The following is a 72,089-nucleotide window of genomic DNA, read 5'->3' as shown; positions in this document are numbered from 1 at the left end:
AGTGTATGATACTGCTTTTTATTTCCGCTTGCCCTGAAGCAAAGAAAAATCATTTTGTGAATCTGGCAGAAGAAGCGGTTCTGAGAGAAAACCTCTGGCCATCCTTGAGACAACTGTACATGCTTCACAGGTTCTGGATTCCCTTCTCCGGCATTAATTACATTTGCCTCGTCAACGGGTTTATATATGAGAAGGTGTTTAACACAGACAGCTGTGAGAGAGCGACTCAACAGCACCTCTGAAAAAGGGGGTTCTGATGATGATCCTATATTTCAGGCATATATGGTTGTCTCAGGGTGATTCACCAGGGATTTATAAATGTGTTGAGAATACATTAAATAAAACTTAAAAAAAACAGTGTTTTCGTTTGATGTAAAACAGCTTTGCTTTTTTTTTTTTGCTATGTGCACAGATATACGATTCCATCATTTGCCTTCTTACCAGGAATCTGACTCTGAAGTCCCTTGGAAATTTGAGGAATCAACACGTGAGGTCAATTAACCTTCATTGTGAGTCACTCCGAATGAGTAAGAGAGGCATCTTCCTGAAAAGTGAAAGTGTTAATATGCAGCTATGTCCTGTCTGGTAGATTGTTTAGCTGAGCTTCAAAGCAGCAGGGAGCCAAAATAATGAAATAAAGCTGTGGAAAAAAAGCAGCTCACGGGGGCAACAGAGAGCGAAGCATCCCAGATCATTATCTCACTTCTTTTGAAAGATTTCAGGGATGATGTTGGTTGATTTAAGATCAGAACAAAAAGTCAGTTGGTTGTTTTCAATTAGTGGGTTTGAAAAAAGGGAGATTCTCCAGTCCAGGTGTGGGCAAATCACCTGTCCTTCGCTTTCTGCTTGCAGACCAGTGGGGGTTTGAGCTGGATTCACATCCTGGCCATCCATTCATTGCAGCTCTCCTCAGAGTGTCCCACAGCTTCCCTCATCATCGCCTGTAATGGAGGCATGCAAGAGGGGAGACACTCTGGGAGACACTGGCTGGCTGACAGAGCAAGAGGAAGAGAAGATGAGGAGGGAGGGGGCAGACAGATGTTTGAATCTCAGCCCCGGGGCTGATGAGATTAATCCATCCTCCAAGGCACAGACAGAAACAGAGAGCGAGATAGAGAGATGGAAGCCTTGACTGCTAGTTGGCTCTTTCCTCTCTGCATCTCAGACATTCTGATGCTCCTTTTTTCCATTTTGTATTTTGCCAATGTTAACAGCAAACCTATGATAGATCTGTTAGAAATGTGAGAAAAGAGACTCAATCTGTTGCAGGTGAAATAACATGTTCACATCTGTCCTTGACCACACAATTATAATGTTTGTGCAGTTACAATGAGGAGATGTTTATTACCTCTGTCAAGGAGGTTGTGTTTTCATCTGTATTTGTTTGTTTGATTGATTGTTGGCAGGATTACACAAAAAACTGCTGGACGGATTACCATGAAACTTGGCATTTTCACTTTCTTTCACAATGCTAGGTCGGGTGTTCAGCAATTTGATGCAGACCTATGTAAATAAGGGGACTGTTTGGCAGAGGTGGAGGTTGAGACTCTCTAAGTCCCCCTCTCGTTTTCTAATAAGACATTGCAATAATCAAACCTTGAACATTTTGGTTTCCTCCAAGGAATTGAAGATAAATAGTTTCAAGATTTCCTATTCTGTGACTCTCGATACTAGGGAGTTCTTTCATGGGCCCATGAGATCTGTCGTGCTTCATTTTTTAACAAAGTCAGATTTTATGAATCAAAGATCAAACTGACGGCACCAAAGTGGAACTGGAAAAATCCTTCCTGCAGGATTTTTCTCTCTCAAAAAAACTGGGCTTACTTCACAGAACTTTGTGGCATCAAAAGGATTCAAAGAGATGAAAATGACGGCCAATAAAATCTATTGGAATACAATATACACTGTATTGCATTCCAATAAGATTAACTGACCGAGAGATTATCAGACAAGTCCCACCACAACACAAACTTTATGTCTGTCAGAACCTCCATGATGTATGGAAGCAGCTTTATTCTTTTCAGCTGACGTCAGTGTGAAGTCTGTCCATATACTTTAATGATCTGATCATCTGGCCCAGTGCGGCTGCTGTTGTAGGCGGACTGGAATGCAGCCATTTGACTGAGTGTAAAATATTCATGAACTATCAATGGTAGCCCATCTGACTGTCTGGGGAACAGCTGCTGGGTCTCTGTGCCTCTAGAGGTGCAGCATCTGTCCATTTGAGGGAAGTGAATATATGTTTGTGTGAGTGCATGCTCGGGTTTATGTGTGTGTTTCTCTGTGTCTCAGTCTCCTTGTGTGTGTGTGTGTGTCCATGTCTCAGGGGGACCAGACATCAGGAGAAACAACTGTGTATTTAACTTGCTTTACTCCAGATGGCTGAGGATCATTTTAGAAACGATCAAAAAAGTGAGCCTCAGTTTTATCGGGATCTGTGCTTGTCAATCAAAAATCAGTCAGTCACACAATCACACAGGGAGAGTGGCTCTGCTGCAGTTGGTGCTATAGGTGTATGTGTGTGTGTGTGTGTGTGTGAGATGTGTTAAAGAGAATGTGTCTTTTGTATATCTGAAGTCTCTGCTATTCTATATGTATCTGTTTGTGTTCATCTCAGCATCAGTACATCACAGCTCAGCAGTGCATATATGTGTGTGTGTGTGGGCTGTTCACACCCGTGCGTGTGAAGCTCACAGAGAGCTGTGCAGCTTTGGCTGTGGCTGTTTGATGGACATCTGGAAGCTAAATTGGTTAATGGCGCCTCCAAGCCAACAGCCAGCCGGCCGTCCCCTTGCTGGGCTGAGAGTGTGTGTGTCTGTGTGCGCGTGCATGAGTGTGTGTGGGGCGGGGAGGGGGGTTTACATCTGGCCAGCCATCCTGCCACAGACAAACACCCTGTATTTTTGTATTATCTTTAGAGTATACTCCAAACAAAATCAGATTGTTGTGTTCACACAGCCAAATGTGCTGCGTTTGAAACTGTAAAAAAAAGGCTCCAGTTTGGCTCCGAGGACAAACACCACAAGGCACTATGGCAAACAGCTGAGTTAGACTAGTATTAATGAAGCTTCAAATTAAATTGTACCACCTCTCGTTTTGAGCAACTTTACCTAATGTTTATTTTCATGGTGGCTCACAAACCCTTATCAGTCTAATAGCACGATGTCATTTATCTTATCAGTTTGCATATGAACAAATAACAGAGAGAAACAAGAGTATCAATAAGTGAATCTCTGTGGCTGTTCTGAGCTAAACACTACATCAGCCTGCTGATATGCTCACAATGACATAATCATCACATTAGCATGTATGTTTACATGTTCACCGTCTTCTTTTAGCATGTTAGCAGCTAACTTGTAGTAATTGGCACTAAATACAAAGTCAACGTAATTACAATTCATCCCAATGGAAACATGAATGGCTAAACAAAATTCTATGGGAATGATGTTAAGACAAAGATGGAGAAACTGGGGAATACAAACAAAATAAAGACGAATAAAATGGTAAACAAGCTGCTACAGTGTAAAGTGCTTTTCTAGTTCTAATGAAACGCAAACTGCTTTACACTAACATGTCACATTCACCCACACTCTGCCACACATTCACTCTTCTATACATCGCTTCTCTAACCCACATAAATTCACACACTGAAGGCGCATGCATCAAGGATAATTTTGGATTTCGGATTTTTCCCTAATAGGACGAGTGGACTTGAGGTACCAGGGATCCCACCACGAACACCTGATTGGTGGACGGCCCGTTATACCTCCTGATGCACAGCCATGATGATCATGATCATGATGATCATGATCATATAAATATACATAAACAAAAGACTTGAGGAGGATAAAGCCACTTGGAATGTAATAACCAAATACTCCATCAGGAGCCCTCTGTTGTCCTCATGAACGACCTGCGACAGTGGAGCAGAAACGAAAACCAGATGGAGGCTGCAGCAGCTCGAGAGCGGAGCCAGTCCGGAAAGACACGAGGAGGGCGAGGCCAAGAGAAAACAAAATGTGTAACAGATGCTGAAGCGATACTGTGAGGTAAACTAGAAAGTAGCAGCAATGGGGTGAAAGGTGCTTATGGTTTATTAACGTAATTTTATCCTGGAGTGTGTCGTGTCGGCTTGTTGTGAAACAATCGTGATGTTACCAGGTTTTAATCACTGTGAAGAGTGTCCCGGGGGTTTTATGGTGTTTCACCTCTGCATGGGTAATGTAAACATTTCACAGTAAACACAAACATCTGAGGAAAATTACATAACCGCTCTTTAGGTATCTGAGTGGCACAAAAGGAGACATGGCAACCGGTGTAACAAGACCAGCGGCGCTTTGTGAAGATGAGGAGTTCCTCGATGTAAATGAAGACGAGCTGTTGTTGTTTCGTGACAAGCTCATCACCGTGTCCACGGTCAAGCTAGTTATCAAAATTAATTACTTTTTGAAATAGTTTATGTCCTGATAGAAAACATGACCAAAAATCCTCCAAAAGCCAGTTATGGAAATGTTCAAATGTTCAGTCCGTGCCCTTTTCACCTCCTCCGAAATTTATTTTGATTCCTTCCAATTATGGGATCCATTTTCAATTTAAAACGTTCTCTAATTCTAATTCCAATTCTGCAAAGACCACATTCTGCCCCTCCCCTCTTTTCAAATTACAGCCACTGCATCTATTCACGTGAAGCGGGCACCCTGCGGAGCGGCGTCAAGGCTTCGCTTCCCCGAGCTGCCATTTTTTGGTGTCAATCAGATAATGATGGTGTTTACAAACCGCAACGTAGTTTGTCACTGTTGTGAAATTGAAAGCTTCAGAATGGCAATTCATACCCTGCATGATCGCTGCACAAAGGCTACTACATGCACACTATTTATAAACACAGATATTGTGAATACAGGATTATCTTCTCTGTGTGAATTGATAATAGGATTAAACATCTGTCTGTGTGTATGGGTACTTGGATGCATAAAAGTATCTACCTACCAGTTCCACCAATGTCTGTGTGTTTGTAAATGAAACGCATATCTCACAAACCAGTCATCTTGTCGGCTTCACACTGGTCAAGTAGTTCCACAACATTACCACAGGCCGAGCTAACAGCCCTTTTCAAACAGGCAGGCTTACAACTGGGACATCACCACTTTGAATAAAGGGGCCTTTATTCACCTGAGCACCTTTCCTCCAAAATGTGAGTTTACGGCCCTGGTCAGGTTACTAGATCTACATGAATACAAGAATACAGCGAGAGAAAAAAGAGTTTCGAACACTGACATGGACCGAGCTTTAAATAAATACAGCCGAGGCAGCTGGGAGCAGCTGAGTCCAGCCCGGGAGAACAAGAACAGCGGTTTGATCTCCTCAAATCTTCATTGTAAGATCTCAGATATCAAGCAGAAGTGAAAAGCATGACTGTAGTCTCTGCTCTGTTCTGTCTGCCTGTCTCTCTCTCCCTTCAGTCCAGATGTCAGAGGAGCTAGCCAACAGCTGCGGCAGGAAATGAGCCCCCAGGCAGTGAAAAGGCTAACACACACACACACACACACACACACACACACAAAGATGAGCTCAGAAGAAAGCAAGTGGATAATGAAAAACTGTGCAGATGCAAAAAGTTTCCTCCGGCTTGAGACCATAAGACTCTTGTGTGTGTTTGTTTGTCCCATGTTTGTGTGAATGTACATATAAATATAAACATAACATACCCATACTGTTCAGTATGATTTTGCATGTAATAGTATTCATGTGTCTTTTTTTCCTCTGGATTCATCAGTCTTGTTTTAAGTGTGTGTTTGTGTGTGTGTGTGTACGGGCGATGGCGTGCCAGCCTGCCTGCCACAGCACCAGCCCCCGAGCCAGCGGGAACATTTGCCTTGTGGCTCCAATTCCCAGGAATGCCTAACCTGCGCCAGCTGTTGAGAACATGTTACCTGTGCCAACAATGCGCCTTCTCTGCCCACCACATCAGCCACCGCTCTGTCTCCATCTGGGTGTGAGATTGAATTTGTGTGTGTGTGTGTGTGTGTGTGTGTGTATTTGTTTGTCTGCAGCTTAATGTAGCCGCCTCTTCCCACATCTGTATTTGTGCTCACATCTGTGTGCATGATTGCACAGCCTCTCTTGTGTGTAGTGTGCATGGTGCCAGTGTGTATATGAATGTATGGATGTTCTTAACGTTGTGTGCCCTGTGTGTGTGTGTGTGTGTGTGTATGTGCATGTCTTTGTGTGTGTGCCAGCTCTGGTGCGTATGTGTGTCTCCATCTGTGTGTGCTGGGCCTCCCATTCCTGCATCTGGAGCAGCATTGAAGAGGCTTTCCAACAAGGCCAATGGCAGCCAGCCTGCCAAACAGCCCAGATGTTAGTTCTGTAAGCCTCAGGCTAAATGGAGGGAGCCACACTCACGTTTTTTGGGAATAGTAAATTACTACCATTTTTTTTTTTAAAGCAGAGGTGAGAGAATAAAAGAGGAGTGAGAGAAAGAGAGAGGTCTGGTGACAGATGAGAGATAGTGATGACATGATTTGACTGTTTCTCTTCATAGAGCTCACAGAGGAATCATAACAACTGTAACACATCTGACTAAATGCCACTTTAATGAATTACTGTAAGTTTCAAGCCTCTGCATTTCAATTTGTAATCTGCACAGACTCAAACTGAATTCTGTGTCTCTTTGGAAGGTGAAAATGAAACCAAAACATAAATCTATAATTCAGGTTCATTTTAATCTAGGTTTTCTTAGATGTAGACATCATTACCTCCACCAAGGTCATGTTTTCGTCCCTGTCCGTTTGTTGGTTTGTTGATTTGATTATAAGCAAGATTATGTCATTGATTACTGAATGCCATTGTAGTGTCTATTGGCTTTAAGGAAACGTATTCACCAAGGTAACTGATAAACTCTTGCACTAATATCACTGAGAAGAAGTCAGACTGAACAAGTATCACAATCCTTTTTACCTGCACCAAGGAGGTCATGATGTCAACCTGTCCGTTTGTTTGTGAGCTGGTTTGTAAACAAGATTAAACAAAAACAACTGAACACACTGTATATTCAATTTTGGTGCCGATTTTGGTGCGGCTTTTTTCAACATTGACACGATTTTACCAGGGAATAGTTAATGGTTATTGATGAAAAAATAATCAGAGGGGACTGTTAATTGGGCCTTGGCGGAGGTGTGTGCTCTAATGAGTACCATTCTAGTTTGCCAAACCTGACCTAACAGTAAAGTCCTGGTTTAACCAAAGGAAGGAGATGTTCAACAGTAAAATGTGCTGTGGAGGTGATGATTGGTTTAGTGATAATTCTCTTTGGGTTGGTCACTACAAGCAAATTCAATGTAAGGATATCGCTAATGCAGCTGTAACGTTAAACCCTTTTAAATAAACAGATACACATAATTATATTATCCACAAACAGCAGTGAGATTAGTGTACAGGAAGCTCATGTGTGCAGCATCACAACACAACATTATGTTGACTTATGATTCGATTACTTCGAGGTCACCCTCTGCTCTGGTCATGAGCTTTAAAGCCAAAAAACAACTGGCAGCCAATCTCCCTGCAAAATATGATTTTGGTAAACAGGAGAGCCGTTTAGTAAAAACACAACATGTGCATTCACCATCAAACAGTCGGACACAATTAGCTTGATCATCTGGACGAGTGTGGCCGTGATGTTAGGGCAGATTTGGCTTTGTGTGTGTGTGTGTGTGTGTGTGTGTGTGTACTGTAGGAACCACAGAGGTGGCATCTGCCATGGCGCTTTAGCTCAGTTTGTGAGATCCATGTGCGCGGACTTCCACAGGGCTTAGAGAGCATCCACTCCCCCCCATATGGTGATCTGTCACTGGGACGACACAGGGCAGGCCTCCCCTGTGTGGGACCTCCAGCCAGCCATCAGACGGGCTGAGTAAACAACAACTGGACATGGGGTGACGATGTTGTATTTGTTAGGGGGGGGGGGGGGTTTGGGGGGGGGGGGGAGGATATAATCGCCTAAACCTGTGATGAAAGACCACAGATGACATCAGGGCAATCCATTTCTCATGTGAATTACCTCGGTCATATGTCAGTATTTATGCCAAACTCTTTTTATCTTTCTAAAAAACATCTTTGTCAACAGACGCTGTCAAAACAGAGATGATTTCTAAATAATTTCACAAGGTATTATGACTCATAGGCATCAGATGATAGCGGTATATGACTGAGCTCGATTAGAATGTCTTTATCACAACACTGATATAAGGTATATGAGGTCTTTTACTTTTGAATTTAAACACCTGCCTGAGAAATAGCGTTAACTTCCTCACTTTAGTCTGCGATGACAACTTTATATCAAACACAGCGCACGACACGCTCAGGAAATGCAAATTGCTGAGAGAAAACATGACACCTTCTCCCAGACTTCTCCCGTGACAGATATCTTCCTCACATCTGTTTCTCTCTTCCTGCACACAGATGTTACACAGCAATTTGTTCTGAGGAGGAAAAGACGATCCCTCCTGTGCCTCCCCAAGGTGCGAGTAGCCTGGGGAAAATCACATTTACACATAAAGTGTTAATGTGTCTCTGAGCCTGTGTGTTTGTGTGTGTGTGTGTGTGTGTGTGTGTGTGTGTGTGTGTGTGTGTGTGTGTGTAGACAAAAGGGAGACAAAGAGAAAAAGAAACGAGTCATACAAAGGAAGTAGGGGAGGCGCAGACCAGAAATAGGAAGCGGCAGGACGAGACACTTGGGGCCCTCAGGGGCCATTGCAAGTGGGTGAATGTGTTTGTGTGTATTGGGGTGGGGGGTGTGTGTGTGTGTGTGGGGGGGGGGTTGTAACTCTATCCTCTGGCTGTACTCAAACTGTGTGTGTTTTGATGTTGATCTTATCCAGTTGTTGGAAAGCCAAACACAGCCTGTGCACCCAGATGTTGACAGATGTGCTGTGTACAATCTGCGTAACTTCCTCTAAAACACACACACACACACACGCAGACACACACACACACACTAGTAACACATGTCCTCCATCTACCCTCTCTAGGGACAATCTTTCTGATATTCAACAAATTCCACAATATTTCCTGAAACCAACACTGTGGTGAGCTGCTGAGCTCTCGAGGGACTGATATCCATGTTCCAGATGTTTTATAGATAACTATAACACACACACAGATATCCAGGTGTGTAAAGTTCACATGCTGCAGTCTCACAGAAAGATGGGAGACAGAGAGAAAGACAAACAGCTGGAGCCCTCTGTAGAATTGTAACTGATGCAGCTCTCCCTAGTGGCCTGGAGTCGTTTCTGCAGCTGTGCAGATGCAGGTGGGTGCAGGAGACTGGTTGTGATGGTTTGGAGTGGTGGGACGTTTAGGTTTCATCTGTCATGATGTTTGAGCTTTTGTTTTTAATTAAATCCCATCCTGTCTTGTCCCATCTCATCGCCTCCAGCCCTGTCCTGTTCTTATCTATCTTATTCTATCATATCCTGTCCTATCCTTTCCGGCCCTGTCATCTTATTCTGGTCCATCCCAACATTACAGTCCTGAACAGTCTCTCTTACCCTATCCTATCCAATTCTGTCCTATACCACTCTATTTGTCCTTTTTTATCCCTTCCTAACCCGCCAATCATATATCAATCATATCCTATCAGATTCTTGCCGATCACAGCCTTTCCTCTCCTTTCCCATTTTCATCCTGACCTTTCCCAACATGTCCTGTCTCATCTTTCCTATCCACTAACCCTGTCACATCATTACATTACATTACATTACATTACATTTCATTTAGCTGACGCTTTTATCCAAAGCGACTTACAATAAGTGCATTCAAACCCGAGGGTACATACCAAGGACGACAAGAATCAAGAAAATACAATTTCTTCAAATAAAGCAAAACTACCAAGTGCTATAAGTAAGTGCCATTTAAGTGCTACTAACGTGTTAGTTTCAAAAAGTTGTTAGTTTTTTTTTTTTTTTTTTTTATTCAAGGTAAAGTCGGAAGAGGTATGTTTTTAGTTTTCGGCGGAAGATGTGTAGACTTTCTGATGTCCGGGTGTCAATGGGGAGCTCATTCCACCATTTAGGAGCCAGGTCCAATAGTAGACCAATACTCAACCATAATACATCTAATGTAGTGGACAACTGCTTCTCTGTTCCCATTTCAGCACAAAGGTGATTACATGCTTTCAAACACAATGCAAAGAACTGAGGGAGTGACCATAATACTTTAAATTACATTCAAACTGTAAATGCATTTTCTTTAATTAATAAATACCTTATTAGTACAAGCCGATATACAGTAGTTCAGAAATTACAGCTCCTGCAAACCTGATTTCAACTTACAACAATAAAACGTTAAATATTCAAAATATGAGCCTGTGTTTTGACCAGATTATATTTACGTGGTTTATTTATATTATTCATTTATATGGTCTGGCTAAACAAGAAAACAACCACATAACTATCATCTTATTTTGAATTCATGAGTACACAGATAGAATAATAATGGGGCCAATGGCTGTCAGCAAGTTGACGTAAATGGAATATAATAATCTTTGCAGAACTAAACACATCTCATGTTGTATATGCAGCTTTGCAGCACATCTTCTCCTTATTACATTGACAAGTACACGTGTTCAACAATATGTCAAGGTCGCACAGTGGCAGCGTCCTCTGGAACAAAAACAGTTGAAAGTTCTCCCTCTCTCTCTGTTGCATCTTCCCACTGCTTCACTGACTCAACCACTGAGCAGAATCTGCACTGATGGCACCCAGTGGAACTTCAGCATGCAGCTGGAAGAGCAGCATGGGTGTGTGTGTGTGTGAGACAGAGAATTCACATGCGTGTTCATGTCACACAGTCCGGACATGTTTGTGTCACTGAAGGCAGGATGGAGGTTCTGGCTGCTCCCACGGCCTCACGCAGGTAACATCTGTCCACAAACACTAGGTCCCACAAACCTGATACTCACTCACAACACTTCCGATAGCTGACAGTGACAACACAGGATAATACCACACAACATTAGGAAGTGGACAAAACATCTCAACCTAATCCTCTCAGTTTCCTATATTGGTCCTGTAAACAAACTTAACCCCACCCTGAAATCTGCAGCCTCACAGACACAGCCGAGGGCTTGTGACGTTAGGATGCGTCAGAACAAAAAGAGGCAGTAGATTAAGAGCCTTTGCTTTGTGGCTCATCCCTCTCTTTATCACCATGGAGAAAATTGACTCCTACATTACTGCTGCTAAGCAGCGGTCAATCACATAATTGCTTTTACCCTCTGTTGTAAATAATCCTGCTGTCATAGATATTAGAATTACAACTTCCCAGTATAGACACTGCACTCAAACATCCTCTCTGGCCGTCATCACAAGTGTGAGCTTTTAGAAAATAATTAGATATACCCGATTCCAAGGTGAGAAGTTAACCAAAAATGAACATGTACTCAGAATTCTGCAGTCATTAAAAAAAGCCCTATTTGCATTTACCACCTGGTATCTCTGAATGCATTTTCTTTATGTATCAGAGTCTGGAGCAATTAAATGCAGTGAAATGATAAGATGAAAGTGATAAGGCAACGACACTATGTGAACTGAAACATAATTCAGTAACAGCAGAGGTTCATAAAAATAAATGTGTGTTTTTGTGTGTGTGTGTGTGTGTGTGTGTGTGTGTGTGTGTGTGTGTGTATGTGTGTGTGTGTGTGTGTGTGTGTTATGGAGGATTAGGGGGACAGGGTGTTTTTTGGGGCAGTGCAACCTGTCTGCACGTGAGCAGAAGGTGTCCACATACACGCAGGTGCACACACGCTGCATATGTGAATACGTGGACATATGCACAGATACGAGCACATAAACAGGCTAGCAGGCAAACACATGTACGTACATATGCACAGAAAAACACCCACAAAAACACAAACATAAAGGCTAAAAACAAATGGCATCAAGGTCTAACTTAAATAAATACTAACCTTATTTTTTCATTAGCGCACCGTCTACGTAAGATGAACACACTCAACTTGCTGAAGTGTGCAGATATATTTTTAAACCAAGCCTTCATCATCACATACTGGGAACGGACCAAAATTACATCCTAATTAAATTATAATAGCCCTACATCAACGGTATATTCCAATCTCTATACATCAACCTGGATTCTGAAGCAACGTAAAAATAGTTTAGAAGCTGGAAGTTTCATATATATATTTTTTTTTTATCTGGTCATCTGGTACTCCACAGCACACATTTCACACCTGAGTGCAAAATAGGTGACCCAGAACAGAACAGAGCAGTGTAGAGCCATGCTGGACCATACTGGCTCCCAAGCTGTCCTGCTGCACAGCACACCTTCAGCACTGTGGCTGCAGCTGCTCTGTCCCGTCTCGTGTGTGCATTCGCGTATGTGCGTCTGCTCTTGTGTGTACGTTTCCCCCTGCACAGGATCTGTTGACCGCAGCTGTCCCTACCTCTATGCGGGTCTCCGGGGTGAGGCTGACCTCTCTCTCCTGAAGCCACTTCAAAGCGACCTGGGATGGGCTGGAGGGGTACGGGGTGTCGGGCTGGCCAGCACGGCTGCTGCTTCCCTGGGCTTTGGGAGCTGGGGAGCTGGGGCTGGAGTTAAGGTTAGCAGGGATGGATGGGGAGCACGGAGAGGTGGAGCAGGGTTGGGTGTGTTTGCAGGAGGTGAACAGAGACCCAAACATGGATGGGATGGGAGGTGGGGGATAGGGGGTATGTGTGTGGCAGGAGGGCAGAGACAGGAGGTATGGGAATGGGGGTAGGGATGTTGCAGTAAAAAGCTGGAAGAGTGTGTGTTTGTTGTGTATGTGTGTGTCGTTTTCAACCTTAACAGACCTTCTGTGCCCTGGTGTCACTTTGGAGTGTCAGGTGTGTGTGTGTGTCTGTGTGTGTGTTTGTGTAGTGCATCATCTCACCCACAGGGAGTCAGGGGTCCAGCTTGGTGAGAACTGATGGCCCCATCGGCCCAGGGGCCACTGTTGCATGGGGTCCCCAAAGGAAAAGACAGGCCACCCAGACCTAAATAAAGGGAAGGACAGAAAACTGTGACTTGAGCACCTGACAAATGTTTGGAATCTGGTTTAACAGCCCTGAAAAAACGAAATCTGAGGTTTATAATATAAGTGTTTTTGGCAAATAAATGATAATCTCTGATAATAAAGTCTGTCAGTTGGTCCTCCACTTTGGTGATGACCTAAAAATATCAACTGTAACATTCAAGCTCCATCGTGATATTCACATGTGTTCTTGAGAGACAACAACTATAAGAGATTGAAAAAGCCACACACATTTAAGACTTCTTCACGGTAACATTTTAATAAAACCACTGTTAGCAAGCCGATAAAGCTACAGTACCATTACTATGTAGAGGGCCTTCAGATAATGTGCGTTGTGATTGGGTGCTATACAAATAGAAGTGCCCTCAACATGTTGAACTAACAATGAACATTTTACCAGCAAAACATCAGAACAAGCATTTACCTCCAAACAGCACTCTGCATTTGCCTCCTCTTGTCCAGGTTTATTAAGTCTGAATACACAAACTACAATAAAACTGTTCCGACCTTGTCTAGGAAAATGTTGTGTCATGAAACTGCTGCAGCTTTTTTTTTATTTTTAGGTTGATTGTTTACAGGCATCTCCATTTTATCCAATTGTGCTTTGATTCAAAGGTCATTCAAATCATTTTACTGTGAACTTTATGATAGGATGATGTGTTTTTGTGAAAATGCAGGACCAACATGTGAGGAACTGACTTTAAGTTGTGTGTGTCTGTGTGTGTGTGTGTGTGTGTGTGTGTGTGTGTGTGTGTGTGTACACGTGTATGTCAGAGGGACACGTCTGGCCACAGCAATGGCGACAGAAGGTCTCCCCTGCGATGCCTTTTTCTTTTCAAGCTGTCCCTTTACCCCCACCTCCACTGCCTCCTCTGCATGCACTCGCACACACGCACACAAACACACACACACACACAAACACACACACACACGCAAAAACACACCCCTAGCCTGGCTGCTGGTTTCTGCTCACACTCCCCTGTGCACGCAGGGCTGAGCAAAAGGCCAGCTGATGGTAATGTGTGTATGTGTTAAGAGAGGCCAGAACAGTACACACATATATCATATGTCACACTAGGTCCACCTGTGTCTGCAGCCATGGCCCCATACCTATACCCTCTGCCACTGCTGCCCAGCTCCACATGCCACCTGGGGAGGCAGAGATGAGGGAGGATGACCTTGTTGATTCTATTAATTGACATCACTGTTCCATTGTCAAACATATAAAAGATTATGATAATTATCAGACAGAATTTTAACAGGTGGGAAAGAGGGGAGAATGTTAGCTGGGATGTTAGAAGAGGAGGATGCACAGGACAATGTCCTCTGTGTCACCACCACCCGGAACATTACAACCCTACGAGCGCAGTTGACCCTTTGAACAACCTGCACAGAAAATTCAAAAAATGCATTGTATCAACAATTCCGAGCCGTAAACTTCCACAGAACAATTTGTTTACACTATCGGCTGCAGAGCGGAGATTTCAGTCATGTGCTGTGCAGCTGTCTGATCCTTCCGGCTGCAAACAGCACTGAAGATGAGACAATGTGCTCGTGTGAAGAGGTGCACTGAGGACAGCTGACCTCACTGACTCACTGCTGCTCAGAAACCACAATGTCTCTGTCAAAAATAAAAGTTTTGTGCATCATAAACATATCAATGAATCTCTGTGGCTCATCTTTATGATACATAAAGCTTATCATGAACCCACCTCATCTTCTTCAACACAAGTCGGAATCTGCTCCTTCAGGCATTGGGCATGAAATGTAAACAAGAGAAATTGGACATGTTTGCTAAGCCGAACCGGCTGATGCCTGACAACCTACAACACAAAGTCATTAAGCAGAGCAACAATAAGCTCGCAGCAACACAAAGTACATCCAGGACTTGGTTCTGCAGAAGATTGACTGACTAAAACCCAAAGAACCTGGGGCCAAGTTTCCCCTCTGACATCAGATGCCTTCATGTAATTAGTTGTAGACCCGCTCGTAATACAAGTGTTTTTAGTGTGTGAGGGACTTTCAACTGCACTTAAACTGTTGAAAACTCTCTCTGGCATTTTCCATGTTTTATATTCCCTGGGAAATTAGTTAAATGTAAAAAGAAAAGCCCTATTTTGCAATGTTAAAGAAAATGATACAACATTTTCTGGGTGTCCTAATTGGACATGGCAGAGGTAACAACACCAAAGAGAACAAAATGGCTAAAGATGCAAAACGAGTTAAGATGCACAATGAGCACAAGGAAACACAAAATGTGTACAAAGAATCACAAACATGAACAAACAGACCCTAACCCTACCCCAGGATTACAGCAAATTGACTAACTAAGTAACTAACCATCTAACTAACTATCTAACTAACAAACTAACTAACTAACCATCTATCTAACTATCAAATTAATTAACTAACTAACTAACTAACTAACCAACCATCTAACTTTCTAACCAACTAACTAACTACCTAACTAACCATCTAACTATCTATCTAACTAACTAACTAACCATCTATCTAACTAACTAACTAACTAACTAACTAACTAACTAACCAACCATCTAACTTTCTAACCAACTAACTAACTACCTAACTAACCATCTAACTATCTATCTAACTAACTAACTAACCATCTATCTAACTATCAAACTAACTAACTAACTAACCAACCATCTAACTATCTAACCAACTAACTAACTACCTAACTAACCATCTAACTATCTAACTAACTAACTAACCAATTAACTAATTAACTAACCATCTATCTAACTATCAGACTAACTAACTATCTAATTGACTAAGTAAGTAAGTAACTAACTAATTAACTACCTACCTAACTAACCATATAACTAACTCACCAACTAACTAACTCCTGAGTGGGCCCTGCTGTTTGTGTGACGCTGGAGGACACATCAGGCTCCATGACGAACTGGCCGAGGACACCGTCTCCATCACGTCTCCTCCTCGTGAGAGAACTTCAGGCCTGTTCCCGTCCGCCTCTCGAACACCTGACTCTCGCGAGAGCTGCTGTATTTATCCGGCACCGACTCACGGGATGTGGGAGATGAAGTGGAGGAGAACCAGAGGCGGAGCGGACATCTTCACAACCCGAGGACCGGGGGACGGGGCGAGACGGTAGGACCCGCGTGTGTGTGTGTGTGGGTGGGTGGGTGTGTGTGTTTTTGTGTGAGAGCGTGTTGGTGCATGTGTGCGCGCGCGCCTCCAGAAAAAGGGGGGTTGCCGTTCCACCGGGTGACGTCACGAGCTCTCCTGAAAGTCAAAACAACCGTTCGGCCGCCGGTGACGTTTTCCCTCCGCGGAAATATTCCCCCCCTTCTTGAACCTTTCGCGATTCAAACGACTATTTCCGGTCCGGTCCTTTAAACCTGGCTCGCCTCGGCTCGGCTCGGCTCGGGAGTCCAGCACACATAGCTTTACGTGACGGCCGGTGAGGAGGAGCAGGTGCACGGGGATAGACCGCAGCACCTGCCGCTACAGGTAACTCCGTCAGCTCGCTGCTGCCCCGCGGGGGACCGTAAACATGGCAGACTGCTCCACACACTGGTTCTGATGCTGGGATGTGAAGAGAGATCACCTGAGGAGGAGGCTCAGGGTGAAATCAGGCTTCATGTCGTCCAGTCTTTGATTCTTCTGGTTGTTTAACGTCCTGACTTTCATGCAACAGGCTCCTGGTAGAGACTGTGCAGTGTAACTAAGTACATGTACTCAAGTAGATACTACACTTTAATACTTTCTAATTCAGTAGTTTCCTTTCGTGCTACTCTGTATTTGTCTTCAATTTCATTTTTCTCCACTTCATTTATCTGACAGCCTCTATACAATAAAATATGTACATTCATCAGATTTCCTGATGGCATGAGTAAATTAATAATCTTTAAAGTAGTTATTAAGGCTCCAGCTTCTCAAATCAAATAAGATTTGCTGCTTTTTCCTTAAATTGTTTTTATAATAATAATAACCTTATTTGTGTAGCACCTTCCATAAAAGAAATGCAGCTCAAAGTACGTTACATACAATATAGGTAAACAATACCAACATATTACAATGTAATTCACAAGAGAGAACATATTTAAAGTAACATAAGAACATGTTTAAATGACATTTAAAAGAAAAGGATATAAAAAAGAGTGAAAAATAATATTTAAAACGAAAAATGCCTAAAAATAGAAAAGAAAGAAATTGATAAAAGTTAATTAATTATAAGTTATTAAAGAAAACAGTCGTCAGACCTACTTGTCAAATATTGTTGATTACAACCTTACAGATGAAGGTTTCCAAACTACAATTACACAACAAAGTTCATCCATGAGAACAAGCTACAGGATGGAGGGTTGAGGTACAAAGATCCTTGACCATGAACTTCAGTGGTGCAAATTTGTAATTTAAGTTAATATTAATTAATATCGTGTCTTTTATGATAATGATGATGCGAAGGATGGGAATCATGTTTTGACGCTGCAGCTGAACCAGTGTCAGTCCTTACTCCTAAGTATTGAAAAGCATCAAATACTTAAATGTTTGGTCAGTTTCTTAATAACACAACTGCAATTTACTGGATTTTTTATAATCAAACTAATGAAAAAGTTCGCACCAGCATCTTGAAAATTAATCTTCAAAATCAATGGGAATTACAATGTAGGTTTTCACCTTGTAAGCTGTCCTCATGTTAAGGTCACATAAACATAACATAACATAGGATAACATTGAATTTAGTTGAATCCATTGACTCCTTGGATCCTATTGCCTCAAATACCTGATCGCACTAATTTCACATACCAGTATAACAAATGTTGCCTGGCAAGTTCTTCCCCTGAATTGGTTGGGTTTTCATGGCACTGCCCTCTCCTGCCCCCGGCTTGCCCTGTCCTTCACTCCACTGCCCTGCCATGCTCTATCCTGCCCTGTCTTGCCCTATCCTGCCCTGTCTTGCCCTATCCTGCCCTATCCTGCCCTGTCCTATCCTGCCCTATCCTGCCCAATCCTGCCCTATCCTGCCCTGTCCTGCCCCGGCTTGCCCTGTCCTTCCTCCACTGCCATGCCATGCCATGCCCTATCCTGCCCAATCCTGCCCTGTCCTGCCCTGCCATGCCCTGTCCTGCCCTGTCCTTTCCAATCCGGCCCAATCCTGCCCTGTCCTGCCCTATCCATCCCTCTGACTCCCTGTCCTGACTCCAGACCTGTTCTGCGCTCTTCTGACCTGTTCTGCACTAAGTGTGATCAGGGCCTTGCTCGACCTGATTAAGGTTAAAGCTAACTGAAGCGTCATTGAATTACACGGCAGTGTGGGAGCTTAATCCAGAATTGCAAAGTGCCTATAAAAGGATTCAATACCCTTGAATGTAATTACTGGGGCTGGGCATCATTTGAATTTGATTTGAGCCGAGTTCTCTTTATCGGTACAAAAAACAGCACTTTTGACCTAATACCTTAGAGTCTACGAATACTAATATTCTAGATTCTACAGCACATTCCTGAAGAAACTTGATTAAAGTGTAATAACTGTTGAAAGCATGACATCAATCAAAGGAAGTGAAGGAATATTCAATATTATGAGTCGGATCAGACATTTGATGGCAGCTTTAGATGATTGGTTGGTACCAATTGATAATGTCGTTAAAAATGCTCTAAACCTGTCTGTTTGAAATGGGCTGTTTTAAAACCAAGCAGCTTAAAAAATGACCAACAGTAATTTAGCCACAGTAAGTAAAGGCTGGTAGCTGGACTCAGTCCCCGGAACCCTGAAGCTACACCACTGCTGTTTAAGTTTAGTGAAGCTCGCTCTGTTTTCCTAATGTTACTTTTTACTAACGTAGATGAGTCCCAGTTGCAGCTGGTTATTCAAAGTTTATTTATATTGAACATATCGCGTGTCCAAATTGCCCCAAATTCGACACTGCACTCCTTCGGGCCCTTACCAATGCACAACGCAATTGTGAAGCTGATAAGATGAACGGTTCTCAAGAAACACATTTCAGACAGTCAGAGATTTTTTTTTAAATACTCGTAAAGAGCGCAGCATACATTTTTTCGTTCTCTTGATTTCTTAGTGAGATTAACCGTCTAGTTAGCACTTAATAAAAGAAGCAATCATCACTTTTTTTTATTAATGACCCAAAGAACTAGTGGACAAATGACTTGCTTGATTGCACAGCATCCCAAGGAACTGTCGGTTAAAAAATACCCTAGTACTAAAATGGTTGCCATCTTTATTTCAACAAAAATATATATTTATGTCTGTACTAAAACCTTTGGCTAAGCTCATGAAAGGGACAGAAATTTGAAAAGATAAAGGTAGCGTAAAAGTGAAAGACACCGTGGCATCCCTTGAGAGCAGGAACGTGGATGTGTTGTAACTTATTTGGTCACAACTCTGCTGCTTCAACACCAAGCGTCTACCAGGGTGTGTGTCTGCATGTAAAATGTATCTGCAAGTCTGTTTCAGTCTTCGTCATGACGCTGCAGTCCCCCCGACACAGTGCAGACACTAGCTGATCTGAATACTGATTTTCGGCTTGATGGCTTCGCCTGCTAGCCCCATAACCCGTCGTAGCACCGCTCTCCATTCAAGCTGAGCGGCGTAGTCTGCCTGCACGCTGTGTAATACATTGTAGTAAGGGTGCATTCGAGGTGAACACGGCAGCTATGCAGAGAGTGAGAACGGAGGGGGGGGGGGGAGTGAGACGACAGCGAGGTGCAGAGATTTGGGCAGAGAGAGAGAAAGAGAGTGAGAGCATCCCTAACTGCCGTTGTTTCTATTTATAGCCGAGCCCTACTCCAACGGTCCTGAGATGCTCTCCCACCTCCCACGCACAGACATCAGCCTACGCACCCCCCCCCCCCCCCCCCCCCCCCGCACACACACACACACACACACACACACACACACACACATGTTGACAAAAATTATTTGACCAGCAGTAATACCGCAAGCACAGAAAAGGTAGACTCGACTCGGCTTCTCTGCACGGCGCAGGCTGCTCAACAGAATAACACAGGATCTGTGAATGAATGAGAGGCAGAGCTCAGGAAGCTTTCTTTGGCAATCAAGGTCAGTTTTTTGCTTCATCAAGAGCTCTGCAATAATTCATCCTGTTTGTCAGCGAGAGGGTTTGCGACAGAAAGAGGAACTGGGTGTATAATTGGGTGGAGGAAGAGTGGAGTCGTCCCCACAATAACTACTTGTTTGTCCTGTCAGATTGTGTGAAAGGGCTTTGGAGGGAAAGCGAGGGAGCAGCAGTGGAGGAGAGAAATAAATCCATGCCTCTTTTTTTTCTTTCTCTATTATATATTTTTTTCTCCTTTCACTTCCTTGCAGGCTGAGTCACTGCTGGTGAGGAGGAAGGTCTGGAGAGGGAACGAGAGAGGAGGAGGAGGAGGTGGTGGAGGAGAGGGAGAAGAAGAAGACGAAGAAGGGAGGGAGGGGAGGCGAGGAGATAAGCCACAACAGGAAGCAAAACGACACACACACACGCGTACACAAGAGTGTGTGCGCGTCCGAGAGAGAGAGAGAGACTGCGCGAACAAGAGGGTGAACGGGAAAGGAAGGGAGGGAGAGTGACGCGGAGGCTGGGAGAGCCTGGCCCCCCCCTCCTCCTCCTCCTCCTCCTCCTCTCCTCCTCTCCCTCTCTTTCTCTCCTCTCCTCCTCTCCTCCCCTCCTCCCCCTCTCTCTCTCTGTGGAGCAGGCGTGTAGCGGCATCAGACTCGGCGTGAAGGAACCATGAGCGATGTCACCATCGTCAGAGAGGGATGGCTCCAGAAACGGGGTAAGTACATCCAGTACCTCTCTTTTTTTTCTACTCTCTTCCTTCCTCTCTGCCTCTCTCTTCTCTCCTCTTCTTCCCTGCCTCTTGTCTAGACTGAGGGCCGTGGCTGTCCACATGTGCTGGTGGGAGGATGTGAGCGTTTGCAAATTGAGTGTGTCTGCGTGCGATCACATGGATGTCTGATTATCTAGTGTGCACGTGTGTTTGTACGGGTGTGCGTTTGCCCCCATAGGGATGCGTCTCTTTATTATAAGCTTGTCTGGCAGTTTGTTTGCTAAGCCTCGATGTGCCTCAGTCAGGTTGTGGCTGAAAAGAGTGTGTGCATGGGGTTTGTGCATGTATCTTGTGTGTGTACAGTTGAAAACATGTACCAGTCCTGTAGTTGACACTGCTGGTGCATAGTGTTCTGTCAGGCCAGTGTGTGTACTAATCTTTGTAATCCAGTAAGATCTGACTCTCAGAAGTACTACGTGTAACGTAGCTGTCTCTTAAGTTGGTGAATGGGGACACTGAGAGTCACATGACATGGGGTTGGCCGGGGTGGATTCAAGGGGAACACTGACAGCACATCCTGTTTACAACCAAATGTATGACAAATCGGAAAAAATGTCATCGCTGAAGAGCGTGTAGCACAGATAGCACTTCCCTGTTCCCAGACATTCACAGCTATGATCAGTGAGGCTGCTGCAACAGGTGATAAGTCATCTGTAGCAGGGTCAACCTCATCCAGTGATACAGGGGCATTGTGATTCCATTTGTTTGGCATTTTAGGATTTTTTCAACCCACAATTTCACGGGGTCATGTGTCTGCTGCTGATCACTTCAGGCACCAGTACAGATGTACGTGAATGTGTGTGTTTCAGAGAGAGAGAGAGCCTCAGGAGTAGGAAAAGGGGGGTTTCCAATTTTTTGGGCCAATGAGCATCATTCCACTGACTATGTGATGGTGTCTAGGAATGTGTAATTCAAACTGTTGAACAGGAAGTGATGTGGATACACAACAGAGTGCGGGATGCTGGGTAATGTAGGCTAACACCATGGCACAACAGGAGAACATGTTGGATAACAAGAGAATTCCTCTCTCCATGGAGTGGATGCTCTCTCTCTCACAGTATCACACACACATACACAAATACAGTAGAAACTCTGCACTGCTGAAGCAGAGGGGAGGATCTGTGTCTGTGTGTGCCAGCATGCCAGTGTGATCCTCAGACAGTCGTCTGTGCATATTAAGAGGAACTCATCGCCCCCAGTCACGACGCAGCGATACCAATGTTCATCGGTCTGTGAGAAAGATAGAGGTTTTGGGTTTCGGGGGGGGGCGGGTACTTTGATTGTGTCAGGAATATGAATGTTTGTCTGCATCATATGCTAAATCTCCGTCTGTGTTGGTGTGTGTGGAGAGGGGCCGGGTCGGGGTGCTGACTCACTGTCCAGGTCGTGACTGCAGTCTTAAACATTAGACAGCTTTTTACTGAAACCAAACAGAGAGAGAGAACGATAGAGAGTAGTGAAACCTCTGCACACACACACACACACACGCACACACACACACACATACTCTCTTTTGTACTAATTCTAAAAGACTGAATGAGTGAAAAGAACGACTTGTGAAATGGACAGGAAGGAGGCAGATATATCTGTATTACGTAACTTTCCATTTATCCAAAATTGAAAATCCCAAAGAACTTTGAATCACTTGCAGCTTGTTAGAATACATTTCAACGTGCACAGCCCCCTCACTGTTGTCCAGGGATGTGCATGGTTTTTATTGCTCTGTTGACGTGGTTTGTTCAGGTGGCTGTACAGTGTTGTGAAACCGAATTTCCTTCTTCTGGGACTATACACTAACTTACTAACTTAAGTTTGTACACCAAGATGCTTTAGATAATATATATATATGTTCTTTAGCATAAAGGCCTTCGCATGCTTTTACTTGTCAGGATCATAGACTGTATAGGTCAGGATGTGATAAATGAAAACTAGTTATCTGTAATGACAATGCATGCTCATGGCTGTTTCCGGCTCTCTGCATGTTTTATGATGGGACTGTGTGTGTCTGAGTGTGTAACTTTAGTTTGACAAGCCTCAAACCATTAGGGTGATTCAATTAATTTGTCAAACAGGACAGATGTGTACAGAACATGGCAGCACACAGTAGACTGATCCTCTTAACTATGCTGGTGGATGCTGGTCACTGTGGCTAGTGAGTAAAGTGGCTTTCTACTCATGATCTCCTGCTGATAAATATACTATAACAATATTAAAGCTTCAGGCAGTTTCTTTTGGATTCCTCCTCTGCAGTCAATCAGTTCCACTTAAAAGTGCTTCACATTTATGTTATATAAAATCAATAAGAGATAAAACAAACAATAGCAGATGATGATGATAAAACACGAAGCCTGGTAGAGGAGTAAATAAAGCAGTTAAAATGTTCCATCGTGTTGGAGCAGAGTCGAGACGAACCTCGGGAACATCACCTCTGCAAAGAGCAGAACACTGTGTCCTCAGATGACTGAGTCTTTCAGTGCTCGCAACCACAGCCATAATTTCCTTCCTCCTTTCATTACACGCGAGTGGGGAGTGCATTCAGCTGCATCATTTCTTTATCTTTAGAAGTAATGAACATAGAATAAATACCAGGATCTGTCAGATTAAAATTTAGAGGCAGTAGACTTGCACAATAGCCAATATTTGGAAACATGTTAGTCTAATCGTAATTAAGATGTATTCACTGAGTAAGTAGTTTGAATATCTGGTGGATATATGTGAGCTACAGCCTTGGAAGACAATGACTACGTTTACATTGACATATTCCAATTATTGACCCTATTCAGAGCGAGACATTATTTGGATTATGATGTTTACATGAATTGCTGATAGAATATTCCATTCCTATTCCTGTTCACATGATACAGAGCATAACCTGAACCTTACATAGTTTAATGTATGATGCTACCTTGTTTTGGGTGTTTTCTCCTTTCTCTAACTCCTTTTGCCGCATTTCGATGTCACAACTTGCTGTGAAACCTTCAATAGGAGGCTTCAAGGTGACCATGTCTACAAAATGTGACTAAAAGGTTGGAATACACCACATGTCTTAATTTGTTTATTGCTTATTCTGAGTATCACTGATATTCAGGTTAAGGTTATCAGAAAATGCCGTTTACATGGCAGTATATGATTCAGGCTATTTGCTTAATCAGGTTAAAAGCAAAATAGTGGTGTCCCATGTGAACATAGTCACTGTGTTCGGGGCAGCAAATTCAATGTTCAACAATACTTTACAACATTTAGTGCACCTGTAACAAAAGTTTGAATCTGAAGTGAACTCCACTTGGTTTCTACCACGGCAAGGAGTTAACCTTCTGTCCCGTGTGAGGCTACAGAGGTCGCAGTCAGCCAGTGCTGTCGAGGATACTGTTTCCTCCACAAGCATCAGCCCACACAGCAGTCAGCACAACAGATGGTCAGGAGGAAGGAGAGTAGGAGAGACGTTGCATGAGAGAGACAGGGACAAGACCATCATCTTGCTCTGCAGTTTCTGCGGAATTTCTCGGCCTGGCCTCTTAGAATAATGTCTGTAGAAATCTAGAAGAAGTCGATATGAGAACACAGAAGGAGTTCAAAAGAAAACAAGTGTTGCCCAGGTAAAAAAACGGTCTCATACACGAAGAGGACAGCGATGAATATGTCAAGAGAGTTTGTCGCGATAAGATCTGACACTGCTGTCTTTGTGTTGTCAGGAAAATCATGTGATCTTAACGGGGGGGGGGGGGGGTATCTGGGGTTAAGCGTTAAATAACATGACAGTTCAAATAATGGTTTAAGTTATGTTTGAATTCTGCAGAGCTCTGATGGGACTATAGTCAAACACAATGAAGCTCACACAGTGATAGAAATTCCACTAACTCCCATCAAACACATTCATTCATAATATAAGAAGCAGCAGCTCATTGACTGGGAGCGTTTCTCTTTTTTCTCCGTCTGGTGGTTCAATAGTTTTGGAGCCCGCAGTGCATTGATTTCTTTGTTAAGCTAAAACTCAGGTGGCTCATGCTTTGGGCACACTGATGTAGCTTAGTATGATGCAGTATCAAATCACATCGACCAAAATGTTTTGCTGAGTCAATTTCCTTGGATCTGCTTTGCTTTTCCTCCGTATAACTTCACATGATTTGTCTGCAAGTGGCATCTTAACTGCTGTGTATAGAGTAATGATCACCAGCCCTTTCCCAGTGTAGACAGTGGGGAGGTGACATCAATGTCTGTCGTCACTGTAAATCTCTTTCTGTGTCTCGTCATGTCACTTACTTCATCTTGCAGTGATCGTATGTTAGATATTAAGCTGAAATATGAAGCTAGACACACCTGTACTCCTTTAAATACCTTTTCCTCTGAACCTTCCATCTTAACAACGGAATCCCTGTGAGAATCATCCGTGCTGTACTGTGTATGTTAGACTGCTGAGGGGTTGAATGGGTGCAGTGCAGTGAGGCAGCCATCTTGGCTGTTTGAGTTCAGTGAGTTCAGTGTTTCTGGAGGCTGGCTGGCTGGCTAGATCAGGTGGCAGTGCCAGATCTATGATATCAATCACCAGCCGCTGCTGCTGCTGCCGCCACTGTCTGTGGTGTCGCCCCTCTTCTCTCCTCCTTCTCCTCTGTGCTCTCTCTGCTGTAGAACCTGTCAACACAACTCACTCCCTTTTATTGCCATTCACACTCTCCTTCCATCTCCCTGCGCTCCTCTTTCTGTCCCCTCAGTTTCCCAAACTCAAACATGAAAATGCAGGGCAGTAGCGGACACTGCAGGCTTTGTTATGAATGGCATCCTCTTGCACATCCGGAGGAAGTGTGTGCTCCAGTGTTGCTTTACAAACTGTCTCCATTGTCCTAAGAATGACTCACTCTACACTGCAGAGAATGGCAGTCTGCCAGACTGTCAAACAGACCAACAGCAAAGTGCAAACAGGCAGACTAGTCCGCAGAGCCGACAGACAAACAGCACAGGAAGGACAGGCAGAGGCAGATAGGTTGTGACAGATACAGCCATCAGGGCACAGAGGCAGACAACTGGTCAATAGGAGACCTGCAACTGGCTCGGTTCACAGATCCCAAATGAAAGACTGATGAGTAACATTTACAAACAGGCAGCAGAGAGTGGGTCACCTTCGTATTCAATCAGATTCAAATCAAACCTCCTTGTTGAAGCTGCACCATTTAATATATATATAAAAGAGAAAGAATTCAATGCAATACATTTCATACATGAAAGATGAAATAAATAGAAAAATCATTTTTCTTTTTTTTTTTCTTTTTCTCATAAACCATTCAGATGAAGCAGCAAACTGCTTCATATGTGTTGGCATCACTTTTTCTTGCTTGTGTTTGCTCAGTTCTAAATTGCCAATATAGCAGCTGCTTGCTATTTCCTAGCCTCTAAATTTCATTGAAACTTATATGCACCTTCAGATGAGTTGAGAGCCTTATGTTAAAATGTGCAGTGTCTGGGCTTAAATAGCCTGGAGCGGTACAACTCTGCAAAGTCAGTCAGTCAATAAGATCAGTGGTAAGTGGTAGGAAGCAGCCTTGTAAGGGCCATGCAAACAGAGAGATGGATTAATGGGTTTGTGAGTGAATGAACTGATGTAGAGAGAGTCAGTCCCAGATAAATGAATGAATGGATCAATGAATGGAGTGCTGATCACTGCGGAGGGAAAACTTGGCTAGAGGAGAGGAGAGAAGGGGGTGAAGGGAGGAGAGGTTGAGTAATGGGATCATCGAAAATGCTCAATTCAAACATTGATCACAGTCTGAATGTACAAGCATTCACACATAAACACCAGACTAAATCATGTTATTGTTAAATTTATATTTTTTATTATATCTATTGTCATCCACAGTACATTTTAAATTAGATTTTCACCTGTTCATGTAATATATCTTCTGGTAAAACGTTGTTAAATAGCAGAGGATGGTGTTACTGCAATACATCAAGAAACATATTATTTAAAGTGGATTTATTAGTTTAATAACTCATTTTTACTTGTTGCATATATGCATATTGTTGCACATATGAACACACACTCATTTCCATTTCTGAATAGGCCAGCATTGTCAGATGTTACAAGGAATTTGTTCAAGGGCAGGAGCTCTGAATTCCTCAGATACGTGGGTTTCTTGCCCACCTCAGTTTCATTATCAACTGGTTTCCACTGCTAAGCATTGTATGTTTCCACTGTGTTCCATATTGATCAGCAGCAGCTCTTGTCCTTTCATGTTGAGTTGAAAACATATTTTGTACAAATGTGCTCACACATGGATGAGACCGGAGGGTCAGTGTGTAGTCTAACATCTTGAGGTGTTGTAGGCTGGTGGGTGTGGCTTTGGGCTGATTAGAGCAGGCAGGTTATAGAGTGGGGGTTGGTTTGGCTGATTTAGGCCAACAGATTAGTGCTTGGTGGTGACAGCTCCTGTAACTGGTAGATGACAGGATAAGGACCTGAACAGTGGGAACATTGGTCAGTTATGTCATATACAGTATATCCACTTTATTACATTACATTACATAACATGTCATTTAGCTGACGCTTTTGTCCAAAGCGACTTACAATTAGTACACTCAACATTCATTATCTTTGGTGGTCAAAGAATAGATGATATTAGTCCATATATTTTTATGGGGCTTGTAGTGGTTCATTCCAAACTGCTGTTTCTCCATTATGAGGTACTATTGGTTATCAAATATACACTATTTGGGCTCCTTATTAAATAATAAAACAGCAAAAACGAATGCAAAGAATGTGTTATCAATGCTTTTCAGACCAACTGCTGGCTTTAGACAACAGACTGACAAATCTGGTGCCATTCCAGTAGATCTGTCGTCCACAGTCCCACAAATTGTCCCACCCTTATCATTGCATTGTTAGCTACTTTAAGCTGCTGCGGTTATTGCATAGTTAGTTTGCCCGGCTGGACTCATGCAAAACTGACCATTTGCATCTTTGCCTTGACTTTATATGTGATCTCATCTGATGAAAGATTTGCTTTATGTAAAATAAGTCATGGTCACAAACAAATGAGAATTAACTTTTTGAGACAATTTTACTTTTTTGAAGCTGACTCATAGCAAATCAGAATCAGCTATAGACTGTAAATATTGATAGTGATATTTTGTGCATCGTAACCTAATTCTAAATATGAGGAGCCTTTCGTCCTATTTTAGGCAGAAGCATCACAAATGAATTTCAAACCCTGCAGATTAGAGAGTGCAATTGAATGAATATTAACAGGTTAATAAATTGACTGACATATAGTACCTCTGCTGCCATGATAATGCTTCAGTCTGATTGTTTGTCTACTACAGATGGGTGAATAATTGGCCACATTTCGGGCTGCCTTCGGTGGGTTTGGTTTGCTCCGGTTATGCTTGACTTAAAAGTTAAGCTGCATGCTGATGTCACAGCGGCCAGGTTAAAGGGACAGTCAGTCTATTTATATCCTCCCACCTGTAATCTGTTTCTGACAGGATTAACTAAGCCACTATCTGAGGCCCGCTGTGCCACACAGAGACACCGAAAATGTGAGCTGTGAATAAATAGATGCATTCACAGAGATGCACAGTGTGTACAGTACAATGTGTACAGCACATGTGAGGCACTCAAGTGCATGAAATGTGATCAACACTGGGGTATTGAAGGAAAGGAAGGACAAATATATGTCTGTTTTCAACCAACCTGAAGCTGTGACTCCATGTAACCCTGTTACATGCTTCTGGTTGTGTATTTCTGTGCTTGCGTGTAGATCTTTTTCTGTGTTCCCATGTTTCGCAGAGTATCAGGTAGTGAGCCTGATAACAATTGTGAGGAAGAAGAGACCAAACAGGGATACAACATTTCCCTTCCCCTCCCTCAGCCTCCTCCATCTCTGGTTGCCAATCTCCAGTCATTAATTAGCAATCCATGATAAAATTCCCCCATTCCCAATCTGACACTAGTGCAGAGCAGCGGATGGCCATGGTAATCATGTCAGCAAGGTTTGGCTCAATGTTCTGAGGGGGCTAAATGTCCCCCATATGGTCCACTGGCTGGGGCCTGCTCCTCACCAAGCTCTCATTAAACTAGTGCTTAATACACCAAGGTAAAGGAACATGCACACACTAATGCACACTCTCGGCTGGAAGAGACAAATCAAAACATCTGACAGAGGACTGGGAACAAAGGGACAGGAGGACAAGGAGGTGGTGTTTGTTTCTGTGTGTGTGCATAAGTTGTGTGTGTCTGTGTTTTCAGAGTCTGATGCCGTACAATTGTTGATTTGCCATCTGTCATGAAGAATAGAGTTCTATCTTTGCGTGTGTGTTTGTGTACAGAGAAAAGATGAGACGGAGGAGAATGAAAGAAGCAGTGAGAGAGGTGCAGATGCCTCACAGCACAGTGGCTGGAACATGAGTTTCAATGGTGGACTGCTGTACGAGAGGAGGTGGAGGAAGAGAACAGAGAAGAAAAGAGGACGAACATCTGCCGTACTCAGATATTGCTCAGTGGTTTGAGTGTTTCTACACAATATCTTGAATTTGAATAGACCTGGGACACAGTCTGCTCATTAAGTGTCTTAGTGCTCGGAGAATGTCAATATTATTCAGGGTTTCAGATATATTCTTCAATATATTTTAACAATAATGCAGGAGCTGAGGGGTGTTTTTTCATCTTAAAGAGGACCTGATATTTTTTCCCCTTATTATCTGTGATACAATATTGGATTTTCTTATTAACCCTGACCAACGTTTCAAATGATGAGGTAAACTATTGTAAAAGTTATTCATGTGAAACAAAAGCTCTGCTTATGGACCAGAGACTGCACTGGGTGTGCTGGGCAGAAAATGACCTCAAAAGCACCCAGTAGTGGCAGCTTACTGAAATGTTTTACCTTCATTTTTGTACAACGATAGGAAGAAAAGACACGTTGTCCATCTTTACATGCAGTCTTTGGTATGGACATAACAGCTCAAGTGGATATTGTCTTAAACTGACCTCTTTTCCCATGAATGTCGCTCGTGTAAAACATCAGAATGGGTTTGATTAGATAAAGAATTTAGTCTTACTATTCTGCTACACAGATTTGGATAGGACTTTTTAAAATAATTTGTATTTTTGTCTTGCTTCTATCTATACCGATCACAACATACACCTATACTCTTCTTTGTTCCCTTTGAATTGTCCCAGAGCCTTAAGTGTCTGCTGCTGGCCAGCTGAGGTGGACATGTTGTCAAAAACAGCCTCTTATACAGACAGACGTTAGAGCATAACAAACACCAGCTCTCAGGGAGCAGTGTTTGTCTAAGATGGAGTGACGTGTGTAGCGGTCAGCTCAGAGTGTGACAGATAAACAAGCAGACACCATTTGCTAGCCCACTTTTTGTTTGGTTGATCCAAACTCTGAAGTAGAGTTCGTAGAGTTGGCTTAGAAGTAGAAAGATTATTGACCGGCGTTTTGGTAAACTGCCCTCATAAAACATCAGGACATTAAGCAGCAGGTGAGCCAAAACAAATATGAATCCAGTTGCTCTAACATGTTAGTTACCTCCAATTGAGAAATGACTGTTTGAGGGAATAAGATGAGGCTGTTTTTGCGCTTTCCTCTTACAAGCATTATTAACAGTAGTCTCTCTCTCTTGTCCCCTTATACCCATAGAACTGATTCACCCACGTGCTGTACTTCTGTTCCGTCCCCAAACAAAACCTCATACTGGGAAACATTTGGAAAAACCATAATGCTCTCGCCTGTCTTTACAAATAAAGGTTAAGTAAGTAATTAAATAAGAGTTTGAGACCTCCACTCTGAATGCGGCCAGTGTGCATGCGCCCTAAAGGGACAGATGGGCACACACTCTGGCAGGTGGGGACACAGACAGACGGACAGGTAGCCAGGACAGGCTGGACAGTGGGGAGAGCAGCAGTTAGTGAGGTGAAGAGCACTTACTGTCGGCCCTTCAGTGCAACACATGAATGGATCCTTTAGAATGAGGCACGGCTGGACTGGTGTGTGTTTTGTATGCGTGTGTGTTGGGGGGGGGTACAAGGGGTGTGTGTGTGTGTGTGGGGGGGGGGGGGGGTGGTAGGCGGGCACTTGACATTACTTGGGGTATAGTACTTGATTGTTTACTCTTGCCTGCTGGGCTGGGCTATTGTACTCCAGTGTGTGTGTGTGTGTGTTCACAGTATATTGTGTGTGAGCTTGCAGTGTGCAGAAGTTTAAAGGCAGACAGAGAGACACACAGCACAAGATGAGGAGGGGTGGGGGGGGCTTCACAAAAGGCCATGGGGGTCTTACGCACTCACTCACACACACACACACACACACATAACGCCAGCTGCCGCCCACAGCTCCAGCCCGGCATTTCTGAATTAATAATACAGAGCCAACCACTCTGGAATAATAGTGACTTACACACAGGCACACACATATGCATGCACAAAGCTTTACACCTGTTCACCACTGCTAAACCGGACAGGGTTGGGCTGGTTAACCCCCCCCCCCCCCCCCACACCCCACCACCACAGACACAACATAAACACACACACACACACTCCTTGTTGCCTGCCTGTTGTGAGCAACACTTGGACAGCTGTGTCTGTCTCGTGGCCCTCCCCATTCTTGCTCTGACCGACGGCTAATCTCATTGACTGATTGGTCCGGCGTCTCAGTCTGTTTGTCTCATTGGATGATTTCACATCTAATAACGCTAAGGAGCAGAGCAGGAGTCTAAATATGAACGTCATAATTAATGTGGATCCTCAAAAGAAAACAATTCCCCTGTGCAATTATGAATCTTTAGCCTCCAACTGATGACACCCAAACAGGCTCTGTATTTTTGAGATGGTGTCGTTGTGTATCGAATGTGAACGTACAGTAAAATAAATGAAGAGAGCAATGATGCCAACACACAATGCCGTCCAAGGGAGAGAACAGAGAGAGGCAATATACCAGCAATCAGTTCAATTTGATTAGCTTTCTCATTGGCTGTGTGGCTGTGCGTGTGTTCCCTAATCATATTGGATCCACTGCATTCTGAACACAAGCAGCATGGCATCCCTAATGTTATTGGGTGTTTGAATGCAGGGGCTTTTTGTGGTGGCTTACTCACATTGTATTTTTACCTTCTTGACATGCTGGAGGACCTCCAACATGACATGCTGGAGGACATGCTGGAGGACCTCCAAGCATGATGGTATGATGTTTTTAATAATAAAAACATCATACCATCATGCCTCTTACTGGCTGCAGTTCAAGCTTAAGTTTGAAAGCTGTAGCGGGGTTTTAAGATGTTGAATCCCTCTACCAGTCTCATTCATTTTTCACTGAGCATTAAAGAGCAGGACTTTGACTTCCTTTGTTATGTTTCTTCTTCATGTTTCTTTTCATATCTTGTAAGGGAACTGTCACAGCTCTGCTCTTAGGCTGTGACAGTCTCTGAATACCAACCAGTCTAGAATCAGTATTGTGGTGGGTGGATGTGTAGAAAGGATCTGTTATCTTTTCAAAACCATGTGTGAGGAATAGAGATCTTACTGGACCGGTGTGTGACCCATGCTTCTGCACTGTACATAAGGTCACACTGGGCCCAGGTGTGTCTCCTGCCAGTAATGGTCCCCCTTCACAAGATGAGCCTCAGCACACAGAAGAGCCCAGAGCAGGAAACTGGAGAGAAGGGCAGAAGGGCCATGACAGAAACCTTTGAATTACATCATTAAGGAGGACAAGTTGTGCAGTATATGAATTTAAACATTCTCCCTTGTGTATTTCATTTTTCTGGGTTACATGTTTGTTTTATAAAGTCAATGAAAAGATTTAGGTTTTTTTTAACACCTACCTTGTTTGGTCAGGACCCTAGGATTTATCACCAGCCAAAATGACAGGTGTGAAAGGGGCCTTAGACCAATAGAACAAAATGTGGTCCGACGAAAAGAGGTGGTCACAGTTGGGATCAACCTGAACCATGCTTCAGTTTGTTTGCCGCCTGAAAACCTTTTTTTAATAGTTCAGACTTTTGGACCGAAGAAAATTGAGACGGCATTAAACAATAGAAAAAGAATGAGAAAATGGAAGCTGCTTGCTGTGTTCATCTCTGACAATACAATGTATAACGACGAGGACATTTAATTGCTGGTTAAAACCATAATGAGAATGGTTCATTCATTTTCTACATTGAATTTAAATGCAAACACAGAATCTCAAATCTTGAATGAAAAGGAGCAGAAAGAAGAATAATCTGTATCTATAATCTATCAAAGCAAATTACTCATTTTTCTAAATTCTAAATTCACTGTATGTTCACATTTAAAATTTCCCCTTGACATCCCAGACCCAGAGTGTAACAGAACTATATCATGCAGAAACTCTGAAATGAAGTTGTATCCTCCACAGTTACGTTGGCATAGGGCTCATCTTTGGACAACTTTGTGTTTTAAACTCTAAAAAATATATTATTGAAAAAATCTTCATGTAAATGGCCATTGATGTGTCCTCATGTGGTAAAGTTACAGAAATAGTCAACTCACAACCTTGAATTTCATATGTTGAGAATAAGTTGAAGTTAAATATATGTGTGTGACAGAAAGTAAGACAACTGTCTTGACACACAGCCGTAAAGAGACAGTTAAAGCAGTTACAGTAATGAATTAAGACAGTAAGACAGTAAGCTTAGAGTCGTTGTAGCTAAGTGACCTTCACAAATACTGTGTGTGTGTGTGTGTGTGTGTGTGTGTGCGTGTCTACATATGTGAGTGGGTGTGTGTGGGGGCTAGAGAAGGGATGAGTGGGTGGGGGGTAACTGGGCAGCCACAGCCTCCTGTCTGGCACAGGTGGTGTTGAGCAGCAGCCCTCCAGCTAAGATGCTAATATGCTAACACTGCACTAATCCTAGGGTCCTTTAAGAAGCAACGGACCCTGCCTCCTCCCTAACACACAGGAACAAGCACTCGTGTATTAACACACATGACTGGATTCTTCCATGCAAAAATACACACACACTCACACTGTAATTTAGAATTACTTATGTATATATTGTATACACACAAACACAAGCACACACACGCCAGTGCTGTGAGAGGGGAGGGGGGGGGGGGGGATTAGGACGTCTTGGCAGCAGCGTGTCTGTCAGTCACTCTGTCTCCAGCTCTGTGTCAGCGTCACAGCGGTGGTCACCATGTTCCAGGGAGCCACCACCATCTACTGGAATGAAGTGTTACTGCAGGGAATGAATGAGAGGCGGAGACGAGGGTGGTAATATACAGCAGGACCAAGAGAGGGACCGGGGGGGGGGGGGGGGGGGGGGGGGGGGGAAGGGGACGTTTAAATAAAAGAGAGGGGGTTTAATTCTCATCTGTATTAAAAAACTTGTGTATTATTGTGATATGTTGCCTGTGTGTGTATGAGTGTGTCTATCAGTTAGCATGTCCCTCCTTCTGTACCAGCTGGTGGAGCACAGGGGCACCAGGGCAGCTTGCATGTGTGTGTGTGTGTGTGTGTGTGTGTGTGTGTGCATCAAGCTCAGCCTACCAGGAGGTTCTGGCTGTGTGCAGCTGGCTGGGTGAAATCTCGCAGTGGCCCCCCAAGGGATGGCCACACTCCCATGGGTTTCCACTCAATCTGGCCGCCCTGTGGCTGCCCTGCCCCGTCCCATCTCTGTCAAAGCCGTAGCCTTAACATCATTCTCTCTCTCTCTCCTTTCCTATCTCTTGTTTGTCTGTTGTGCCTCTCTCTATTCCGTTGCCTCATCTTTCACTTCTGGCGTTGTCTCCTCTCTAGTCAGCGGCTCCATCGTGTAGTCTCATTCCACGGACTGAGCCAAAGGCTTGTGCAATTACTCCGGCACTAAACCCTGCCACAGCCTCAGCTTCAAGCTGAGTTTAATGCTTTGATTAGTCAAATCTTTTTCCTCCCTAGCTCCAGTCTTGAACGATCCTTACATAAGTGGCTAAAATGCCCTGTGACCTTCTACAGGCAACACACAGCAAGACTTTTACGTTGTTCGTGACGGTGTCTGTATTTAAGGCACATACATACACACCCATGCACACACACGCACACACACATACAAACACCAGCCCCGATGTGGTAATGAGACTAATGCACTGTAAGTGGATTGGCTTTGAAGAGCCTGGATTCGCCTTAAGATGTCTGAGCAGAGTTAGAACTGCTGGGGTCGGGGTCACGCACACACCCTGTTCTCATAAACAAACACATGCATAATTACAATTATGACACAAGTGCACAAAGTCTGTTTTATTATTCTCTCTTCTCTTTTTTTTTGTCACTCAACACTGTTTGTTAGAGTAATTACAAATATCCGGTGCAGCTCTGCAACATGTGTTCTCACTTGCTTCTTCAATCATGGAGAGACTATCAGACAGGTGTCCTCCTCAAGCGTCTCACCGCACAAACTGTGAAAATGTCGCCTCCTGCGATGTTCATGAAAAAAAAATAATCCCGGATCTCCCCCCCCTGATCCAGATAAGCAGAATTTAATGGGTTCATTTCTGACTGATACAAAATTCTGCCTTCCAAGTTTTGGGATAAACTGTTTGGTTGTTTCGTCAGCCAGTGTTTTTTGGGGTGTTCCATCCCATAACCGATGAACACAATACCGCAAGAAATCCTTAAGGGAACTTCAAGTTTAGTACAAATATTCACTTAGACTTAAGGATGATCTTCTTTGTCACCTCTTATTATTTTCTTTTTTTAAATAATACATACTAGGAGCAAGTTATGACTGTCATAATGAAAGAGTTGCTAAATCTTCTTTCATTTCCTCAAATATTTTACTGTAAAATCTGCTGAAACTTGATATACAGACAGTGAAGGTCACAATGAACAAGAGTTTAATCTCACAGATTAAAAAAAATGTGATTCGAAATGTGATTCGAATTTGGTGCTCGAAGTTGAAGGCCAAGGTCCCTGTGAATATTAGGGGTGCAAGTAGGGCATTTCATTACATCTGGTACCATTCACCTGTACTCAATAAATAGATCAGGTTCTAATAGGTTAAACAGAAGAGTGCTTTAGGGAATTTCTTAAATTTTGTCAGTTGATACTTAAACTAGGATTTTCAGATAAAGTAATCACAAATCGTTGTTAAAAGGTCACAGTGAACTTATGTGAATATGGAGAAAAAAAGTATGTAGAGATATTTACCAATTAAGCAACCACAGTGTGGTATATTTGTGTGTATTCTTCCTTACAAACAAACAAACAAAGACCGGCAGGGGTGAAATCATAACCACCTTGGATGAGGGAATATTCCTGACTTCAAAACAGTTGATTAATTATCTGTTGATCAAATCTTTCCAGCATCAAAACACGATGTAGTTCTGTGAGTCATCCAGTCTGGACACTTACAACCCGCCGCCTGTCCGTGAGGTTGTACTCATCTGAATAGTCTGTCAGGTTTTCTTCGGTCAGTCAGCTTATCAGCCGGGGAACCAGCCAGCCGGCTCCTCACTGACATGTTCATTAAACTTATCTATTATGTTGTGTTACAGCAAAGCTCTTTGTGTTGCTGCGGAACACTGCCTGTGTGTCTGTGTGTCGTTGTGTGGCCAGACGATGCATTCCTCTTCCTGCTGGGGAGCTGCCGTGTATGAACATGGCTGAACATCCCCTCCACCCTACTCCACTACCCCCCCTCCATCCCCTCCACCCCACCTCCATACACCACCACCCGTCCAGCTCCCAGAGTGCCAGTCACACAGCCCCGTCCCTGTGCCATCTGCATATCACATCCTGCCTCGGCCAAAGCATTAAATTAAATCCCTGTTTGGGTTGATTAACAAATGGCTGGTGAGCTCACATAGTTATGGAGTTATTTATTTAATTGTCATCAAGACTTTGTTTTGTTTTTCTCAGCAAAGCAGAGGAGCAGAGGTGTGCAGGTGTCCTGACAGAGAGGGTGTATGAGACAGAGCGATGGAGACACTGGAAAGTTTCTCTGTGTTTCTGGCTTCAGTATTTCTCCCATTTATTCCCGCACTTCTCTCTAATTCTCTCTCCACCTTCCCCCCTTCCCCCCTCTGTCCCAAAATGAATAGTTAATCAGGTTGCTAATTGAGTGACAGTGAGTCCATGCGTTGTTGTAATTGTCCAATCAGAGAGCTTGGAACAGACACAGTCACAGCTGATTCATCTCTGCCGCTTACTGCTAAATCCACAAGCTGCAACTGGAGGATGTGCCAACAAGATTTATTCCTTCCTCGGAAATTCCAAAGCAACTTTCAAAAAGCCTATTCAGTTTTCAGTTGGCAATAGAAAAAAGAAGAAAGTATGAAGGGGCGGACACTTTGTTAAAGTTTGCAACCTTTACCTCATCATACCTCAAGACCTTTTGGAATCAGAGAACATTTATGTAACACTTAACTACAATTAAAAGTAAAAGGAACAATTAATACAAAAATATATCAGTTATGACTTCAAGTTAAAATGTTGGAACTGCTGCACAGGCCTTTATTGTGTCTTTGTTTTGAACACATTTAAATCCATTCATTTATCTTTCTAAATAATCCTCTGTTCCTCAGATCTTTCAAGTCCCCCACGTTCTCCTGTATCGCTGATAAGCTCTCGTTCTAACAAGAGACCAGAGACTCCTGTTGTCTTCGGCACTGTGTACTGTAGTATTTGCTAATTGGCCTTAAGGGAAAAGTAAAGTTGTGCAGAAAACTAAATGAAAATGAAGTGAGGAGTCCGAGAGAGATGGTGTGGGAAGGAGACCGGCTGTTCTGTTTTCTCCAGCAGTCCAAACTAGAGACATGTGGCTCTCCAGACAAGCTGTCCAGAGTGGGAGAGCTCGCTGGACTCATTACAGGCAGGGCCAAGACGGGATAGCTTGACAGAACACCATCATTCTGAGAATTTGGAACGGTGGAACCAGAACTGTGTTAGTTTTGTGCGAGCATGTGTGTGCGTGCCGGTGTCTATTTGGAACAGCGTGCTTCGACAACTGTCCATCTCTTCCCTCCGTCTGTGCCACCCCTGGCTGCCCCCAGCCCCCGCCCCCCGTGGACATGTACACACACACACAAACGCACACTCAACATACCACACACTCACAAACAACGCTGTCTAGGCCCGGCCAGAAGGATTGCTTAAATGTTTGCAGTTGCACTGGACAGCTGAGCGATGAAGTGGCCAGCCACAGGCTTCCATTGGAAATTGACTCAGAGGAATGACTGGACTTGGAACAGCAAACCAGTCCTCGCTGCCAGTTTATAATAGTTTTATTAGTTTAACTTTCTCTTCATCCATTTCATCAGTCAATGCATCTCCTTCTACTGTGAACTTCCCCTTTTACAGATGATCACTTTCTTCCATCAATTTTTCAATTTGAAGTCATACAGATTCCTCTGACCTTGGAACCAAAGTACTCACATAAATTCATATATTATGTCTTATTCAAACCAACAGGAGCTTAACTAAGTGTTGGCTTCATCACACATACACATATGCAAATGAAAACCATCAACTCCAGTTCACTTCTGTTTCTGTGTGAGCTCCTGGTGTGAACCAAATCCATGGACTTCAACTTTGGTGAACTTTTACCGGCAACTTCACACCCGCAACATTGAGCAATGATGTTTGTGTGGTCGACCCAACTAGGGTCTCCTTCTCCTCTCCCTCCTCCTCCTCATCACAAGAAATGGCAGCATCTTCCTCTTCTTCACTGCTAGTCTCTTCTCACATTATGTAATTTGCCTCGGCAGATGATTCTCAATAACCTTCATTTGGATGTGTGACTGTGTCCTCACAATTTATTACATTTTTATGTAAATATATATATATGAACGAGAAAAAGATTAAATACATGGAGCTTTATTAAGTTCTTACATTGTTGATTCTTTGGTATGGTGAGACTTTTCTTTCAAGCTTTTTCCCCTCCATCCTTTTTTTGCTTTGCTTTCTTTAAAATTATTTTCATCTTCTTCTTCCTCCATGAGTCTCTCCATCCCTCCTCCCACCTCTTCCCAGTCAGCCCCTCTCACCGCACTCTGTTTATCAGTAGCAAGTGATCCAAAGAATATGCTTTGTTTCTCAAAGAACAGGAGCAGGGAACAGGAGAGTGGGCGGTGATTTGTGAAAAAGAGAAGAAAATAGAGACCAGGGAAAGGAGAGGTGTGATTTTGTCATCCTGATGACGCACCAACACCCAACAGCATTTTCTTATCCATCTATCATTGTCTATCTGTGTCTCTCCCTCTGTCCCTGTGTGGTGGTCCAAGTCAGCTGGTAGCCCCCCCCCCCCTCCACACACATACAGCGCCACCACCAGCAGCACCCAGAGGTACCGGCAGGGCCCGCAGTTCAGCGGAGCAGGTGTTTTTCTGCGGCGTGTTAACGAGCACGGCCTGCTGTCATTTCTGCTTTAAATGGCTGTCACAAATAGAACACACACACACACACACAATCACACACATACACACACATATTTTTTTCTCTCCTCTCCCTGTGAATTAGCCTAAAAAAGGTGATCAGAGCTGTTAGTGATCCTAGAAAGTGTTATTGGGTGCATGCACAGATGCATCTTTTTGTCTGTTTGCGTGTCTTCACAAGGTGTGTAAATGTGTCTGTGTGTGAGCGTGTCAGCGAGCGGCTGGTTAATTAAAAGTGGGGGATCTTTCTTGTCTGTGGTTAGTATTTCTATTGTTTTGAAATAAACAGAAAGTGAAATGTTTACACAACTCCCAGCTTCGAAAAGAGTTGAGATTGTCAGTTACTTTCATCGGAGCCGTATTCAGTGCTCACTCGTGTGTGTGTGTGTGTGTGTGTGTGTGTTCAAGTCTCATCCCTGTATCGGTACTCAGTGTGCTTGTCCATCTATGTGGGAATCCGCACGTGTATGTACTTTAATCCATGTGTGTTTGTCCATGCTGTTTCCAGTAAGTGTTATCCGCCTCTGTGGTGTGGAAATGTTTGACACTCGTGTAATCCTGTGATGGGTCATCTGATAAAGCTGTGGTGCCACCTTAGTGCCAGTCAGTGCCAGCCAGTTGGGTAATACTCTGCCACCAGCTGCTCAGCAGATGTTGTTATTTGTCGCTGCCGTCTAAGAAGGGTTGTTCTCTATGTGTAATTTTACCTCCCCGTTTCTTTTCATCTTATCCCATCTCATCCCCCTTTTCTTTTTCCTCTTTTCCTGGCAACCAGTGGTTTGTGTGTATGTGTGCGCTTAAAGTTTGAGTTCATACGTGTGTGTGTGTGTGTATGGTTTCAGTGTGCTAGTATGTGTGTTGGGTGGAAAGGTCATCACCTCAACGCCTGCCCATGTATCAGCCAGATGATGTTTCTGGCATGGATAGTTTGAGTGTGGCGCTGGTAAACATGTTTTTGTCATTTTTTACATGATAATCCGATCTCAATCTGGCAAGCGCTGTGGGAGTCAGAGATACTGGGTGTGTGGGTGTTTGTGTGCGTGTGTTTGTGTGTGTGTGTGTGTGTGTGTGTGTGTGTGTGTGTGTGTGAGTGTGTGTGTGTGTGTGTATGTGTGTGTGTTTTTGTGTAGTCCAAGTTTAACTCTGGTTATTATATTATATATTATATAGTCACATTATTGGAACTTGTCTTGTTTTATGGTCATGGAGACGTGTGTGCATGTGTCTGTGTGTGTGTGTGTGTGTGTGTTTGTGTGTGTGTGTGATATCATTGGACAGATGAGGCAGTTGAGCTGTAAGTCTCTTATTCCTTTGGGGAATAAAATCTGTATTTAAATAATGACCAGTAAGACTATTGCTGTTAATACTTTCCATATAACCCGATGATCAGCATAATCACGATAAGCCAGTTGCACTCTTGCCCTCAGTATCATCATCACTTTTGCCTCATGTTCTAAATATTTGATCTGACTTATATTTCCTCCCTCTCTTTGTGTGCGTGTTTCTCTCCAGGTGAATACATAAAGAACTGGCGACCGCGTTACTTCCTGTTGAAGACAGACGGCTCCTTCATCGGCTACAAAGAGAAACCTCAGGACGCAGACCTGCCCTACCCCCTGAATAACTTTTCTGTAGCAAGTACGTTCCCTCCACTGCCTCTGCTGTGAAAACACAAAAATGTATTTGTTGGCTTATTATTAACCTTTTAAAACAAACGGTCTCACCTGTGAGACACATTGGCTTTGGCTTCACCACTAAAGTGTTTTGCTTGTTTTGGTCTGTTCCAGAAGCTCGGCCTCCTGCCTCTGTTTACCTGTTCACAGCATTTTAGGTTATCACTCCGACAGCTGCTGACACATAATTGATTTCCACTAAAGCTCAAAAGTGTTTTCCACATAAAGATATACAGCTAAGGCCTCGAGTAGACCAGGATAACGACTGTACTCAGAAGAGTTAGGGAGCAGTAACCTTTATATGTTGGCTTCATCATTTTCAGGCTTGTGCGCAAAGATGTTTTAGTGGTGATGACACTTTGATTAACACCTCAAGGGAGAGAGTCTCAGGTTTGAGCAGAGCCTCTATGGGAGGGAGGGTATCTGTGTCTTGCTTTAGGACACTTCATCGTGAATTTAAACCTTTGTCTTCCAGTTGGAGGACATGTTACAATCTAAATCCTCAAACCGATTATGTTTTTATATTTCTTAAATGTCACGTCTGTCATCTAAATTTCCATGAGATGTTGCCCAAAGATTGAAATGGTACATCAGCTTTTTGTATCTGTCTCACTCATGGCTTGTCAAAACATCTTGTCAGTCATCAGTTAGTCTTCAGAGTGTTGTTGTACTTTGCAGAACTCACGAGGGCTCTAATTAACCACTTATCAGTATATCATCAGTCTGCACCTGGTTAACAGGCTCCACAGCGTCGTTGACATGTGTAATTAAGATTTATCTTAATGTTTCTCAGTCTCTCCACCACCATCACCTCCCCACTGATCAAATAGTTAATGAAGATTATCAGTCAAAATTTGTCTTTGCTTCTTGATGGTTTAAGCTTTGGAATAAAATGTTGTGATCATTCATAACCTGTGTACTTTAATTCGTTAGAACACAGAGTGGATTTACTACAAAGTTATAGTTCTCCCAATGTGTCTTTTCAATGGTAACCAAACTTTTGACTTATGTATATGACCATACATCACTGATAAGTTCTAAAATAGGGTTTCAATTCTTTCCAAAAGGCCTGAAGCACCCACCACTGCATGTGCTTTTAGATATTTATAGTTAAAACTCTAATACTGCACAGATCACTAACATGTAATTAAAGTTAAAATAGGTTTAGTCGGTTATATCTTTTTTTGGGGGGAAAAGCAATTTTAAATATCAGCAGAATAGTTTAGGATCAGTGATGGACAGAACGACAGTAGAGGCAGGAGGTGAAAGATGAAAGTAAAAAAAGGAAAAGAAAAATGATGACGAATGATAGAATACAAGCTGAAACCTCAGAGAAAATTATAAAGAATGGAACATTTGAAGGGCGGAGGAGGAGACAGAAAGATAGGAGTCCGGAAGGGAGGACAAGTACTGGGGATGAGCGATGGGAATTGATCAGAGGGGGGGGGGGGGGGGGGATTGGACTCACAGGGAGGAGAAGGAGGAAGAGGAGAGAGGAATCAGAGGACAGAGACGGAAGGATGATTTGGGTGGAGAGCAACGCATGAGAGCTGGGCAGAGGGACGGAGGGGATTGGAGGGTGAGGCTTTCGCAGATGAAATATTGGGAGGAGGTTCGTCAGCGCTCAACAGACAGGGAGGAGGATTGGAGAACGAGGAAAAGGGGGAGAGGGAAAGAGTTTGAGAGGAGGACAAGCCAGGCCATACATCCGGCCCCGGCTGCTTGGCACAGCGCTGGCACTGCCACATCTGTTGCCCAAAGCTGGGAGGCCAGGTGGTGGTGTGTGTGAGTGAGTGTGTGCATGTGTGTGTTTGTTTATCTCTGTGTGCCTGTCTGTGTCTGTGTGTGTGTGGTGAACAACAGAAGTGGTCAGATGGAACAGAGATGGTACAGGCCTGTTCCCTGCAGAGGGACTCATACATACAAGCCTGTCGCACACACACACACACACACACACACTGATGCATGCACTCACATACACTAACTAAACCGCTACACAGATTTCACAACTGCCTGCTGTGGCAAACAACCCAATTTCAGCTAATGTTCAAACTTCAATATCACTTTGTGTGTGTGTCCAGTATTTTTTGGCATCAACCAAACCTGACCTTGTTTTCTGGCAGCACAGCAGGCCTCGCTCACGAGTCAGGTAGTATCTTCCTCATGCGAGTGTGTGTGTGTGTGTGTGTATCTTTGTCTGAGTGTGACTGTACATCGAAACTCTGCTGCGTGCTCGACCCGAGCGATGTTGTCATTAACCTTCCTGTCTATATTTAGGCTGAGCCATGACGTGCTGTGCAGTGCCACGCTTAAACAGAAAGTAATTGGGAGAAGGGATAGCCGATGACATGAGGGGAGAGGAGGAAAGGAGAGGGCAAGCGGGAAGGTGAGGAGAGAAGGACAGGCGACCAAAAGGGGAACAGAAGATAGAGGAGAGCAGGAGAAGGTGATAGATGTGGAACAAAGCAGTGGGAGAGATGGGACAACAGAAGATGGATCATTTAGCTCTTTCACGTCACCTCTTGTCCCCAGTAACCACTCAGACTGCTGGGAGACGATGAAGATGTATTCCCTCCCGTAGCAAACTCACAGGCCCATCTGGCCAAGTGTGTGTACGCTTTTTGTGTTTGTGTGCCATATCATACATTTGTGTGATAATGACTAACTGTATTGCCCATTTTCACAGAAATGTGTCTCTTCGGATATATTTGCCAGATGTGTACGCTCTGCAACACATTATATCTCCTGGCACAGGAGAGCCACCTTATTTGTGTTATTGTTCGCTGAAGATATTGCTCCTGAAAAGCTGTATGTCCTCTTAATGATAATGTTACAAAAAACTTGTTATTCAGCATAAACTCATCTGGTTTGAATTTATTCTAATCTAAGGTAATGAGTAGACCTGTGTTCTTTCTTATGGGCCGTTCTCACAGACAGGGGAATAGGATAGGAATAATGTCTCAGTTTAATTCAAGTGTGACAGTGAGCTGGGATGCTCAACACCAGGGTCCTGAAACGGAAAAAGCTGAATGGAATTCAACGATCTGGATTATGGTTAAACCGGTGATGAGGGTAGTGTGAGGGAAACTTCTGTGAATGGGTTTACTCAAGTGTTGTGTTGTGGTCATATGAGGCTTCATCTGTCACAGACACATCAGGTGGATACCTTTGATGTATAGAACCATATAAGTGTGAAATGGTCTTCCTTTAACTCCACCTAGCAGGTTATGTTTCTATTTGTTTGTTTATTTATGAGTAGGAGTGTTTGAAAAGTACTGAATTTATTAAGACCAACTTACCATGTATGGAACCTGGGCCTTAGGAAAAACAAACACATACACATGTACATCTCTTAGAAAATGATTATTGATGAATCTTGATATTACATCAAGACATATTTATGGTTAGATACTAATCTGATTTAGTAATCCAAATTTCAAAAGCAACCACAAGCAACTTATGATGTATAATTAAAAACTCCACCTCTTCCCACTTCTGTTTTATCTTTTTCCTTTTCTCACATTAATTAACTTTACGCTAATAAGACAACAAATGCTATTTTAAATGTCCCTAGTAGATAACACTCTCCCTCTGGCTGCCTGTTTCAGAATGTCAGCTGATGAAGACAGAGAGGCCAAAGCCAAACACCTTCATCATACGCTGCCTCCAGTGGACCACAGTCATCGAGAGGACCTTCCACGTGGACACTCCTGATGAGAGGTAAGTTCCCTGAAGAGCCGCTCGGTGCTGAGAGCATCCTCCAGTCGCTAGCCAGTGAACAATGAGAAGGTCGAGCACTGTTTTCCTGTGACAGCTCTAATCTTTTCCAAAGTATTAAGGGTGAGTCAGGCTAGATTCAAATTAAGATGCTAATGATATCATCTGGCAAGAGCTTTCTTTATAAGTGAGAAATCAACTTTCTCTCTATGTGGCATCTTGGAGCTAAGATGCTTTCAGGCAAATCGACCACAGGCCGTTGAATGTGCTGTGCCTGTATAACTACAGATCGTCTGACACAGAAGCACTTAGGATAAAAAACAAAATTCAAACATATTTTAAACTTTTTAACTTTTAAACTGAATTTATATCTCCAAGAAATGTAAGGATTATCTTCATTTTATGTCTGAGTAAAAGAAGAGAATATAAATAAACATTCTCAACTTTATAGTTTTTAAAAGATCTTGACATTGGACTTAACATTTGTAGGTATATATATATGTATATGTATGTAATATGTGGGTAGACGTATCTTCAAGGGCAGAGGTATCTATCAGGATAGTGTGTGTGTGTGTGTGTGTGTGTGTGTGTGTGTGTGTGTGTGTCTGTGTGAGGGAAAGAGAGAGGGTGAGAGAGACAGAGTGGAGAGGAGACCTTTCAAGTAGTGTCGGCATAAATTCTCCAGCTGCTCAGTTCCTTTCTGAGAAGCTGAGGTGTTTATCTCCAGAAAATGAACAGCTTTGCCCAGAAGACCACAGATGCTTCTGTGCATCCTTTGAGTTTGTGTGTGTGTGTGTGTTTATCTGTGTGTGTGTGTTGCAGCTGTCTGTCCAAGTTTGTCTATGGTAAATGTTGTTTTCTAGTAGTTTTGTCTCTAGATAATCAAATAAAGATTTCGCAGTTAGCTCTCACTTATTAATGAAGTCACATACTTTATACAAAGAAATATCCAGATGTGTGTGTATTAGAGAGAAAGATATGGGGATCTTTGAAGTTTAGGTGGGTTGGAAAGAAGCGTGTGTGTGTGTGTGTTTGTGTGCCACAACTGGGTGTCTGTGGTTCTGTGCGTGTGTGTTACTGTATTTGTTGTACTGTACCAGAGCTGGCGGGACTCCAGCAACCACAGCCCCAACTGCGAGCAAAGAGGGTGGCACATGTTGGCATGGTGCCCGATTGTAGGCAGGCCCATTATCTCTCATTAGCAAAAAAAACTCATTATACAAAAAACACTCTCACCAAGAGAGAGAGCATTTATCTGCTGCCTGACCTTGAGAGAGTTCCCAGTGCTTTTCATGTAGCTAGACACACATATACACACATACACACACACACATCATGGGTGCCACAAAGTGAGTGCTCCATTGTCGTAGATGGAGTGTAACTTGAGTTTGCCCTTGTATTGGAGTGTGTAGGGTACGCTCAGAAGTCTCTGCAGTAGAAAGGGATTCAGATCTTAAAAACACACTGCTCCGTTTAGGTTCAGATGGATGTTCTTCCAGATCCTTCAAGGAAACATATGGGCATGTAACTCAAAACAAAACCAAACACACAGGGGTGATCGTTTGAGAGTCAAACAGGTTTCATTATTATGATCTTTTCACAGCCTAAGCTGGGTGAGCGTATTTGAAAGTGCAAACTTGTAAATCCCAACTTGCTTCTAAATATTTGAATATGGTCTTTGGATCACCTCAATTCGGTTTTCTGCAAACTGGAGCCCTGTATGTGGAACAGGGTTAACGCTGTTTGAGTGAAGATTTAAAGGGGAATTCTTTCCGTTCAGTTCAGGCTCGAGGAAACAACTTTAAAATCATATACAAAATCACAAATGTTGTTTAATGAGATTATCATTTTACTAAATTAACCAAATTTACAACGTCAGAAAACTGATAAAAACTTCAAAAATAACTTTAATTTAAAGTCTAATTTACTCAGGTCTGTTCTCGTCACTATCGTCTCTTCTCGTCTCTTCTCTTCTCTTCTCTTCTCTTCTCTTCTCTTCTCTTCTCTTCTCTTCTCTTGTGTAACAGAGCAGAAGAGAACTTGGTTCTGTTAACAAATCATTATATTTATCATCATTAAATACAGTTAACGTGTCTACACATCCTGACGCATGGCTGGCCTTCTGCTACACACACACGCGCACACACGCACGCAAAATTAAACTTGCATATTTCCTCTCAACAGATGTTGAACAACACCGCTAATGGAAAGTCAATGGGGAGGAACAATGTTAGCAAACACCAATGCATTGTTCCCTCTAATGCATGGATGTGCGATTGTGCACACACTCACTCATCATCTCTCTGTCTCTCACACACACACAAACACACACACACACACACACACACACACACACACACATCCACACACACACACACACACACACACACACACACACAAACACACACACACAGACTGGTAGGCATTAGTTCTGCTCCATGATCATTGCTCATTTGGTTGATTCTCCAGTTGACCGTGTTTCCTCTCTGTTGAACAAATAGATGTTTATGTAAATTGAAAACACATTCTCTTCTTTACAAACCTGGTCAAAGAAGTGCACTGACCATCCTACCAATACTAGATTTTACACCAGTGTAGTTTCAATAATGTTATATACTCTAGATGTATGTGTATGTGCAAACCTCAATGATATTCAGTCAATTGTGAATCAGTGTTTTATACTTTTGACTTTAAAATTACTAAAATGACTGAATGATAATGAAAGTACTTGCGCTTTCACCTTCTTCTTCTTCGTTCGTCATTTTCCTCCTCATCTTCCTTCTTCTCCTTCTTTTTCCCCCTCTTCCTCTTCCTCTTTTTTCTTCTTCCTTTCATGCTTTTTTCCTTGTCCTCCTCGGTTTGCATTGAAGCACTTTGCTGTTTGTAAAGTTCTGGCTAAATAAAGCTGAGTTGAGTCATAAACTTGTCCCATGCTGTGTCCCCAGAGATGAATGGACCGACGCCATTCAGATGGTCGCCGACAAGCTGCAGAGACAAGAGGAGGAGAGGATCCAGTGCAGCCCCACCTCCAACATCGACAACATGGTCGAGGAGGAGATGGACATCTCTACCATACAACACAAACGCAAGGTAACACACGACAGCAGATGTGCACACAGACATACAAACACTTAAAATACAGACATTATTCCAGCTGGATGTTGTCATTCATCACCGTGTAATGGGTTATTGTCGCTGAATACATGCAATTTTTTAAATTGTCCTCTCGGCCACAGGTTTCCACTAAAGAAACAGCCACTGTAACAACAAAGGGGTAAAACAAATTTCCCAAATTACAGTGATTACAGCTGTTAATAGCAGTGATTTGAAATAACTTTTGTAAATGTAGATGTAGAAGGCAAAAGCGACATTTACAAGATATAACACGTAAAGTAAACAGTCTGAAATACAGCTCGAGTCCCCAGCAGGTTTCATGGTTAACCACACACTACACTCTACACATTACACACTACACACTACACACTACACTCCTGAAAAAAATGTGTCCATTGCACAACTAGATGCTTAAAATGAGATTTCAGATCTGATTGGTGATGTTAACTTGATCAGATTCAATCAGTTCCAGATTTCAAATAGAACAAATGTAGAATTTTAAAAGTATTTTTATCTAGAAGTGTTTAGAAGAGCTTAAATGTTTGGCTTTGGAAACATGATTTATATAAAGCAAGAATTTTGTAGCACAGGTATTGAAATTACTATAATCACTATTTGCTATTGATGTCTTACACTGTGATGGGCCGCCGTTGTCTTATTTTTCCTTCCACCGTTAAATAAGGCCCATCACAAAGACCATACATGTTCCATGCTCCAGGCAGGAAACGGCCCCTTCCCCAAAAGATGTGGGAAATGTGGGAACATGTCGACTGATCAACTTAAAGCACAGACAAATCACTGACATTGGTCTTCTGTGTTACCCCAGACAATGAGTGACTTCGACTACCTGAAGCTGCTGGGAAAGGGAACCTTTGGCAAAGTGATTCTGGTCCGAGAAAAGGCCAGCGGGAAATATTATGCCATGAAAATCCTAAAGAAAGAAGTCATCATAGCCAAGGTCAGTCCAGCAGACACTGCACATCTATGCATCAGTCTTTATATCTGTTTGTGTTGACACTCTGATTGACTCTTCAGCTTCAGCCTTCTTCTTTTTGCTGTTTGATTTAAATGTCTTGTGGTTTTGTGTGTGAACAGGATGAAGTGGCTCACACACTCACAGAGAGCAGAGTACTGAAAAACACCAGACATCCTTTTCTCACCGTGAGTACCTCAAATACACAAAAACAAAAGGTTTGAATACAGATATGCAGCATGTGTGTACATGTAAAGACATCTGTAAGAGTGACTGCACACACACACACACACACAAACAATATTGATCCTATACATACCTGAGTCTCTTGTGGCTAATTATAAGTGAGACGGCAAATTGTTGTACATTAACTGCATCTGTTACTTTTACACCTTGTCTTTGATGTACACCTACACACGTTAGCCTCTGCTCACACACACACACACACACACACACACACACTCCCTCACTGTCTTGAGATCAATTACAGTTCACATCTGAGTTTACCCCTATCACACCTGCAGCCACAAAGAGATTCAAACCAACTGTTCTTTTGTCTAGCAGCTTTCTCCCTCAAAAGTGAACACACACACACACACACACACACACACACACACAGATGAGTTTGTGATTTGTCACTGTGCGAAACCAAAAAACAATATTTAATGCTATTCAAGTCGTCAGTCGTGAGAAGTGGGTTATGTCTGTGCTGTTACAGAAATAAAAGAGAAGCTATTGTGTCTGTAAATGCAACGAGGTAGTTCATGCGCTTTGAGTAACCATCACTCATAGACTCCTATTTCCATTGCACAGTTGGATAGTTTTAACACAATATACATTATACTGTGAGATTGACAACGTTTAATACAATAGGAGAAGAATATTATGAAAAACCAATAGATGGCAATGGCTTTAATAATGAACTTGTCCACAAAGACGGACAGTACAAATATTACCAGGGGATGAAACTGTTCACTAAGTACTAAGTGTTCTTTAGTAGCACACACATGAATCTAAAATGTGTTTGTATGAGTTCCCTAAGTGAGTGTTTGTGTGTGGTTCTCATTTCAGTCACTGAAGTATTCATTCCAGACTAAAGACCGCCTCTGTTTCGTCATGGAGTATGTGAATGGAGGAGAGGTAAAACACACAGACACACACATACAAACACAAACACACACACACGTTATCAATGGGGGGCATGGCTTCTGTCTCCAGTTAGAGAAGCAGTCATTGATAAGTGGTCTTTATCATGAAATGTATCCCCTGGAAAGTAGTCTATGACAGTAACCCACCAACACACAAACACACACACACACACAGACACACACAAGCACACCCATTCATGTTGACTGTGCTGTGTGTGTTTACCCAGTCAGGTAAACCACAACTCCACTTCATCAACTGACAGAGACGTTCTGCTGTGAGATTCAAACATTGTTATGGTTAGATATTTACCGGATATAAATTGTATTTTATTGAAAACAAAGGGCTTCATCCCTTAGTGCTGCTCGAGCCAGTGTTCAACCAACTACAACAGACTCTACTCAGCGTGTGAAGACGGTCTCCTTAACATTTGTCTCTGCTTCTACGTAAAAAGTCTCTCACAGAAGAAAACATCGGAACAATTGAGTGTGATTGGACTAAAGCAGCAAAGGAATGTGTAGACGTGCAAACCCTCAGGAAGTGACTAAAGTTTCACTGTTCAATTGCTTCCTAACACAGTTAATTCACCAACCAACTGGACTGTCGCTTGCCTCCTCGTCTCTCCTGCTTGTGTCTATTCATGAACACACCTATGGGGCAGATATAACCCGAATGACAGTCGGAGACGAAATGAGTTTGGATTCCCCCACTTTTCAATTTCTCTGATATTTAAGTGGGCCGTTTTTGCAATCTTGGTTCATTCCCTCAGTGAAGCTGTCACCTGCTCCCCCTCCCAGTTAGTTAGGCAGTTCAGCCAGCGCCAGGGCCGAGCAACAAACACACACACACACACACACGCAGAAAGCATCAGCAATCACACACACGCCTAGACAAACACACACAGCACATTTTTACCTCACCGGACGAATTGTGACCACACATACCACACAAACATGGACACACACAACCCATTACAAACCTGCCACAGTCACAGCTGCCAGTACACTGATGAAGGCCCACCTGTCGTGTTACCCCCTCCACACACACACACACACACACACACACACACGCACGCACATCATTTGAGCAAGGTGGTCTGCGAGCATCACTCCAGCGGCCATATGCAAACCTCCCTGAACAATTAATGGGGATATGTGTGCCCCTTGGCCTCATGGGTAATTTGTTCGACTTGACTGTTGTGGCGCAGCAGGCTGGTGTCATTTCGGTGCCACATGTGTAGCAGTGTGACAATGACAACTTGACAACTGACGGCAAGGGAGGGAGAGATGAAGGGAATGTGAGGTGAGTGATTAAAAAAAAAAAGGAAGCAGGACAGAGGAGTAACGAGAGGCAGAGCCACCTGGGGAGAAGAGACGAGTTGTGTACTCTTTAAAGACGCAACACGAGCCCCTTGCCAAAAACAGAGGGATGGCTATGAGAATGAAGTAAATGAAGATGGAGGCTCAAGGGGCAAGGCCAGTTAGGCCACTAATGAGTACTGCACTGGAGGCGGTTGGGATGGGAGGTGGGGTGGGGTTGGCGGCGGCGGCGGCGGCGGCGGTGGCGGCAGCGGCGGTCGGCCTCTCTTTAACTAGACTGGTGTATTGATTAAACCCTTGATTTGGCCCCCGTTGCCTGACTCCACGCCAACACTGTGCCAACCTAGCCCAGAGGGTAACATGGAAGAGGTATGTGTGTGAGTGTGTGTGTTGAGGGGGGCTGCTAGATGAGGCGCCAGCTGCCGAGTGCCTCCACCCACCCTCCTACGAGACACCCCCCACACCCCCACCCACCCACCCAACCCCTCTCCGCAAGCACCTCTAGCACACGCACCCCACGCTCACCCTCCCTTCCACAATCTATCATCTCAATATGGTGCGGGCAGCCAGTTTGTGTTGTGCTAATTTCCTCCAATAAATCAGTAATTATTGCTGTGCCGTCCCTGCTGTCTCTCCCCCCTCTCTCTCTCCCTCTCTCTCTCACCCTCTCTTCCTCCCGTATCCTCCCTCCTTCTGCCGCAGCTGTTTTTCCATTTGTCCAGAGAGCGGGTGTTCTCGGAGGAGCGCACACGCTTCTACGGCGCCGAGATCGTCTCAGCCCTCGACTACCTGCACTCCGCCAAGATTGTGTACCGGGACCTCAAGGTAAACAGAAGCAGAGACAGAGGGGGGAGGGGGGGCTGGTTCGGGGGCATTGGAAGAAAGTGATCTGATATTTGAGGGGAAAACAACCCCCCCCCCCACATCTCTTATGTTTCCACAGTTTATTCATCCAAAAGCAGACGAGCGTTTCAGGGTGTGTGGTAATTAAAGAGAGGGACACAGACATAAAGCAGAGGAGAAGTGTGGAAGGCAGAGGCAGGGGGGAGGGAGGGCGGGGGGGGGGGGGGGGGGGCTGATGCCACAGAGGTAGAGAGGTAGATGGCTCTGTCTGAGCCTCTGCCTGGCAGCCTTGGCCCCAGTCCCGCTCACAGCAGCCAAGAAAACAGGAAGGAGAAGAAAGCTGACAGAGAGCAAGAAAAACACTTCAGCCATTAAAATTAAAAGGTTGAGTGGCTCCACTACACGCCTGAAGTTTGTTTCCCTCCTCTGCTCAGAGAGTTAGAGCGGCTGAGTGTGTCTACCGTCACCGTGTGGGCTAAAACAAAATGAATATCCTCTAACGTCTGCCTCTGCTCTCTTCTTCAAAGAAGTACAACCTTCACTTCACAGTACACAAAGTATTCCAGTGAGATACTAGAGTTGAATCTCAGTCACGATTGATGACAACACTTTTTTTTATATATAACCTTCGACAAAAGGATTCAAACTGGTTCCCAATGAATGCATCACCAGGGTTAAAGTTGTCTTTTCCATTTTCCAGTATCATGTTGGGAAGAGATGCTGAATAATTTTTTTTCCATTTCAGTTGGAAAACCTGATGCTGGATAAAGACGGCCATGTCAAGATCACTGATTTCGGCCTCTGCAAGGAGGGGATCACAGACGCTGCTACCATGAAGACCTTCTGTGGCACTCCAGAGTACCTAGCACCAGAGGTAAACCCACTCTGGATTCTTTATGACCTGTGTTTCTCTACCTTCCCTTGTCATATGTCTCCCTTTATCTTCTTGCTGTTTAATCCAGCTCTTCATCTATCCCTTACGTTGTACAGAAAGATGTGAGTGTAGGAGCAGGAACAGTCTAGGGGTTCTATAACACCACCGCCCACCCTCAAGTGAGCTGTGAAGTCTAATGTAAAATATAACATCTCCTCCACAGTGTTGCACGTTTACATGTCTTAATCACCAGGTGGGAAATAAAAGGCAGGTGTAAATGATGAGTGAAGTGAAGGTAACTTTGTTTGCTGTAATGTTAGTTCATTTATTTTTTGTAAGTTCATACCACTCATCATATACTTCCTTGTGTAGCATTTCTACAACAAAAACTATGTATTCATAGGTTCTACCGTATTTAATGTTTATCACATGACAGGAGAAGCCACGACTGATGACATGAGACCGTGTGTTAAACCACGTGACACTTGTTATGCACAGTAATGACATTCAGTTATTTTATGTACATAAGACTGACTGAGGCTGTGAAGTACATAAAGGCATCTGTGGCCTCCACAGGCAGCCAATCCATTACACAGTGAATCTGCAGCGCTCAGGGTTCCGGACGGCCCCTGTGAACTGTGGGACTCGTGTTGCCCACCGCACAACACCTGCTTATCTAACAACAGCCCCGACCGGGATTATTACTGATCTTTGATAAATGGGCGATAAACGAATGGGCCTGCAGGCGCTGCGTGTGAAATCTTCTTACCGCGGAATTTATGTGTGTACATTTTTATTTGCAGAGTTCACCGGCGGAAACATTTCCATAATATCAGGGTGAACTGTAAATATGCAGCTTCTGTGTGTGAACGAGGGTGTTGGGTTGAATTTGGAAAAGGGCACAGCACGGCACGGCACAGCACTCACACAAACACACACACACACACACGCACACATGCACCTATCACTACATTCTTGTAATAATTTTATTTTCGCCGCCATCCGCTGTCCAGCCATCAGCTCTGCCCCACTCGAAGGCCAGCAGATCAACTGGCGGGAGCGCTGCAGGACTGTGGGTGGTGTAGATGGGAGCGATGGAGATGTGGAGATGGAAGCAGGAGGGGAGAGGCATAGTGTATATCCCACTTGAAAAAGTATGGAGGACAATTTGGCGCAGCATTTGTGCTTTTTTTTTTTTAGAGTCCCTCCCTTTGCGTGCCAAAAGCTGATTGGAGGCTGTTGGTTATTTTTCACAGGATGTGCGTCTGTGTGCATTTATGTGAGTGTGTGTGTGTGTGTGCGCGCGTGTGCACTGTGTGTGTGTGATTGCAGTAGAAAGTGCGGGCTAAAGCGAGGCAGATGGCGGCAGATGGGCGAGGTTGGAGGAAGGTGCTCGGAAAAAACCTGGAAATCTACACCGCCGCCACTCGCCCGCCCGCTCGCTCTGCTCGCCCGCCCGCGTGTAAAAATAACACAGTTTGCTCCGAGCCAAGTTACAGTGATGCAAAGTAGCCGGGATTAAAAAGAGAAAGGGGGGGGGGGGGGGTGGGGGGGGGGGGGGGGGTGGGGGGGGGGGGGGTTGAAGACAGAGGAAGATGAGAAGAGAGAAAAAATATTTCAGGGTTACAGGAGTGAAATTCAGACAGTTCCTGTGTTTGCCGTCAGTGAGGAAGGGCAGATGAGAAGTGTTGAAAAGGGTCTGTGTCTGCGCACTGCCTGAAGGAAGACACACAACATAACACATGAAGCGAATAATGGTGTCGCCAAACTTGTAAAGAATCAGACTGAAGTGTTATTTGTTTGTTTCGAGGATAGTCAGAAATAAAAGAAGAAGATTAACGTGAGATTAATGAACAACGTGCAGTAGAAGGTCTTCGTGAAATGATGGAACCGGATCAGAGGAAACACATGCGAGTGTTTTCTCTGTTTTCTCATATTTCATGTGTTTGACACATTTCGTTGTGGCTGTTTTTTGTAGAAAGTGTTGAAGAGGCTGCATTTGGGATTTATTCGCAAGTGTTTGTTTTTATTTTCCTTGTATGTTGTATATATTTGGTATTGTGAGTTATTCTTTTGTTTTATCCTTACTGTAAATGTCTAGTAAAAGCAAGTTATCAGACAGAATTAACCGATTTCCTCATAACGACACTTTGGACGTAGAAGGTCTGTGTTTGACACCGACAATATGTGAGTGTATGTTCACTGTGAGGTGTGTTTGTGTGTTTGTGTTCCCTGCTGAGTATCTGGGCTGTTACAGCCACGGGGCTGTGTGTGCCCGTCCCATCTCGTCCTGTCCAGGCTGCCAAAGCCCTTGTCCTGTGAACAGCTTCTAGCTGCCACATGGCTGCACCAACAGGGACCAGGGCAGGACAAGACCTTTTCCCTCATGGCTGCTTTTACCAAGACTCCTCCTCTCCTCTCGTCCTATTTATTTGTCCTGTCTTTTTCTTAAATATACACACATAACCACGCATTCTGTGCACACTAACACACACACACACACACATACACGCACTCCCTTGCCTCATGCCTACGGCTGTGGGGCAGCATTCTGGCTCTGTGTGGATTAATCTGCTCCCTGCCTGCAACCGAGCTGCCACCACTTTCTTTGGTCCCAGGACACACACACACACACACAAACACACACACACACACACACACACACACACACACACACACACACACACACACACACACACACAGACGCACAACAAGGTTAGTTTAGGTTTTTCTACATTCTTATACCTTTCTTGTAAAAGACTCAACACAGGGCACATCACATCCACACAAAACAGCTCTTAATTTCATAATCTGTCTATGTTAATTTGTGTGTGTGTGTGTGTCTGTGTTTGTGTGTGTGTCTGTGTGTGTGTGTGTGTTTGCCTCCCTCCTTCCTCAAGCTGCAGGGACTGAAACAACACCAAACATCTCCTAGTTTGCCTCACTCTCAAAACTTTATGAATTTGATGAGGATGGATAAATATTCCATCTGCCGTGTGTCTGCGTGTGTTTGTCAGTGTTTGTCAGTGTTTGTGTGTGTGTGTTGTGTGTTAGTGTGTGTGTGTGTACGTGTGAAAGACAGTCTCCCAGCAGTCTAAGCCAGTGTTATCCATCCAGCAGTACCAATCAATAGTATATCTGGAGCTGGCGGCACACTTCATTCCCCCAGCTCTTCTCTGCAGCTGCCAACAGGGTGACCAGCTCAATGAGCGCGCACAAACACACACACACACAAACAGACACACACAAATAAAATAGCAAACATGTATATCTCTCTCTCTCACTCCCTCCCGTGCACACGCTGAAGCAGCCGCCTGCATCATTAGCAGTTAAGCGTCAAGTGCACGAGCTCAGTCGGTTAATGATCAAATTTGTGATATTGAGCTGCTGTGGAAACCCACAGGCAGCTGTTTGGTGTTTTCTCTCACCTGGTCTGTTGTACGACAGAACCTCATCTGACACTTATTAGGAGAATCCCTCAGTAATATGTTAGATGAATATCATTCCTCCGCCTACCTGTGGTGACTGTTAATTACAGTCGATCTCTCACAGACTCCAGGGTTAAAGATGCAGCATCAGTGAAACTCTGAATATGTATCAGTGACTGAAACAGTAATTTCTGAGGCTCCTGAGTGGGACTTGTTCATCTTTTGTTAAAGCTCAGTTAAAGTAATCTATGATAGTCTGTAGCTAAATTCACCAGGGGGTTATGCTTTTATCTGCATTGGTTTTAATAAACCATTAAACTCGCTGGGAGGGTGCGTTATTGGTCAGGAAAGAGAACACGTGACATTTTGGTAAAAATCCAGAACAGGGGACAGATCAATTTTTTTTTAACTCCCTTTCAGCGGTTCATGGATCTTGAAGATAAAAACCAGCCATGTTTAGGGGACTGACATTTATGTGTGGTTGCAATTTGGTGCAGCTCCAAAGAAAAATCTGGATCTACTGAATTTAAATGTGGTTTGATGAGAGGACTGTCGAGGCCTTTATGTACAAACCCATCGAGTTATATTTAGACTGGAGAAAGAAAATAAAGTAAATTTATTTATATGCAATAGTTCATTTTCTTTTCACCACGTTTTGTGTGTGAAATACCAGAAGAAGATATGATTAGTAAATGTGGGTGTTTTGTGATCCTATGACAGTTTTTTATTATTTTTTAATGTATTTCAAAGTAATATCATAAAGATTTATTATTAAATATCTAAAAATGAGATTATATACAATCATTTATTAACACGACTCTTTCAAATGTTCAGGTTAAATTTTATTATGCATTTTCACACCCAGTTAATGAGATTCCATAAACAAGTCTCTATTGTAGTCGAAGCTATTTGTGTATTTATGACGCCTGTATTATCTTCATCTGCCGCTCATCTCACCACAGCTAATGACACACATGAGCTCTCTGTGCCGTACATTGTTCAATCTTTTCTGGGACAATTGCTGTATAGTTTTATTGTGTGGTTTTATAATATTTGTGTGAAAAACATTTTTTTTGCAATTGGTGTGTTTAGTGTGTGTTGGCTTGTGCTCACGTCCACCCTGCCTGGTCCATTATTAACAGTGAGTGAGATGTTATTATCATTGGCAAGATGTACAACATATGCTGGTATGGCTGCTGTCCAACACTGCCTGTCCATCAGTCACACACACACACATACACACCCACAGATATGACACTAAAGTTTGGATACACACATATACTAAGAGTATTATGTTGACAAGGGCCTAAACAGCACCTTAAAAAAAACTTCAGTGGTCTTCTCATCTTCCTCCCTTTCCCTCGTCTGTCTCACTCTTCCAGAGGTGAAGGAACGGACACATGACTCGATGAAAGGGAAGGTAAGAAGTAAGAAGACATGATTAGAGGACGGAAAAAGGCAGGATAAGACGGGACAGGCGTGAGGGGGGGAACACACGCTACCTGTGCTCGCCAGCTTGGCCCTCACTGACCCGTGTTGCGGGACGTTTTCTACCTTTTTCACTCAGGGACGCTCCTCACTGTCCCTGCCAGCAGAGCATCAGTTTGCCAGGGAGAGCTGGCAGGGACCTGGGGGGGGCATCTGGTGGACCCCGCCAACACACTGACTCCCTTACTGTACCAGGGGCCTCTGAAGACCTGCCATCCCGTGATGTCTGCCTCTGTATGTGTGTTTATGGAGAGACGGGCTCGGCCGTCCACACCTCCGCCCCTTGTCATCTGTGCAGCTGCCTCTCTTCATATCACGCAACTTTTACTTTTTTTTTTAATTTATCCCCTGAGCTAAACAGCATATTGACTCTGTTTGCTGTTTTTTCCTTCATCTGTCTCTTCACCCAGCACCTAGGGCAGCGTTCATCGTCCTATAAAAGAAGAATAAAAGCAGATGTCCAATAAAACAAACGGTCCCATTAAAAAAAAAAAAAAAAAAAGTAAAAGTTGTCTATCTGCGTTTCTCTCCTCTCCTCAGGTCCTGGAGGACAACGACTACGGCCGGGCGGTGGACTGGTGGGGTTTGGGCGTGGTGACGTACGAGATGATGTGCGGCCGCCTGCCGTTCTACAACCAGGACCACGAGAAGCTGTTTGAGCTCATCCTCATGGAGGACATCAAGTTCCCTCGCACTCTGTCGTCCGACGCCAAGTCGCTGCTGTCCGGCCTGCTCATCAAGGACCCCAACAAAAGGTGTGTGTGTCCAGGTTTCACTTGTGTCTCCACACAGACACAAAAAACAAACTGGATAAGCTCGAGAATTATCCGTCACAATTAAAATCACCTCTTTGTTTTTTTATTTTAGTTGCAAACAACTGAAAAAAAAAAAAAAAATTAAAAATTCTCCTGACGTGAATACAAATGAAAACACTGTCTCACTTCATTCTGCCAGGTTTATTTACAAGGTCAACACAACCTTCATTAGGGATATGAACAAACTTTAGAACAGCTCTATTCTCAGTTCTGTGCCAAAGGTAAAGAGAAAACAGTTAAAAAAAAATGATGCTGCGAATAACGTTTATTTATCATTTTCCCTTAATGGACATAAAAACATTGCGTCGACCGTCCTTCACCTGGAGAACAGCAGCTCTTCTCCTCGGTACACGTTGTGGTTCTCGTACCGTAGATTGTTCCAAACATCTTGGAGAACTTGTTTTCGTTTGACGGTTTCTTCTGTGTCAGCGTCTTCTCTCTCTTCTTGTTGTAAGTCCCACACTGACTCTGAGGAGGCCACACCCTCTGAAGACGGTTCTGTGGGACTCTGGCTTCAGGGGAACTCTCCTGTGCAGGAGAATAAATCTGGAACTGATGATTCCTCCCTTATGAATCTTTATAAACTGTGATGTTCTGTATGATTTTAAAGAAGTAGTTCCACCTTCTCCCAACGGACAGCAGTGTTTGTTTCTCATTCACTTAATATATGACCTGTTTTTTTCTGATTGGATAATTTTCCAACAATCTCTTGATTTAAACCAGCAATAAGCTATTTTTCACCTCTCATCACTTTTATCAGTTCGATCAAATCCTGTTCTTCTTGGTTTCAAATCAAATGTTCCTTCCTCCGACCTGTTTGCCTGGTTGATTACATTTCTCTGCTCTTCTCCAGGTTGGGTGGAGGACCAGATGATGCTAAAGAAATAATGAGACACAGCTTCTTCACTGGAGTTGACTGGCAGGACGTCTACGATAAAAAGGTAAAGTTAGGGTCAAGGTTGATATCTGTCGGCAATATTTGCCATAAGGAAAAACAAAATGTTTTTTTTACTGCCCATGTTCACAAATCACAATTTCTCTCATAGTGATTTTATATATATATAATAACGTAAAGATGTGATGTTATTATTATAACTATAAATCTCACACTATGCCCTTATAAAGTTTAATGTCTTGGTTCTTCTCCTTTTAGTGGCTTTTACGAGTCATTGCTCATCCTTTATTTATTTTGGTGGAATAAACATTTTTTTTAAAATCAAAAAAACTGCTGCACTTATTTTAAAATTAATGAATTTACTGACTTATAATGAATTCATTTTTTGAATTAAATTAGTTATGCCTTCTCACATATACTTTAAAAATACATTCACTTTTATTATAATCATTATTATTCGATTTTAGTATTTGCCATTCAGTTTGGTTCTATTTTCATCAAGTCAAGGAGCCTATTTTGTGTTGAGATGTCCAGAGCACAGTTCTCTAATCTACCCCCCCCTCACTTCTCTGTCCCAGCTCGTCCCGCCCTTCAAGCCTCAGGTGACGTCGGAGACAGACACCAGATACTTTGACGAGGAGTTCACAGCCCAGACCATCACCGTCACTCCACCAGAGAAATGTGAGTGTCTGCCCGTCTCTCGTCCTCACACATGCTCACGCAAACATATGCCCACGCTACCACAAAATCTCACTTTGATAATTTACAGATCCGCAAATATTCTCGGCGACGGGATAAATATAGAAATAAACAGACTGAGGGGGAAATAAGTTTGTCCTCTGGTTGGGACTCTGCGTTAATCGAGTGTTTGGGAGTTCAATATTAAACGTGACTGTTACAAAAGCACAACAAATATATGTAGGGTTAAAACAATCTCTGCAGCACGGAGCACAATCTTAATAAATGATCTGTCTGCACATTGCGTAGATTTAAATCTCTCGAGCAGCTGATAGTGATAAACTCACTTTAATACCTGCAGCTTTATTAAATGAATCATGGCTCCTTCTCTTTCTTCAGTGGAGACATTTCCACTTGAGTTAACTGAGGGGAACAAACACTCAAAAGTGCTGTTGTGTGTTTGTTCAAGTGTCTCTGTAATAGTCCTCAGGGCACATGTGGCTCTTCACAGCCTTTTCAGACACGGATCGCGCTTTTAAAATGCTCAGCGCTGAATTATGCATGAGTGGGACCGACGTGTTTCCGTGCACGATCGTGTAAGTTCCACTTTTCTAGGTCACACATCAGTTTGTTAGCGGCAGATTTGCACCTCAAAGAGCCACTTGTTAATTGAATTGTGTTCTGATCCTGAATCCGCAGCACGATGCAAACACGCTGGTTTGTCCTCTGAACTCACTCCCGTGTCTTCTCTTCCTCTTCCTCAGTTGACGAGGACGGGATGGACTGTCTGGACAACGAGAGACGGCCGCACTTCCCGCAGTTCTCCTACTCGGCCAGCGGGCGGGAATGATCAGTGCGTCCCGTGGAACTGACAGCTGGTCTCTGAGGTCATCAGTGTGGGACAAAGACCCACAGCTTTGGACTGACCCAAAACAAACAATGACTTGAAGGATCTAGCCCTTCTCCTCCTCTTCTTCACCTCTCTATCCATTAAGTTATTCTGATTTTTGTGAATCCATCTTTAGAAAGAAATTCCGGGGCAAGATTTCCCTCTAAATCCTGCACTGCATCCCCAGGTGATCCGAGCTGTGATGTGATCACTTACTATGTAATGTCCCTTTAATGACAGGAGCATCACCGGTGGCCTGCTGTGCTTTGACGTATGTGGGTGCCGACAAACGTAAAAAACAAGCGCCTCTGATCAAGTTAGACGACAGCTGATGGAATTTATTTTTTAAAAGGAGTCGTCGTGTTTTCGTGGCTTCCCATCCGTACGAGGGAGACGCAGCGTTTTAAGTCGTTCGAAACCCCAAACTGCCGTTTCCGGTTGTATCTCAGGCTTTTTGCAAACAGATTCTCAGACTCAGCGAGACGCTCGGCTCTGATTTCACGTCCTGACGTAGATAACACATCTGGGATCGACTGAGGCTGCCTGGCGTTGAGGGAACAGTTGTCGCCGACGAGCAGAATCCTGCACACCTCGTGTCACCGAGCGGGATTCCACTCAGGGTTTTGCTCAGTGCAATTCGTTATTATTGTTGCTGCTATTTCAACTACTACTACAACTACTACAGGTACTACTGCTATACTTCTAAAACCCGGTGCTACACTACTAGCTTGATGCTGCAGGTCATTACACAGGCGTCCAGCAACACATCAGCCACCTTTATCCACTTCCATGCTTGTACAGCTGCAGCACAGACGCTACCACGACAGGTCTGTAGATCGAGATGATGGGATGTGATGTGATGTGTGTGTGAGTGTGAGTGTGTGTGCGAGGTACTATTGTGATTGTCGTCATTGTTATCGGTCTGTGTTGAAGATCGCGCCTCAAAGCACAGCAGCTCAGAAGGATGAAGCTCCCAAACCGTGAGCTTTACTACGTTACCCACAATGCAGTGCAAGGTGGCTAATATATCTGGGATTGCAGAGGTGAAAAAGGAGAGGATGGTTTTAACGACTTGCCCGCCCCCCCCAGTCACTCCCTTCCCCAGAGTTCTTTCTCTTTTATTTATTTCTCAAACAGCTGTGAGTCCCTCTGAGTTTCAGTCTCTGTCACAAAAGGGAAAAAACGTTTTGAAAAGGAGCTCGGCGTGGACGACGGAGAGCTTTACTGGGACGTTTTGTTCTCACGGCTTCGGGAAGAACACGGCTGTGCCTGTGTGTGTCCCTGTGCAGGAAAGGGAAAACACACAACAGGGACAGACTCACCGCAATGTGGAGAGTAGAGTCCAGGACGGCAGGTCCACAGTGATGAGCAGAGACAGAGAGACAGTGTGTGTGTGTGTGTGTGTGTACAGGTAAACGGCTCCATGAATGATACAATATGAGATATTTACAATGTGATATTTTATGAGGCGTCCACGGTCGCGAGGTAACTGTCAATCTCCTGTTTCCTGTGTGACTTCCTCACGAAGGATTTAAAATCAAAGGTTTTGGGTTTACACCGATCACAGCAAAGGCTATAATATATACATGTTCTATTTATTGTTCTACTCATCGGTTTTATATTTAACTTTTCTATTGTTATGACGTTATCCTAGAGATAATTATTTCTTAGGGCTGAGAGAGAGACAAAAAAGAAAAAAAAGAAAAGGCACCTCAAGAAACAAAAATGGCTGAAGAATGTAGGAGGGAAAGCAGATGGCCTTCCTGCTCCATCGTGTATTTGATTGTCTGTGTGTTGTTTTCTGACCAAAATGTGACGGGACGCGTGGAAGACGACGAGAGTTTCACTGTGAGCAGAAAAAAGAAAGAAGAAAACTTTATCCAAATCCCCCCCACAGGTGTCGAGCGTGAAGCCTCGCGTCACCTGACACTGACACGAATGTCCGCCATCTTTAATCTGGTCACAGGTTCGAGGGGCGGGGAAGTTCAGAGAGAGAAAGACGAAGAGGAAGTCGAGTGGAAAAGAATAAACGAGTGCAGCACAGAATGTAAAGCAGGAAGTGAGGAAAGAGTTTCACGACTAGAGAAAAGTGCGTGGAGGGGAAGGAGAGCAGGAAGTCGAAGAGGAAGCGCGAGAGGGTTCAAAGGTCAGCGTTTGTCGGATCTTCACACGAGACTCTCCTCCATCTTTCAACGCGTCCCGACATCTCTCCGGTCCTGTTTGTCTTTTTGCGATTGTTTTGTCGTCATTGTCTTCCAGTTTGAACCAACAACGATTCTGAACTCCGGGCCTGGTTGAGCCACGAGCTCCAAACTTTGACATCCAGCACCTAAATCTGAGATATATTTTTAAAAAAAATCCAAAAATAGCTCCACGTGGGAGACGTCAACGACAAAGAGGACGACGGGGGGCCGGGGGAGGGGGGGGGGTGCTCTCTTTAGAAAACTGCATTCCACTCTTATTTATGTGAATGTTTTTATGATCGTTGGATAACTTGAATTTCTCTTTTTCTGTTTAATTTATTTGATGTGAGTTTAGCAGTGAGGGGGCGTAGTCGTGTTTCTCTCTGCGGTTTAATTCTTCAGAGACTTTGTTCTAAAATAAATGCCTCTGTTGTTTTGTTTTTTTTCTTTTCTTTACAGATATTATATAAACGACACATTACCCGTTTTCCTGCTGCTCTAATGTCCACATGATTTTACTCTTCCACATCAATAGAACTGCAATTAGCGAAAGGCAAAAGCGCTTTACCATAGGAAGTGTAAGAGGACGACGGACAGCCCCCCCCCCCCCCCCCCAGCATGCTGTAGTCCTCTTCTCTCCACTGCACCAGTCCTGAGTCAAAGTGGCACACACAACTCTTATGAAAAATACTTTTCTGTGTCTGGCACAGCGGGAAAACAGCCGGAAAAGTTCAAAATAAGTAGAAATCCCACCCAGCTGGCACCTTCCTCCGGCTCAGGCAAGCGCTCCACAGTATTTGGAAGGATTTCAGCTCTGCTCTGACCCAGGTCTGCGAGCGACTGAGGAGTTCTATCTGCATGTGCACGCTCAACGCCAAAAACCATTAGACGCCAGAGTTCATAAAATACCGCTTTTTATCTTTGGCCACAGCACTTTCACATCCATCACTTTTTTACATGATTCAGAGGAATCTGATTCAGCTCTGCTTTAAAAGGAGAATTTCCTTTTTTTATATTCGCTTTTTTTCATGTTTTTAAGAAAAATTTGGATTTTTTTTTTAAAGCACATCTCCGCTCCACTCACGGCCGGCGGCTTTGATGCTGCTCGGATGTCTTGAGCTGGCAACACCCTGGTGATTGTGTCTCACATGCCAGAGACGAGTCAGTGCTGTCCCTGTAGAGTGGGTCAGTGCTGTCCCTGCAGAGCGGGTCCTGAACAAGGCTCAGTGTGAATCCACTGACGCCTCCGGCTCCTTCCTCAAATAGTTTCCCCTCAAACTCTCCTCATTCAACCCTCGATTCAAAGGTCCCAGACCACGACAGAAGAAATGTTTTCTCCTCCAGCTCCTGTGAGAGAAGGTGGAGTTCAGTGACCCTCCTCATCCCAGTGGGTTTTCACTTTGAGACTATGAACCAGTCGTGGGCACATGCCGTCGGGTGCGTTTACGTCTTCAAGCGGCTGCTGCTGTTTGTACATCCATCACACAACAGATCTGACTCCAAGAGCTTTTGAATAATGTGTAGAACTCCTCTAAAAGACCTTCGCTGTTCTGTGGTGAGCTCGTCCGTTGTTAATGAACCGACGGGCGTCAGCCAAAATCACAAACTTCTGGCATTTACTGGACATAAGTAAACAGAGTGTTTGGAAGGACTTCTGAGAGTGTTTGACCTCATGCCCCCCCTCTTCTCTCTGGTACTAGTCTACTATCATCATGGTTATTAACATGAACAAGCATGGGATGCATTTATTTGTAAACAGCAAACAAAAAAGAAAAAACAGCAAACATACAAATATTAGAAATAAAGGTGTAACACTTCCCTCTCATGTCCATGTCCATGTCCATGTCCATCTACTGAAGCTTTACAGTCATGCAGGACGTTGATGGACAGCCTCCAGCTGTTCACTGAGCCGGGCGGAGTTTCCCCCGAGGCGCTGGAGTCCGCTCCGGACCTCAGAACCACGTCGACTCTTGAGTCCGCGTCGGGGGAAGCTCTGCAGATTCCAGGGAGGGGGGTTCACGGAAGAGCAGATCGAACAGCCTTTCTCTGTCCCTCCTGCTGTGAGGACGCAGTGCTGCTGGCCACTGAGGCCGCCGGGATGTGAACACAACGAATTACCATCAACATGAAGCTGTTTTTTTTTACACTGTACATCCTTAGTATTTTTACACATAAAAATGTATATGATAGGGATGCACATTATTTTCCTTCTTACGGACAGCTTCAATAAAGCACTATGTCAATCTGCAGCCGGGGTGTCGACTGTTTGCTTCGTGGCTAAAAAATAAGATTTGTGACCTCGTGAACTTTCAGCTCAGCTCAAATGAAAATCAGGAAAACTTAAAAAAAAACAACTTTGCATGAGAATGAAATTCAAAATGTTAAATTTGTCCTGAGGGAAAATAAACACACAGTAACAATCATTTGCCAAATGTAAATAAACCGACAAATTATTTCTCAACTATGTAAACAATGAAACTGATTGATTGATATGAAGTGAACACAAAGCTCACAGATACAGGATGTTAACGTCTCCCTGCACATCAGCCTCAGTCAGAACAATAAAGAACAGTTTGATCCGTCAAACAATAAAAACATCTGGATCCAAACACAGGATTCATACACATTTTGACTAATGGATTCCTATGAATATTCAAAACTTAAACCACATTTCCATGACCAAAAATCTTGGCGTACACACGAAAAAGTGACAATATGTAGTATTTAAACTAACAATGAGAATTCCAAGGCATACAGTATACCTTAAATGACACAAACCCAAGTATGCCTGCTTATATTTGAGCGTATTTCTTTAAAAGCATATGAATTATTTAAAAATCAGCGTAAATGAACGACATGAAAATATGAATATAACAAATTTCCATGACTTTTCCAAAAACTTTGGGGATTTTATTTTTTCCATGACTTTTCCAGGCCTGAAAAAACACATTTTAAAATTCCATGGCTGTTCCAGGTTTTTCATGACCATAGGAACCCTGTAAACAGAGCAGCCGAACAGTGGCGGTGATGAAGAGGAGGAAACCGAGCAGAGAAGCTGGAGACACAAACAAGTCATCAGGAAAATTGGAATCTCAACGTCTGACACTCACAATCAATCGTGACAAAGTACAGACTGTGTGTGTGTTTCAATAAATCCAGAACCACTAACTGTTTTGATTTCAGTGCTCAGTATATGTCTTTAAAGAGCTCCTGCAGAGAAAAGACAAATTCATTTAGTCGCAGTCAATGATAAATCATGGTAGTAAATTGTCTCTGGGTTTAAGATGGAGGTTTGATTTAAATATATCTTAACACGTCACTTTAGCGTCTTTGACCTTTTCCAGGCATTTTATTTGTGTTCCTGAAATGAAGGAGACTCCGATATAAAAAGCAGAAGTCAAGTTGACTTTTTTTTTTTTTTTACTCTGATCATTCGATCGTCGGCGGTTTGTTGTCGTGATGTAACGCAGAGCAAACAGTGGTGTGAGAAAGTTGTGCGAGTGTTGTGTCATTAGTGGGACGTTCCAATTAGTGTGTCCCCTCTGACACAGCCGCAGACAATCACCTCTTTCACTGGCACACTGGGATTAGGCAGCGTGTGTGTGTGTGTGTATGTGTGTGTGCAAGGTGGTGTTATCCAGCTGGGGTTTGGGGGTGAGGGTGTATGAATGCCGTGTGTATTCAGTGTGTGTTTGGGGGGGTGGGTGCCTGTTTAGATATTTCCCACCAGCAGCTCCCCTATTATTTCACTCATTCATCCTTTCACTCATCCCCCCCCCCCCCCCGTAAGGCAGCGGTGAACTCATTTACTCTCTCTCTCTCACACACACACACTGTCAATGCACTTCTTTCTCTGTCTATATCACACACACGTACACGTACACGTACACACACACACACACACACACACACACACACACTGACACACGCACTTCTTTCTCTGTCTATCTCACACACACGTACACGTACACACACACACACACACGTACACACACACTGTCACACACACACTGTCACACGCACTTCTTTCTCTGTCTATCTCACACACACGTACACGTACACACACACACACACGTACACACACACTGTCACACACACACTGTCACACACACACTGTCACACGCACTTCTTTCTCTGTCTATCTCACACACACGTACACGTACTAGCACACACAGACACACACACACACTGTCACACGCACTTCTTTCTCTGTCTCTCTCTTTCTCACACACACACAAAACCTCAACAAAATATCATATGACTTGTTAAAGTGTTTAGTAATAACTGCATGTACATCAGTGGATAATTATAACAATTGACCCAAACCCTGAAATTAAAAGATAAACTTGGTTTAATTAATAAAGTATTTGTGTATTCCTTGAGTATTTCCATTTAATACAACAATTTACCATGTTTTTCATTTTAAATGAACAAATTTAGCTTTTTGCAGATCGAGCTTCACTCAAATTAGAACAAAGTGAAACGTGTTTTAGATCCTCCTGCAAATTTTCTGTAAATCAAAAAGTGAAATGTCTCCTTGACAGAAGTGCTCAGACCCTGTGCTGCACATCCAGTTTGGTTCCATTCCCTTTGAAATGGGTGCAGAACCTGTGGCACATTCAACAGACTGGACATGCTTCATAGGGACACAGGATTGTTGAAAGGTCAAACGATAGACGACAGAAAGTCTGAACTCTGATCGTGACCTCGGGGACACTGTGGTGACGGACGAATCTCTGACTGTCCAGACAAAAGGTTCCAAACTAAAACATGTGTGAAGGGAACTGAGGTTTCCACAGAGCTTCTCCTCCAGCCTCTGGATCAGGATCAACTTGATCATCATCTGACCGACCAGTACTACGAGTAAAATCTCTTTTATTTTCATCACTGCTTCGTTCAGCTCTGTTAGACATTTTCTTAAAATACTGACACACCTCTGAACACACGTTAGACCCTGTCTGCTCTCATTGATTTGAGAATAAGGATCTGTGATAGATGAATCCGGTCTGAGAGAGCTCGTTCTCTTCTCTGCTTCACAGTGCCTCTCGGCCTGTGACCAGGAGTCACACGTGAACACCAGAGAGCGAGAAGCTTCAGAAAAACCACTGCTCCACATCTCAACATGGAGTTAATCATCTTCTACTTGGTCCGTCCTGGTTTCAACAGGTTCAGAGGGTGACGAGGCTGTGGGAGTAGTGTGTGTGATGAGGAGGAGGAGGAGGAGGAGGAGGAGGAGGAGGATGGGGATGAAGGGAGCTGTGGCTCGGGGCACAGGGAGACAGAGAGAGGTAGCTGGGGGGGAGACAGATGCCCCTGCCCTGCTGGTCATGTTGGCAGTGCCGGGGCTGCCTGCGTGTGACAGACGGGGGAGGCGAACATCCCGACTCTCCTCCGCAATCTGCTCCGTCCCCTCCCCCCCCCCCCCCCGCGTTGTCCTCGCTCTGCCCTGTGCTGCTTCCACCGCGGGGTCTACTCCCTCGCCTTCTCCCTTTTAATAAGAAGCTCCTTCCTCCTCCTCCATCCTCTTCATCCTCCTCGTCCTCATGTCCCTGCTCACAACCTGCCCGCTGTGACCTCTTCTCTGTCCGAGCAGAGGCCCGCCGGGTGGATTCCTCTCAGACCTGGAGGCTCTGCTTAGTCTCCTGACCAGCCATCCCCCCCCCCCCCCTCGTCCAAGTAGCACCACAGCATGACGCAGCAGGGTACACGCACAGAAAGAGCCCCGCTGTGACGATACACCAGTGAGACTCTGGCTGATATCAGCTCCACACACACACACACACACACACACACACAAACACAGCCGAGGACCTAAAGGTCAGAAACAGAGCCTGTTGTTCTGAGGCTGTAAATGTTTGATGAGGGAAGTTCTGGTCATGTGTCGACCGACGGCCTTCAGCTCCGCGCCGCCAAACTAATCTGAGTCACGCTGGGAGAAAATGCAGATCCTCGGTCCAATCACAACCTCTCATCTACGTGTGTGTGTGTGTGTGTGTGGTGTGTGTGTGTGTGTGTGTGTGTGTGTGTTTGTGTGTGTGCGGATGGAACCAAAAGCTTCAAACCTGTTTTCTCTGGAAAAGAGAAACAAGCAGCAGTCAGAGGTGGTCCCTGTTGTTTTGAGTAAACTGAAGAAAAGACGACTCAGCAGATGATTCAAAACCTGAGTCACTCAAAAGTCAGATTGAGGCTCATTTATTTCCAAACATTTCTAGTAAAATAACTAGAAAAATGTTTACGTGTATATCAGTCCCCTAATTCCTTTTTATCATTATGTATTCATTATTCTCGATTGGTCGATGCAGCACAAGGTCTAAGAAAGTGAAGAACGTTCTGGATCTTCCTCCTGATCCAGATCTGCAACTCGTGTCACTGAGTTTCATGACAAATCTGATAGTGTAGTGTTTTACTAAAAACTAAACACAAACTAGACAGAAGGAAACTCTGGTGCTAAACGCCAGCAGCTCGACAGTGAGTGAGCGCAGCAGCCAAACAGTCGGGTCGTGGCCTCAGATGTTTGAAGCGGCTGCAGGTTGTAATCTTCACGTTTATGTAATGCAATGACTAAAGCTTTGACCCCTGACACACACACACACACACACACACACAAACACACACATTTGAGTTTCCACAACTTCAGACATCAGGACACCCGACCCTCACGCTACCTTAACATCGAATGTTATGTTATGAGGACATATTTTGAATTTTTGTGTAAGCAGACTTTTACCCGCAACATAATACCTGCCCCCCCCCACACACACACACACACACACTCTCACCTTAGCATACCCTGCCTCAGAGGTGTGTGTGTGTGTGTGTGTGTGTGTGTGTGTGTCTGTGTATGTGTGTGATTAAAGTAGCAGCACGCCTTCCAGCAGCTAAAGCAGAAAATCCAATAACTGGCCTCTATCGACTGGCACACTCATTAATTAGGGCTTAATGCGGCTTAATGCTCGGGCACTGCCCTACACTAACACACGCATACACACACATACACACACACGCAGGCACACACACACACACACACACAAACACACACGCAGTAAGCTGGCTCGCCTCTTGACGCTGCCAGGAACTGTCGAGAAAGGGAGGAAGGAAGTTTGGATGGATGGATGGATGGATGGATGGATAAATGGATGGATGGATGGATGGATGGATGGATGGATGGATGGATGGATGGATGGATGGATGGATGGATGGATGATGAGCTGAGTGGGGATGAGCACTTTGTGAAAAAACGAGAATTGACGATTTCCGGTGAGCTTCCAGACGCAGGAAACCACGAAGCCAAAGGTTCCAGTCCCACCTCCCTGCGGCTGCTGGTTCGACCCCCCCCTCCCTCCCTCCCTCCCCACTGACCCAGTGAAAGGACACCACCTACTGGATCCCACAGTTCCCTGACACACAGGACAAACACCTCGGTGGAGATGATTCCCACCTGGAAGCTGCAGGAGCTGCTGCTGTGTTCCTCTGCTCTTCAGCCGACACAGTAAACACACGTTTCGCTGGGAGGCAGTTTGCAGTAATTTCCCCAGACAGGCCGATAATCAAACTCTGCTCACAATCTGCACCTCCAACCGCAGCACTCTCTATTGACTGCTGCTACTAAGGAGATTAATTACAAGCCACACACACACACACACACACACACAGACAGACACACACACAGTCACCTCTCTGTGGTATACATCAGTCGTAGCCCTCAGCTAGTGTCTAAACTCTGTTGTGTGTGTTTGTCTGTTTGCATATTTATTTACAGGTGGAGGCATCGCTCCTCAAGGCTCCAGGTCCAAAGGGAAAGAGCTAATGTCCTGTTGGAGAAACGGAGAGAGAGAAACTGGAAGCAGTGTTAGGCTCCGTCATTCAACACCGGTTATGAGACCAAATATATTGAAATATGCCAAATATGATACGATCACATTCGAATGCTCCGGCGTAGATGAACAATCCTGAAAAGTGAACCTGATGATCTGCACTTTACAAAGTTTCCACCGTCTGATAACCTGGATTCACGAAAAGTAGCCACATTAAGTCACCTTAAGAAAATCACTTTAAAATATTTGCATTCATATTCAAAATAATATGAAGGAAGTCACGTAGTAAACTCACTCTATGAGATTAAAGATTTTCAGAATAAGAAAGCAAAGAATATCTGTGTAAAAAATGAATGTGAGCTATAATCGGGGAGGAGATATTTACTGTACTCATAGAACACACACACACACACACTATCACACTATCACACTAACACACTAACACAATCACACACACACACACACAAAGACGAAAAGTTAAATCTTACTCTCAACAAAAAAGTCAACTCTAAAGATAATGAAAAATCTGAGCTGTAAACACAATTGATGGAGTAACTGAAGTGTGTGTGAGTGTGTGTGTGTGTGTGTGTGTGTGTGTGTGTGTGTGTGTGTGTGTGTGTGTGTGTGTGTGTGTGTGAGTAGAGCATGCAGGGGGCCTAGGGGGTGAAGAATGCCGGCAGACGGCCTTGGCTTGCCTGGTTACAACAACACTGCCAGGGGCATGAAGGCTGCAGCTGCCCCCCACACACACACACACACAGACACACACTTAAGCATATTCTGCCCAATCAGAGGCCCACCATCACCACCCTCACACCTCAGTGCTCTAGCTAAATCTTGGCTGGCACATAACTGCACTCAAGAATGTGCATGTGTGTGTGTGTGTGTGTGTGTGTGTTGCCTGAAGGCCACACCCCTCTTCCCTCCATCAACCTGTCGTGCCAGTTGTTGCTCTTGCTGACATGTACATTTGCCAT

At 43.8% G+C, this 72,089-nt stretch overlaps 1 protein-coding gene across 1 annotated transcript; it reads left to right on the top strand.

Moving 5' to 3' along the window:
• The first annotated feature begins 20,424 nt into the window (after positions 1 to 20,424).
• Positions 20,425 to 65,547, top strand: akt3a (v-akt murine thymoma viral oncogene homolog 3a). Its single transcript, XM_062400886.1, has 13 exons — positions 20,425 to 20,845; positions 40,776 to 40,901; positions 44,545 to 44,656; positions 47,599 to 47,743; positions 48,594 to 48,725; positions 48,863 to 48,928; positions 49,812 to 49,880; positions 51,908 to 52,030; positions 52,794 to 52,922; positions 58,379 to 58,593; positions 59,507 to 59,594; positions 60,127 to 60,229; positions 60,991 to 65,547. Exons 1-13 carry the CDS (start codon positions 20,800 to 20,802, stop codon positions 61,074 to 61,076), a joined length of 1,440 nt encoding a protein of 479 aa, XP_062256870.1. The 5' UTR covers positions 20,425 to 20,799; the 3' UTR covers positions 61,077 to 65,547.
• Positions 65,548 to 72,089: the final 6,542 nt, after the last annotated feature.

Source organism: Platichthys flesus, chromosome 12 (assembly GCF_949316205.1).
Source record: "Platichthys flesus chromosome 12, fPlaFle2.1, whole genome shotgun sequence".
NCBI classification, from domain to species: domain Eukaryota; kingdom Metazoa; phylum Chordata; class Actinopteri; order Pleuronectiformes; family Pleuronectidae; genus Platichthys; species Platichthys flesus.
Note: the sequence above shows the minus strand (reverse complement) of the source record. Positions and strands in the feature narration are given on the sequence as shown.

Bases quoted from the DNA above. Each gene is read 5' to 3' on its own strand.
- akt3a (XM_062400886.1), top strand. From the start codon at position 20,800: ATGAGCGATGTCACCATCGTCAGAGAGGGATGGCTCCAGAAACGGG. The intron at 59,595-60,126 runs GTAAAGTTAGGG...TCTCTGTCCCAG, and splicing joins AGGACGTCTACGATAAAAAG to CTCGTCCCGCCCTTCAAGCC. The intron at 60,230-60,990 runs GTGAGTGTCTGC...CCTCTTCCTCAG, and splicing joins CGTCACTCCACCAGAGAAAT to TTGACGAGGACGGGATGGAC.